We start from the raw sequence: 72,089 nt of genomic DNA on the forward strand, positions 1-72,089 counted from the left end.
GCGCAAGCATGATCACCATATGCATCTTCTTTAAATTTTGGTTTTGGTTGAAGAAATAATTTATTGGTATATTTTGTCTATTTATCCAAAACGTGGATAGTGTTTATATATTTCTTTCATGATGGGTAAATATTTTTTTTCCTTTAATAAAGTGGGTATCATCCAATATCCACAATTAGCTTAAAAGAAAGAAAATATAAACAACTCTGCCTTTTAAATTCAATCACATTATATCATACTCTATGGAAGTACAATTCAACTATAATGATTTATATAATTGCCCCAAGTGACCTATACTATGCTTGTGGAAGATATAGTCAATTCGAGCATACCTACCAACGAAAAACTAATAAATTTGCTGCAGCATAGCATCAAAGCTCCACGTGGTGTGAGGTAGAGATCTGATGATGTCGCCCCAAAACTACACCATATAATGCCTCATAAACCAATAGACGGATGCACAACAAACTTGAATTGCAACTTCTTGGGGGCTGAATATTTTCAAACATATCATGTTAATTAGCTGTGTATTCTTGAATCTGCTTCTATAACAACATAAAGTAATTTGAGTTCTCATCTCAAGAAACTAAACTTAATTTTCCTGTTGCAACCCAAATAACCAGAACACATGTGTAATTGGATGTTTACATACAGAAAAAGAAGCTCTTACAATTTACAACAGAAATCCAAGAAAAAGAGAAAGCACAAACAAGCACATGATAGATATATAAGGGAAGAAATGCCGTAAGCTAATTTATTTCACACACATCATAAAATCCAGAGGAGCTTATTTAGAAATCAATTGAACGTAAAAGTGGATACAAGTCTTGCCCGTTGCTGTCTGACTCTTTGGACAAAGCTGCAAATCCTCATCACATGTTAATAAGATCTCGTCCTCATCTTCATCCATATATTTCAGCTTGAAAGCACCCACCTTCAAATTAAATTTTTTGGCCACTTCTTCAAAAAGCTTACCCACTCCTAAGGAGAGACATAACTCAAATTTTATTGTATCTTCTTTGTCTTTCACCTTTATTATCACCTTCTCCGTCTCCTTCTCAACAATGAGAGGATGAGTGCTTTCTGTGTTTGTAGACTCGCTCCCACTTTCTCTTTCAAAGAGGGATAGATTTTTTATGTGTTCTTTTTTATTTGGCCACCTTTTAATGCCATATTTTCTGCATGTACGCTTTATTGTTGATCTCTTACCTGTAAGAAAATAATAGATTACCAATTCTGTAAGTAGTTTCAAGAAAAGTTGAACAATAAGTTAAATTTATACTTACAACCAAGCTCTTTCTCAACATCTTGTAGCTTCTTCCCGAAATGTGGCTTGAGAATCTCATAGCTAAGACTGAGACCGGTTTTCGTTTCTCCTTTATCTCTTGTCTTGGCATCTGAAGCAGCCTCTCTTTTTTGTTTTCCTTTCTGTTTTCTATTGGAATCTGAGGCAGTAATGCTAGGTTCTTCTTTTTTCCTTTTTCCTTTCTCTTTTCTCTTGGAATCGGAATCAACAACATTGTGTTCTTCTGTATGTTGTTCTTCACTATGTTGACTGTACTGCACACTTTTGAATTTGATCGGAAACACATCTGTGTGCTCTGAATCAGATGAATCAAGTTTGTTTGCATCAGAAAATTCGATAACTTCAACCACCAATTCCTCTCCTAGTTGTTTCCCACATGCCATCTTAAATGATTTGAGTTCTTGCTTCATCATCTTCAGTAGAAAGTTCAAGAAGGACCGAAGATATTCATATGTTGCAGGAACTGGGTAGAGAAAGAACTCTGCGACATAAGGAAGCTCACCAGTGTGTGAACTTTGCAAACAAATTGCAAAACAAACATCATATCTCTCACTCATTTCAAAGTGTGATAGGGGCTGATCAACTATGCTCAATTCATATAAATTTAGACAAAAGCAGGATTTGTTTTCAGATGCCAATACCATCCCAACAATCCCTTTTTTGGATTGCACGTGAATCCAATTAACTTCATCTGTATGCATAGAGTTCAATATTTCATTAGTAGAAAATTCGAGTTTCATGCAACTCATATTAGTACTAATATCACAATCTTCTTTAGGGACCCAAACATTTGCCATATGAAGTTGGGGAATGCTATCACAGATCCGTTCAAGGGCATTGTTGACTTCAGACAGTGCTTCTCTCCTGCAGTTGATAGACTGGACCAAATCGAACACATAATGTCAGAACACATTTGTACAAAAATAAGCATGTCTTTCATAAATTACAATTCAATTTCTTTTGGCCAAAGCAACAGAAGATATTTACATTGACAAGTAGTTCATTTTCTAAGAAGCTTGGGTGCAAGTCAGTGTGAATCGAGCACAGTTTTGCATCCTGCAAGAAACTGAACATTTCACATTGAATTTATATAATCACATATCAGAATTGAGAAGAAACTGTATGTACCTTTAGTTCTTCTCTGATATCTTCAAGCTGATGATAATGAAATCCAAGGAACTCAAGCACACCGACACACTTGTGATTGTGTTCATCATCAAATATGGGCAAAACAAAATATCCTCGGTGACTACAACAATGCATTGCATAATTTCTTATTGGAAATTCTTCTGTAGTGTAATGGAAGAGGTCTGGGGTGATCTCAAGGTGCTTGCTTCTGAAGACACGTCCGGGGGGTCCGAGTTCCTCTTCTACGGCTTGCTCGTCCACAAAATAGTAATGTGTCGTACATTTTTTCCTAAATGAAGCCAAACCTTTGGCTAGACAGCCGACAGCATAAGGCTGGTCTGAAGTCTCTAGATAACACCTATTCTCCACCATTTTGGGTGCCCAAAACTGTACTAACCAATAGCCTTCCCCCCAATGTTTTATTGCTACGTTCTTCATAAAATTTTCTATCTTCTCCCTCATCCGTGTGCGTACAAGTAATCTCTCTGCAGCTAGCAAGCAAAAAACCCATCCTTCGCCACCATCCGCTGAGGAGGGTCGTAGGCAATGCAAGTCAACTGTTTCCAAGTATGTCGTGAAGTTGGACTCCGAAATCTTTTGCTTATAGGAGTTGGTCTCTTTTAAACCATCAAGTAATTCAGGCATTTCAGATTTCTCTACATTTTGTCCCCACGACAGATACTTAGAGTTTTTGAGATTCATCTCCACTATCCCTAACAGCAACACCAGAGGATTTTCACCGTATGCAACTTCTCTGAATTTTGGTTTTGGTTGAAGAAAAAATTGAATGATATACAAGTGGTTTCTATTGCTGTGATGAGAAATAACAAAAGGATTGGACATCCTAGCCCTTTGAGCATAGTGCGCCAATGGATTCTTAGCTATATTGAAATGATCACATAAATTTGAATGGCAGCTCCTGACATCTATAAGTAGATTGTGAAATGCACAAGCATCAAGATACTGATACATATCTCCATAAAAATTGTGGTAAGAATTAACCACTTTATTTTCAGAAGTGATGAAAGATGCTAATTCCATGCAACATAAGTTTGTGTCGATGTTAACACACTGCTTGTTGCAAGGAACCCAAACTAGTGCCAGATATAGTTGTGGGACTGTCGCCACTGCTAATTCAAGTATCTCCCTCATTTCTCTCTCAGGTTGCTGACGGGACAAAAGGCCATAAATTAATGACCGAGACGTTCAAATAATACATCAAAGCAATGATATAATCACAAGGAAATGTTATACCTTTTCCTTTATGAAGTCACTAATAGAAACGGAATTGTGAGTTGACCTCAACCATACTCTCTGTATGTTGATGATTAATGAACATCAATTTAGCAGAACAAGGATAAACATAGTATACATCATTTTCTTGAGAAATACAAATACCTGTAATGCTCGATCCAGCTTGGATATTAGAAGACTTCCTATAACATGATCATGATCAAGCAAGAGCTCCAACACACCATAGTATTCATTGGTATTGCAATCAAACAGAGGCAGTGCCATGTAAGATCTGAAGCCGCAGCCTGCAGCATCATCGCGCATGGGGAATTCATAGGTAGAGTAGAGCCTCAAATCTGGTGTGGATTCGGGATGCTTATTCCGGTATGCCCGTCCTACGCCTCCGAGTTTCTCATCACCGACGTCGACAACGTAGACATGATCCCTACATAGCTTCCTGTACCAGCAAATCCCCTTCATGAGTCTTTTAAAACAAAAAGGGTGATGCGAGGAAGAGAGGTAATGATGGCTGCCCTCCACTTTCACTACTCCCCAAAACTGCATCATGTAATGACGGTCCGTATAACAAGACTCGGCTGCAAAGTTTAACATCAGAGTTAAGATTTGCTGCTGTTGCTGTTGTTTCTCATACAAAACACATCCCCATACTGATATCTCATGTGCCAAATCGGCTTCTTCGTCTAAATCATGTATGAATTCAGATAGTGAAGAGTACTGCTCATAACATCCCTCTCTTCCTCTTAGGATCGCCCAATCCATTTTTTCTGATTTCATCACACACACTTTACTATACTCTCTCTATAGATACAATGCTACTACTAATTTTATATAATTACTATACTTGATGGAATAATCAATGGGAGTAGGCCCACGGCCACCGACGCAAAGGGAAGAAATTCTCTGCAACCTAACGACAAACATCCACCATCCACTCCACTTTGGATATTATTTAAGGGTGATTCTATTCATAGCCCACGTTTTACTCATTATAGCCCATTATATAAAATATTAATAAAAAATATGATAAATTTACTAATTTATCCTTATAATTCATAGCCTTGGATAATTTAGAATTTCTGGAAAATAGAATATTCCTCACTGTTGCGATGACTCAGCCTCTTAATTAATCGAAGGACCAAAATTCAACAGCCAACCATGAGATCTAGCCTTGCTACGCTGCTGCAAAAGTTATTTTTCGTCGCCTCCAATCGGCTCTACAGCCGATTGCTTGAGCATGAACTTTATAGTTTGATACCAAAGCTTGGCATTTTCTGAGAACGATAGAAATTTATTTCCGCGATTCTTCAAACATCATAACGATTAATGGAAAAAGAGAATGGAATACGTACATGGATTTCACATCGGGTTAGAGTTAATATGTTTGTGAGAAAATTTGATTCTCAAGTAATTTGGAGATGGGAAAAAAATGGGCTCCAGATTCAAATCCTCATTATTCAGACGAAACTTGGTTTTTGTTTACTGTGAGTTATTCCATTATTACATATTTTTTCCTTGTCACTGTTATTTAAGTTTTTTAAGAAGTTGTTTAGTAATGGTGATGATGCTGTTGTGATTTGCAGAAAAACATGGCTTTGTTAATGAAAAAGGGGGCTACGAAATATGTTTCGTCATTGTAATTTTGTTTTCCAGAAAGCTTGTCAGTTGTCACGGTTCCACAGTGAAGGGGTTACGGAGTATAAAATGAATGTTTTAATTTAAATTTTTTTTTAACAAAAAATGAATATTTTATTACGAATTTAATCTGGGACTATGATTTACAAGGGTACAATAATAAATTTATAATTATATTTTATTATTATTTAAAAATAAGATGCTATAATGAATAAAATGGAGGCTATGAATAGAATTACCCATTATTTAATGATCAAGTTGCCCTAATGATACATAGTACCCATTTAGCTGTTTTTTTATGTCTATGGTGTTTACTCCACTGGTGGATTCGGGCCGGGCCGGGGGGGGCTGAAGCTTCCTCCCTTTTTTTTATTTTTTTATGTAGGTATTTATTTTACATTTTATATATCTATATATATGTATATAAATAAGAAATACAAGAAAAAAATATAATACATTAGTTTATATGTGTATATTTTATTCTATTTTTCCTTCTTATTTAATTTTTAATGTTGAATTTGAGTCAATTCTCAAATTAAAAGTAAAATTACGAATTATTAATAATGAAAATTAGTTTATTTGTTTAGAAGATGAAACATTTTTTTTTTAAAATGCATGAAAATGAAGTGTATGAAATTGCAAATAACTATCTATTATATTAAGTGGTTGTTAAAAAAATACATGAAAATGAAGTGTACGAAATGCTCAAAAAAATTTGCTTCGGGACTCCTGTGTAAATGTTTACAGATGCCGTACTTCAACAAATCCATCCGCCTCTGTGTTTAGCTACAATAAGATGAAACATTTTTTTTTAAAATGCATGAAAATGAAGTGTACGGAATTGCAAATAACTATCTATTATATTAAGTGGTTGTTAAAAAAAATACATGAAAATGAAGTGTACGAAATGCTCAAAAAAATTTGCTTCAGGACTCCTGTGTAAATGTTTACAGATGCCGTACTTCAACAAATCCATCCGCCTCTGTGTTTAGCTACAATAAGATGAAACATTTTTTTTTTAAAATGCATGAAAATGAAGTGTACGGAATTGCAAATAACTATCTATTATATTAAGTGGTTGTTAAAAAAAATACATGAAAATGAAGTTTACGAAATGCTCAAAAAAATTTGCTTCAGGACTCCTGTGTAAATGTTTACAGATGCCGTACTTCAACAAATCCATCCGCCTCTGTGTTTAGCTACAATACTTTCTCAAATTCTTCACCGAATTCCATTACCTATCTTGCAAAGCTGTCCAAGAAAGGCATTTCTAGCTACAATTTCATGACAGCTCCCCGTCCACAGTCTCTAAATTTAACACAACTAGTATTCGCATCCCGTGCAATGTACAGGAAAATATTTTTAAATTTTATATTTATATAAAATTAATACTAATTTAATTATTATACTTATAAATATAATAACAAATTAATTGAATATATTTGAATTGAATATTAAAAAAATAAAAAAAAAATCACAATTATAAATTTTGATATTATAAAAAATAAAAACAAAAAAATAAGTTAAAAAATTAAAAATAAAATACTAATTAAAAAGAATTAAAGATATATTTATTCACAAAAGATGAGAGATGAGAGAGAAATTTATAAAATTTTAATATTTAAACAAATTTAATTTTTACATTTTAAATCAAATATTTTCATAAAATGAAGTATCATATTAAAGCTTTTATCGTGATCTTTAATTTGATATGCATATTAAATATTTTATAATTAATCAAATTTCACAACTTTGGAAAGAAATGTAACAACAAATAAGAAGTTAAAGAAAATGAAAATAAAAAAGAAAAATATATAGTTTAAACATAAATTTTCAATTTTATTATATCTACAAAATTACCACTCAATTTTGAAATTGATTTTAAATTATTTTAAATTAAAAACTCCCTTTTTAATATAGTATCGATAGATTACTTGATTCTGTTGGATTTCTCAGTTAATTCCTTCGAGGAATTTTATAATTCGGTCAGCAATTAAAATTCAAAGTGTTATTCTACTTTTACTTCGCTAGAAATAATTAGTGAAATAAGCCAACCCCAGTGCCCCACGAATGTAGTAGCCCAGGGACAATGATACATCAAAAGATCACATCTCAACTAAGAATAATAAATGTAATTTATTTATTTTCTTGATTTGGGGAATTGGGGAGAGAAAGCAGTGGGGTTTGAACCCGGGACCTCACTGTTCACACACAGGAGGTCGCAATGATTGGTGTCCCTAAGGGGACACCAAACACTACCGAAAAATCGGTTGTTCATGAAAAAATTAACGACCGAAATTCAATCGCTAATGTAACAAATCTAGCTTTTTGCCTCACATGTATTTCAATATTTCTAATGTATTTTGGACTCAAGCGCATACACTTTGACGAACTTTTCAACGGGTCAGCCATCCTAATTACAAGTCAAGCACGATTAACCTTGAAATTTCTTTCAAGTAAACAACAATATAGAAAATGTGTATTATTGATATAACTAACTGGTAAAGCACGAAACCAACACCTAAACTATAAAGCAATAAACGACACAATATTTACGTGGTTCGGTCATCAAGACCTACGTCCACGGGAGTTCTTCGGATTTTTCACTATACTTCGAGAGAGTTACATGTTACAAGTGTGGTGCTAGAATGAATAGAATCCCCAACTCTAATGATAAACCTCCTATTTATAGACATGAGAGTGAGCCCTAATGCCTCAAGCCCATTCACCAAGATAATTGGGCCTAGAGCCCCTTAATGCCTTAGTAAATTTATCTTTAACTCCTAACTTGTGACTTCACCGCTGTGAGCTTCATTATCTTGTGATTGCACAGACAATTCGGGTTCTGCATCCTGCACAGGTGCTTCGGATTCTTTTTAGTATCCTTGGTCTTTAAATAAACCTGCGCTGGTTAGTTTATTTAATAATAATAATAATAATAATAATAATAATAATAATAATAATTAGGTAAAATGTCCCTGTATTGCTAAGCACAACGCTGATGAGTATTACAGTCCTCATCACTAACACATATTAATTCATTTAAACTTTCATTCTATATACAATATCATTTATGCATAACCTTAGAATATGTTGAAAGGATATCTAAAATTTATAACATCAGCGAAAGAGTGACGATAAAAATAACGATCTATTTTAAAATAATAAAAAAATATTATCGTTATTTTTTAAAAAAAGTTAATATTGTTGTTAAAAAATAAAGATTGATTTTAAGAAATTCTCAACGATTTTAAAATAAGAATAAAATATAAAAAAATAAAAAAATATTACTCATTTGTCCCATTAAAAGCGGTCACTTTCATTTGAGCATGGATATTAAGAAGGAGATTGTTATGTTTTAATTAAGTGTAGTCCAACAAAATAATGAGTCTTAATTAATTTCCTTCAACCTAACTTTTTATTCTTCTTACTACATATGTTCTATTTTCTGTGTGAATACAAGAAATTCTTCTCATTGCATCTGGGCGACGGCGACGTTGGCGGTCGCCCCACCGCCACTCACCTTCCCTGACGAAGAATCCTCGCCGCCGCTTCTTCCCTCAAATTCTGCCGGATCAAGAGGCACGACGGCGTGGCAAACGACCAAGGCGCCGCCAACTGGAGCCTTAGGCCCCCAAATCGCGGCCCCAGGCTTTGATTTTCAGCGCCACAGCTGATCCATTTCCATGTCTTCGGGTCGCTCGACTCTCGGCCTTGTTAGCGGATTTCTCGGCCATGGACTCTCAGGCGGCGGCGTCCAAGCTCAGCCGCTCCGCCTCGTCGAAAGTGGCGTCGTTGCGACAGGCGGCCATCGCGGTGTGCTTTCTCGAAAACAGTGGAAAAACAAGGGTTACTGTTGGGAAAATTGAAGAGAGGTTAAGGGGTGGTCTGGAAGCAGGAGTCCATTTGATTAGCAGCGGTGAGGGGAAAGGGTCAACTAGAGCTCTATTTCTCCGACGGATATAGGGATAGACGAGAGAATGAAATGAAAACACCCCTTACAGGGTTAGGTAGAATAGATGAGGTATGTTTAAATTAGGAGCTTAATTAAACTTAACTAGTGTATTACCCGTCGAAATTTCGACGGGTACATATTTTCTTGTAATTTATATATTTTATGTTATTTTTATGATAATTATATAAAATAATTTTTTATGTAAATTATTTATATAATTAATTAAATTAAATTAAATTAGTACTCCCTCCGTCCACCAATTCAAGGCCTAGGGCAAGTGTAAATTACACTTGCCCTAGGCCTTGAATTGGTGGACGGAGGGAGTAATACATTTTAAATTATATTAATCTCAACAACTTTTAGTAATTAAATTATTAATTTTATTGAGATCATAAAAATACCCATCAGTTTTCATATGAAATTTTATAAAAAGTTGACGCATAAGAAAAAAAAAAGTAGAAATACATATAAATTTGACATAGGTATGATGGAGGATTGATTTGTTGCATTTGTTGTTACAAGATTTATTAATTTTGTTCAATTTTTTTTTTTTGCCTTTTGACCATAATTTTATATGGAGTTTGAAAAATCATAATTGAATTGTGAGTATCATATAATTCCGAACTTCTAAAAGCATAACTAATTATGAAAATAATCTCGCCTGATATTTAAAAGACCATAACTGATTTATCGAACATTGTATCATTTGGAGTTTTAAGACCAACCAAGTTGTGGGCATCATCTCGTCGCAGATTTGACAGATCACCTCTAACTTCTGAGCATCATCTTGTCTGAAACTTGAAAGAGAATCATCTCGTCTAAAACTTGAAAGAGCATCATCTCGTCTGGAGTTTTGAGCATCATCTCATCTAGAGTTTGAGAGAGCATCATCAAATATGAAATTATATTCAACCATGACTCCAATTGTCAACTATCTAACAAACATAACACTAACAATTTAGATATTTTATTTATGTATATAATTTTATTAGTTTAAAATCTAGAGAGAAAGGAAATAGAAGAGTTCTTAAAGCAGTAAAGAGAGAGCGTGTGCTTTATTTCATCATCGTAGGTATTTATATGCATTACAGTCGGGGTAAAGTAGTAAATTCATTTGGTCATCTATTCCGCATGCTCGCCATTAAACTAATTAAGGCTATTATTAGATTATAACTTGTCAGGTCGTTGTCCCCTAATTATAGAGCTGGATTCTGTCCTCATCATCCCGCTCTGTCTAGTAGCTCTGTATTTCCTTCCTTGGGGCAGACTTCTACTCTTTGGCTCCGCTCTGCTAAGTAGCTCCGCCTTCTAGCGAATTGTCTCTGGCGTGTGGCTCCACGCTCTGGCTCCAATAGCTTAGCTCTGACTCTGGATCTGGTGATTTGGCTCTGGCTCTGACTCTAACGACTTAGCTCTGACTCTGGATCTGGCGACTTGGCTCTGGCTCTAACTTTAATGACTTAGCTCTGGTAGCTCTGCTCTGGCAACTTGGCTCTGGCCCTCTGCTCTGAAAGCTCTGCTCTGGTTAGCTCTGGCTCTGGCAGCTTTGCTCTGGAAGCTCTGCTCTGGTAGTTCTGCTCTGGAAGCTCTGCTCTGGAAGCTTTGCTCTGGCATCTCTGCTCTGGTTAGCTCTGGCAACTTGACTCTGGCCCTCTGCTCTGGTTAGCTCTGTCTCTGGAAGCTCTGCTCTGGCAGCTATGTTCTGGAAGCTTTGCTCTGCCAACTCTGCTCTGGTAAGCTCTGCTCTGGACTTTTTCCTCTGCCTATTTCTCACAGCTTTTTTGCTCTCTGCTGCTCATCTTTAGTATTCCAAGCAAAGCCACGTGTCCTGATCTTAGGACCTTGCATATTTCACCCCTCATCAGAGTTGATAAATCATATTGCTTCCATGCAACAATCACAACACACTTGATAGCAGATGCCAAAAGTCTTTCCAAAATTTGTTCTTTCTAAAATAATAATCATTCTATATTTAAAATAGTGAAACACGTTATTAAATTAGGAAACTAATTTAATACTTACCATAGGTGTGTAGGAAGAATCACGGCAGATCAGGAAATGGAGGTATCAAAACAGAGAAGTCGTCGGTGGGGTGGGGGTCGACGGCACGGTGGACGAACTCCAGGGCTCACGGTGACTCGGCGGCGGAAGAACCGCAAGCTCAACGGCGACTATTTCGCCGGAGTCTAGAAGAAGGAACGGCAACGGGTTATAGAAAAAATAAATCTTACTGCTCTTGTATTAATTGCTTCGAATGGAGAATTCTCATGGGTTTAAGAAGTGGAAACAAAATCGAACTAATTAAGGAATGGAAGAGGGAGTCAGAGATGAGGCGGAGCAACGCCGCCCTTAGGACGACGGCGACGCCTGAATTTAGAGGGAGAGAGAGGCGGGCAGTTTAAGGGGGGAATTAGGGCTTGATTTGAGTGTGCAATCGACTTTAGAGAGAGAAAATGATCGAGAGAAGAGAAAGACAGTGAAGGGGGAGACGACGCCGATCGGATTCAGGGACGGCGGCGATGGGGTAAGGAAGAGGGAGGCGTGACTTTTGTTTTAAAAGTGAGAATGAGAATATATAGATTGGATTCTCAAATGCCACGTTGGAGATTGAGATTGAAAAGAAAGAATTTGAGGCCTGCCACGTAGGCTAAGGCCTAATCATATTATAGATTATTATTATTATTATTATTATTATTATTATTATTATTATTATTATTATTATTATTATTATTATTATTATTATTATTGTAGTAATGGACGAACAGAAACAAATAAAGTTTGTAGAAATGAAAAATATACTTTTCTTCCCTATATAAATAAAATGTATGGATTTATTTTATAAAAAATAAAAATAAAATTTTAATTATTTTGATAGACATAAAATAAGATTTTGTTTTAAAGTAATCAGTTTACAGAATTTGTGCCTTATTATGCAAACATGTAAATCAATGACCGGACCCGTTTATAATTTACATATATGTGCATGTCTCAATTCAAACTTAATTTAAAATTAATTTTATTGAAAATTAAGAATATAAATATTATATATATATATATATATTCATACAATATAATATGTACGCTATTGAGAAATATAAAATTAATAACAAATATATATCTAATCACTAACATTCAATTAAAATAATTTATCGTATATAGATTATAATTTTTTTCTTATCAGACATGTAAATCTAATTATTATCTAGAAAAAATAAATAATAAAATTTATTAATTTAGATTATATGTAATGTTAATATTATATATATATATATATATATATATATTATTAATTATATTTATTACGATTAATGAATCTTTATATAGAATGTAATAGTTAATTAATTAATAAATGATGAAGATTATATATGGTAAATTTTGAAATGGTGAGATTTTAGATATGCCACATAGGTTAAGGCTTAATCCAATTATATAATATTAATAAATGATGAAGATTATATATGGTAAATTTTGAAATGGTGAGATTTTAGATATGCCACATAGGTTAAGGCTTAATCCTATTATATAATAGATCTAATGGGCTTAATTAAGTCCAAATCTTTCATATTTTAGAAAGTGGTCACTTTCAGTGGGACAAACCAAAGTGGAAAGGTGGCCACTTTTATTGGGATGGAGGGAGCAAAAAATAATAAATAAAAAATATATAATATTAATAATCGAAATTCGATCGTTAAAAAAATATTAACAATCGAATTTTTGGCCGTTAAATTAAATACTCCATCCGTTCCACTAGAATTAACACTTTTGAGTTGGGCACATAAATTAAGAAAGTGGTGTTTAGGGAGTAAAGTGAGTGGGGACCATGTTATTAAGCAAACCACTGTTCATTTTCTCTCTCCACTTAACAATTCAATTTTTATTCCTTTTTTTCGTCCAATTAAAGTCATTGCTTTTAAATTCCACTTTATTACAAATAAATTGAGTCATCGAATTTTCCAACATTTTTTTTATTTCTAAATTCAACTCTATGTTCCACAATTTCGAAAATTGTGCCTAATTCACACCTTTCAAAAACAATGCACACTGCAATTAAAAAATGCATTAATTGGAGCAAAATCAAATCTGCCAAATTTTTCCACTTAAATTTCAATTCAAAATCTGCTAAAATCAAAGTGGCGCAATTTCAGAATTTGCCAAAATTTTTGCTTACATTTAAATTTCCCTCTAAAACTTCAATCCAAAGGCAAACAATTGCCTATAAATACATCTAAAGAGGCGATGCAGTTTCATCCAAACCTCACAACCAAGATTACATTGAAAAAAAACAACTATGGGGCGTAAAGATCTAAAACTACTCAAGAAAGGCAAATGATGGTTCAGTTCTTGCTTGAGAGCCACCGCAATGGACGGTTGCAAAACAGCAAAATCAACGAAGCTATGGAGAAGTTCAAGTGCTCGAGGAGAACAGTTAGTCGTCTTTGGGTTAAAACCAAAAAACAACAAGACAGTGGGACAACAATACATTTACAAAATCGAAAGGTAAACACATCTAAACCATGGAAAAGAGTACACGTTGATTTAGCATTAATTTCAAGTCTAGAATTGAAAAAAAAAAAAAAAAAACAACCATCAGGAGCTTAGCACATGGAATTAGCTGTTCAAAAACCACTGTGTGGAGATGGATACAACAAGGGCTGATCAGGGCCCATACTTTAGCCATACGGCCTGATTTAACGGCTCCAAACAAGTTACTGAGATTGAGGTTTTCATTACAAGCACTTGAAGTCGATAGCATCTTAAGAAATATGAGGTTTAGGAGCATGCACAATACAGTGCGCATCGACAAGAAGTGGTTTTACATGTCTAGGGTCGCACAGATTCGATCTTACATTAGGGGAAATAGAGCCACATAGGACTTGCAAGAGCAAGAAATTCATAACAAAAGTTATGTTTGTGTGTGATGTGTGCAGACCCTTATTTGGGCTTGATAGTGAGGTAATATTTGACGGAAAAATTGGGATATCCCCATTTACTCAAAAAGTGCCAGCATAGAGAGCTAGCAAAAATAGACCAACAGGAACCATGGTGACTAAGTCAATAGAGTCAGTCACTAAAGAGGTGAAAGGTTGTATACTGAAAGCAAGACTTTATGCTTGTATACATTGATTCTTTAGTTCACTGTGATTCTTCTATCTGAAATATTGTTATTACATAATCCTATTATAGTCCAATTTATCTCATACTATAGATTATATGGTGTGTTGTAGATCACAGAAGATCATATAATTGGAAAAAGTTGAGATATAAATTGAGTTCACAATCGAGGCAACTATGGACGAGTTGCTGGTTTAGATTGTAGCATAAATGGATAAATAGTTTGTCTTGGCTATTTATTTATGCTAGTACCTTCGTGTATTGAACAGTATCACAGTGAGATGAATTCTTATATTCTGACTAATTAAGAATCAAGATCTCGGCGACTTAAATAGTCTTAACCTTAGTTGGATTAATCGGTGTGAATAATAGATTGACTATTGCTTTGATTTATCATGGGTGAGAGTTCTCTTGAAGCTCAATATACTCGATACTTTGGGTGATAGCAATTATTATTTGACATGCGATTATATTGCAATAAGGATCTGTGTCCTGCTAATAACAGGATGATAATATCATCTCGAGGAACTTAATAAGTTTATCGTATTAAACCCTGCAGGTGGAATTAGTTCCGATACGATAATAAGTTTAAGTGGTAGCACTCGAGATGTCGTTTATAATTAAACGAGTAATTAATTAATTAATTGATCGTCAGAGGAATTAATTAATTAATGGATATTGAATATCTTAAACACGGAGATTAATTAAGTCTAATGCTAGCCTTGACTCACCTAAAGAGTAAAGAGGTAAATCAGTATTAATTTTCTAGTGGAATAAATTAATACTTGTGTCTCGATTTTATTCTGGGCTGAATAAGAAAATCGAGCACTGGGAGGCCAAACTTTATTCAAGCTAGTAGATCCCCGCTTGGCCCAATAAAGGTTGCACTCCTTAAGTGGGCATCCCTCTCATCTCTTAAGCCTTTGGGCTTGGTCTGATTTAATTATGTTTTTGGGCTTATTATTTAGGTATGTCTAATACCTAGTATAAGTAATAAGACAACCCTAAACCTAATTAATTAATTATTATCATACACGTGAGAACAAGATTGAGAATGAGGAGACGCTAACTTTGAGGGAGAGAGCTTGAAGCACGTTGCCACCCAACGTCGAGCTCTACCGTGGGAACAAGTTGGAAGATCAACACTGGAGTATTTGATCGCCAGATTTGCAAGTAAGTTTCGAACTCTTGCAATAGGCACTTGTGATTTTTGTATGTACTCGTTTGTCATCCGAAATAGGTCATGGGCAAATGGATCATACGTCAAACTATGGTTCCTACAAGAGGTGTATAGTGAATGTTTGATTCAAAAGGTATGGAATGCAGATGATGAGTGTTTCAAATGTAATGCTACAATGTTACGAGTTCAATTGTTGAATGTGCTTGAATAAATAATATCATTTTTTTTTAAATGTTGTATTTCAGATTCTGCCAGCCATTATGGCAAAATGGCCAACTGGAGCAAGTAAAGTTATCTATATTCAGCAGGACAATGCAAAGCCACCTATGACAAATGATGATCCAATTTGGAGACAGCATGCCAATCAAAATGGATTCACATTTATTCTAGTGCAGCAACCACCAAACTTTCCACAGACACTAATATCAATTATTTAGGGTGGTTTAGGGCCATCCAAAGTTGCAAACACAGACTAACAGCCAGACAATTGACCAATTAATCGAGGTTGTGCACAAAGCATTTGAAGAGTTGTCTCCAAACACTTTAAACAATGTGTTTCTAAGTTTGCAGGGATGTATGGTTGAAATTATGAAGGTTAGAGGTGAGAATTCCTACAAATGGCCCCATATGAAAAAAGGGGCACTTGTTAGGGCTGATGCACTTCCATTAAATTTGGAAGTATCTCAGGATTTGGTAAGAGAATGCATAAGCTACTTAATAGAACAGGGAGGTGCAGCTGGGATTGAAGAGCTTATAAATACACTTGGTATTCATAGGCTGGAAGTTGCTTGAATTCAAATTACGAATGGTGAAGACATTTTGAAAGCTTAAAACAGGAGCTGAAGCATGTTTGAAGACCCAAAACAAGAGCTGAAGACCTTTTTGAAGTCTTTTTGCTTACATTTTACTTAATAATGTTGGTGTTATTTATATAAGATATTAGTGTCATTTATAATAGTGTTAGTATCATTTTCATATAGTGTCATTTGTGTAACTATATAGTGTTATTTTTATAACAAGTATATAGTGTCACTTATGATGATGTTAGTGTCATTTGTAGAACAAAAAAAAGTGTTCTTTATAATAGTGTTAGTGTCATTTCTATATAGTATTATTTGTAGAACACGATAGTATTATTTATATAATATGATAGTGTTAGTGTCATTTGTAGAACATAAAAGTGTTCTTTATAATAATGTTAGTGTCATTTTCATATAGTGTCATATGTAGAACATAACAGTGTTATTTTTTTTTAGACGCATAATAATGTTATTTATAATATAAGTAATTCTATCATGATACAATGATAATATCATTTTTATAAGTTAATAGTGTTATTAACTAGTATATAGTACCATTTATAATAGTATTAGTGATATTTTCATATAGTGTTATTTTTATAAATGATAGTGTCATTTATATAGTGTTATTTATAAAACAGAATATTGTTGGTGTTATTTATATAAGATATTAGTGTCATTTATAATAGTGTTAGTGTCATTTGTGTAACTATATAGTGTTATTTTTATAACAAGTATATAGTGTCATTTATGATAGTGCTAATGTCATTTCCATACAGTGTCATTTGTAGAACTATCTAGTGTTAATGTCTTTTGTTGAAAGAAAAGTATTCTTTATAATAGTGTTAATGTCATTTCTATATAGTGTTATTTGTAGAACACGATATTATTATTTATATAACATGATGGTGTTAGTGTCATTTTCATATAGTATTAATGTCATTTCTATATAGTGTCATTTGTAGAACATAATAGTATTATTTACATAACATGATAGTGTTATTTGTAGAATACGATAATATTATTTATATAAAAATGATGGTGTTAGTGTCATTTCCATATAGTGTTAGTGTCATTTGTAGAACATAAAAGTGTTCTTTATAATATTGTTAGTGTCATTTTCATATAGTGTTAGTGTGTTTTATAGAATGATTTATGCTTAATTGTTCTAATTTTAGGGGTTTGCATATGCATATTTTAAGTTAAATCTTCTGAAAATTGGTGCGTTTTATGGTTTGTTTTATGCTTTGCAGGAGATTTAGGTTTTATAGATGGAAGAGTGCAATTTTGAAGATTTTGGGTTAAGAATGGCGTTTTTAGGATAGCTCTGCCGCCAGAGCTGAGCTGTGAGCATAGCTCTGTCGCCAGAGCTGAGCTGCGAGTTAGCTCTGTCGCCAGAGCTGAGCTGCGAGTTAGCTCTATCGCCAGAGCTGAGCTGCGAGCGTAGCTCTGTCGCCAGAGCTGAGCTGACTTGTAAAGTTAGAGCCGAAATTTTCAGAGCTGAACTTCCCTGTGCATAGCTAAAATCTGCAGAGCAGAGCTGAATTCGTCAGAGCTGACTTCCAGCTCTGTCATGCTGTTCCAGAGCTGACTACCTTTCCCGAGCTGACGCACCAGAGTTCGCCTTCCAGAGTAGAGTTACTCTCTCCAGAGCTAAATTTCCAGAGCTGACTTCCAGCTCTGCCATGACCGCCAGAGCTGACTTCCAGCTCTGCCATGATCGCCAAAGTAAATTTGACAGAGCAGAGCTAAGGATCGACAGAGTCAACTTATGCAGAGCTGAAAAGTCAGCTCTGCACTTTTTCAGAGCTCGCTAATACAGAGCTGACTTTCAGCTCTGCACTTTCCTTTTTAGAACTGAACGTGCAGAGTAGCCAATTTCTCGCCAGAGTTGAAGATAACTTGCAGAGCACGATTTTGTTGGAGTTACCTTTGAAGGCACAATTCTATTTCCTTAAGAGTCCAGCTTTACAAGGCAAGTTTGAGGATAATTAGGGTTTGAATTGAAGTCTATAAATAGGGCAGCGTGTTTTACTTGTAAGAATGAATCCTTCCGTGCCCTAATCTTTAGTTTCCAGCGCTAGGCAGCCAAAGTTTAGGTTTTTACATGCTTTCTTAGTCTTAGTTTCGATTAATGTTCTTAGTTAGTTTAGTATAGTTCTTTTAATTCATGTTTTAGATTAGTTTTCCGTTTAGAGTTGTAATTACGTGACAGATTACTTCTTGAGACGGATTTACGGTATTTCTTTAATCAAGTTTATTTATTTGTTTTTACTTTCTTTCTTTAAATTTTGCAATTTAAATTCTGCCTTTTTAATTATGCAATTTAGTTTATGCGTTTTTATGATGTTTTCCTTTAAATTATGCAATTTAGTTTCATGCCTAGATTAGAAGCTTTTAAATTACAAGTATTTAAATTCCAAGTTCCTTTACTTTAATCGCGTTTAAATCTTGCCTAGGGTTTTAATAGTTTTTCGCCTATATAATTTTAAGATTAAAGTTTTAGTTAAGTTTAATTTCACGTTAATTTACTTTCCATGTTTTAGTTTAATAATCCCTAGTTTACTGCTTTTGTGTGACATAATTAATTTCCCTTAAAGATCTTTCTTGAGAGATGACACTAGGTCAACTTACCATCACTAGGATGTCCTTGTTATATTGCAAGTCAAACTAGAGATGTTTCTAGGTTGAGTCAAACATAAAAAGGATAATTGCCCCTAAATACATTGCCTTTTCCCATTTTCTGGTATTGCACATCACCTTTGAAATCCACCTCAGAGTATATCACCTTTCATTTTTTTTTTCTTCTTCTTCTTCTGAAATTGCACATGGTCGCCAACTACCAAACGTAAAAATGACGTGGAAGTCGGAAACGCCATGTATACACGCCGGAAAATTATTTTAAATATTGACGTGACAGCCATGTAGGAAAAACTACGTAGTTTTGAGTTCTATTTTTTTTAAAATTTTCAAAAATATAAAAAATATCAATAATTCTAAAATCTGAAATTAAGCTAATGCCTAATTTTCGCACCATACTTCTTCTCAAATGAACAAAGCTTTCGCACCATAATAATAATAATAATTAACATCAAATTACTACTAAAGCTCAGGTGATATAAACTGTAAGTAACTCCAAATTGAAAAGATGTAACAATTCAAAAAAAATTATATTCAGAGAGATGAAAGAAAAACTAAAAGACGAAATGCGAAAACTGATTACAAAACAAAGATGAAAGAATGATTCTGACATAAATCAACGATGCAAAAGCTTGAGCGCCTTAGCCAAAGTAGCTCTAAATCTCCGTACATCAATGGTGACATTCTGATTATTCAAATAGACATCTCTTAGCTTACTCCATCCCTGCCTATGTATCGACATCAGATCTCTGAGCACGGGATGATCCATCGGATAGCGTTGGATGAGAGAGCTCTCCTTCATCTCAATCTTCTAATCCAGATACCTTATCATCATTCCCGCCGACGGATTTCCGAAATCGAGCTTCGCGAATGTCAATGGCGCCCAACGGCACTATCTGGATGAGCACCGCTTTGTTCTTTTGAGAAGAAGTATGGTGCGAAAATTAGGGCATTAGCTTAATTTCAGATTTTAGAATTATTGATATTTTTTGTATTTTCAAAAAAAAAAAATAGAATCAAAACTACGTAGTTTTGCCTACATGACTGCCACGTCAATTAAAATAATTGTTCGGCGTGTATACGTGGCGTTTCCGGCTTCCACATCATTTTCACGTTTTGTGGTTGGCTGACCATGTGCAATTTTAGAAAAAAAGGAAATGTGATGTATTCTGACGCGGATTTCAAAGGTGATGTGCAATACCAGAAAATGGGAAAATGTAATGTATTTGGGGGCAATTACCCCAACATAAAAGTATTTTTTATAATGGTGTTAAAGTCATTTTCAAATGTGGAAATATATAAAACTACCCAAGTATCTCGAGTTCAATTTACCCCATACCCACTTTTTGTAATACATTTACCCCATGACCATTCACATTTTAAAATATTAAAATGTACACTGCGGATACTTGGCTGTAACTTTATGCGTACTTTTGTGTGTGTGTGTCAGAATTGGAAGTTGTGTAATTTGACCAAATTGAATGAAGTATGAGATGGGTAGGTAAGCTTGTTTTATTATGTCTTGACCCCATTTTTTTCACGCATTTTCTCTGCGCCAGCTTCTCTCTTCACGCATAATTCTTCTCTGCGCAACATTGAAAAATTTGAACTCTCTGCGGCGCCGAAGAAAATGGAAGCACCGGTAGAGGTGAGGTGTTTTTTTGTTGTATTAATTTCTCAAATTTTTGTTGAAAAATCAACGACTCGGTCTTTCTCAAATTCTCACTTTTTTTCAGTTCAAACAATTGATTTCATTGCTCGTTGATTATGTTTATTTTTAGGTTTTGCATGTTTTTCTTGTGTTGTAGGCGTGTGTTATTGGAGTTGTAGTGATGCTCAATTTTTTCCAATTTTTTCTTCAGATCTAAGACAAGACAATGGATACAATTAATATTTTGATGAAATAATTTAGTGAAATAATTATTGCTAGGCGTATAATATTTAATATTATTTGAGCAAAAAACAATGGATATAATGAATTTAGTGCATAATTGCGCATAAATTGCATAATTGCGCATAAAATGTAATTTGCGCAGAGTTACTATGCGCATTGTGAATTGCGCATAAAATATAATTTGCGCAGAGTTACTATGCGCATTGTGAATTGCGCATAGTGTATTGCGCATACCATGTAATTTGCGCATAGTTACACTGCGGATTGTGAATAGTTAAATTGCGCATAGTTAAGAAGAGGCCCAAGAAGTAAATTGCGCATAGTTAAATTACAGTGCGCATACTATGTAAATTGCGCATAGTAATTTGCGCATACTATGTAAATTGCGCATAGTTACATTGCGCATACTATGTAAATTGCGCATAGTTATATTGCGCATACCATGTTAAATTGCGCATAGTTAACTTGCGCATAGTTACATTGCATAATTTTAATTGTTTGCGCCAATTAATTGTGTTTGCAATAGTTTGAAAAAAATAGTGATTATTATTATTATTATTTTTCTTAAAATTTGATAGTGATTATTATTTTTTTTTTTGCCTTGTAACAGGAGCCTCTTGCTCTGTTGAGACCGACTACTGTCAATGTAACATCGGATGTGGGCACTTATTACAAAATCAAGTATTTAGAAAAGGTTAATAAGGTTTTAAAGCATAAAGGTGGTCAAGAATTATTAGATAGATTTTTAAATGGTTGCTTTGGATATTTTTTGGGTTGGAATCCTGGTCCCAAATGTGCAATGGCTGTGCATCACGTAGTTTCTCGTCAAATTAAGTCAGATATGGATGGTCTATATTTTTTGTTGAATAATACTAGGGTGCATTTTTCTAGGAGGGATTATGCTTTGGTGACTGGTCTTAAATTCGGTGATTGTAATTTTGATATGTCACGTACTCATGATTTGCGTGAAGTAGAAGTATTTACGAGATTTAGTGGTGGTCAGACGCATGTGAAATTTTCTTTTATCGTTGATCTGTTTGAAAATTATAATATTGATGATGAGGATGGTAGTTTATACTTGAGGATTGCCTACATTATAGTCCTATATGGAATGCTGGTAGGTTACGAGACCGATAAAACAATTGAAAATTGGGTTTGGGCGTTAGTGGATGATCTTGATGCATTTAACCAATTTCCTTGGGGGAGTATACTTATAATGTGTTGTGTCATTACACTACAAAGTGCATGCCCAAAAAATATTATAAATTCTATGGACCTGTTTGGGCGTTGCACGTGTGGTCGCTTGAGATCATGCCCGACTTTGGTAATGTGGTTGGCAAGTGTGTTGCTGAGTTTGCTCACCCTCGATGTTTGAAGTGGAAGTTTCGGAGTAGACCGGCTATGAAGGATGATTTACAGTCCTTTTTCGAGAAAGAGGTACTAAGTGCTTATTCTATAATTATTTATTTTATATGTGAGTTGTTATATTAAATTGGTTTAATTGGTTACATTGATAATGAGGTTCTTTTAATTTGTTTAATTACAAGAAAATGAAATTATAATGTTATTAATTTGTGAGTTGTTTTAATGATTTGTTGGGCATTATAAATGTTTTTAATAATGTGCATGTTTCATATAATGGAAGTGCGCATTGTTTTATAGTTTGGTTAATTTTAAAGTGTATGCGCATACTCTATCTAAAGATAAATATTTTATTAAGTATTAATCTAAGCTATTTCTATTTAAATTGAATGTGCATAGTTTAAACGTTTATAATCATTTTAAAATATTAAAATGCGCATAGTTTATCATGCGCATAGTTTATCATGCGCATAGTTTATTAATCATAAAATATTTCCATTCAAATGCGCATAGCTATTTCTAAGCTATTTCCATTCAAATGCGCATAGTTAGATTAATAAATGCGCATAGCTATTTCTAAGCTATTTTATATGTAAGGATAAATATTTTTAATAAGCATTAATCTGCCTACATTATTCTATGTTCGCATTTTACTTTTAATCTAATGGAATATCTCTAAGTATAAATATTTTAATGGAATCTAATGCTATGTTGCGCATTTTACTTAACTTTCTTATAATTATATGTTGCTCATTTTGTTTGTTTGATTTATTGGGCATTTTTTTGAAAGAGGTACTTTCTTATTCCATAAGTAATTAACATAATTCAATCATATATTGCATAATTAATGTATTTTTATAATTGGGCATTTATGTAGGAGCAAGAGAGATTGGAGTTGGTCCCAGATGAATTTGAAGTCACCACTATGTACTACTTGTCTACCGTTGGAATTTATATGGGGGCACAGTATAACGAAGGCCAGAATCAGGATTTTCAGGACATCCCTATCCAAGGTGAAGAGCCAGAACAAGAATATGAAGTGCCATTGCATGACACCATTGTACAGGAGGAAGAAGTGTCTCTGCATGATATACCTATTCATGCGCATGATTTGCCCGCGACAGGGATGGATAGACGCGCGCGGAGTTCATCCTCCCGCGGAGAGGGTTCTCGTGGACGAGCTAGGGAAAAGCGTGTTAGGCCACCTACTACATCTTCATCCTCTAGTAGCGGCGATCATAGTAACCGACCTGTAGACCGTGCCTATCTAGATGCCACTGTGAGGAGGATGGAAGAGGCACATGAAGCGAGATTGAAGCGGCACAGCGAATCTATAGAGGCACGGGTGAAGAGGACTTTGAAGGAGTTTTTAGTGGATCTGAAGGGATTTTTAAGTTGTAAGAGTGTTCAAGCTAGGGATGTACATTCCCCTGCTCCTCGACCTGCTCCTCGACCTACACCGGCATCCGAGACAAGACATTTTGATGATATACGAGACGAGGGTGCCGAGGAAGGCGATGCTATACGAGACGAGGGTGCCGAGGAAAGCGATGTTCCTCGTGATGATAATGTGACACAATCGCCATATGTTCCACAGTTTACTCAGTTTGAGTGTGGGAGCACATCTTTTTTGGGCACTGATGCCGAGATCCCTCGTTTCTCCAACCCAATTGATCAAATGAGAGCATGTCTTGATTACATGGGAGAGGTACAAACTTAATTATAATTTAGAATTGCTTTTTTTTATTTTATATTCTTATTTCCATTTTGTTGGTATGCGAATAGGAGATGGTTAGTTTTGGAGAGCCCTCCCAACGCATTGAGGCGCCGGTATTGCCCCGTAGAAGTACACGTCAGAGATTCCCATCTCAACAGTTGGAGTCCCCGTATGCTGCATCTGGAGAACCCAGACTACTTTCAACAAAGGAGTTGGATAACTTCAGGTCCTTCCTTAATGGAGACGATTCTGGGGCAACCGTGCTGGAAAGTAACCATAAGCTATCGAAGAATTGGTTCAAGAGCATACTGAAGCCCGATGTTTCTCTTCATCAGGACGTTAGTTGCTTGACTTTTGTTTTTCAATTTCTAATTATTTATGGAAATTTATGAACTGTATTGTATCTTGTAGGTTTTGGAGTTGTTCATATTGAGCTTGCAATCCAAGTTGATGCATCGGGTTTCTCTTCTCCCATTTGTTAAACCCGATAACACGATGATATCCTCTTTTGATTTATATGTAAGTACTTTTATTTGTCTTTAATATTGTGCGCATGTACTTTGCCCTTGCATAAATATGAAATTATTTTCCGAAATTGACATATGTTTTATGAACAGCGAGTTTGTGAGCAATATTGGGGTCGTTGCTTCTTTAGTACAAGGTTGAACCATGCTATTCCTGGTTCATACGAATCATTTCATGATTGGGTTGTCCCACAATCCATCATATCCATGATTCAAGGAGTGAACGGTTCATCAACGGCTCAAAATTGGTTTGGTGCCACTCAGGTATAATATTTCCATAATGGTTATTGTAGCTCTAAATATTCTTTTGTCTTCTATTGATTAGTCAATTTTTTTTTTTATAGATTGTTGTTCCATGTCGGATTAAAGCACATTACGTGGTTGTTAGAATATGCCCGGGACCTTGGGAGGCCGAGTTACACGATCCACTATTTTATGGTATGGATGACACAAGAAAGAACGAGCGTGTAGCCGAAATCCAAAGTTTGTTGAGCTTGTTTGGAAAGATTTTGGAGGATGCTGGGTATTGGACGTCAAATGTGTATGGATGGGAAAGGAAGACTCATCCATTGACATTGTATATCCCTGGACCGGACGAGCAGTTCAGTCAAAAGGATACTGTTTCGTCTGGGGCTTTTGCTTGCATGGTGATGGAGCGCGTACTTTCCGATTCTCCTAGTATTACTTGGGGCAACACCCGAGTGAAAAAATACAGGGAGATTATTGCTGCAAGCGCTTTTAGTATGTGTGTTACTGATTAGATCTAGTATCCGTCTTGTTAATTTTATTATGAAGACTTTGAGAACTAAAGTGCTACATGGAGCAACTGAAATCGTATGTTTATTTGTTGTATTGCTGCGCATATTACCCATATTTCATCATTTCAAAAGGTTTGTTGCGCAAAATGGTTACTTTTTAGGGATGCGCATAGTTTTAATTGTTTTATGCGCATAGTTTTAATTATCAATGCGCATAGTTTTACATTTTTTTATGCGCATAGTTTACATTATCAATGCGCATAGTTTTAATTGTTTTTATGCGCATATATACCATTATCAATGCGCATCAATTCAATTGTTTTATGCGCATATTTTTAATTGTTTGAATGCGCATAAAACACAAGAATACCTGCAATGCGCATTTGTTGTTTTATGCGCATAGTTTAAATAGTTTTATACATTGTACTATTATTTTATAAGTATAAACAAATAATATTTCGAAATAAATAATGAAGATGTAATAAAAAGAACTGCAATTGTTGATGTTAAATAACTTAAAATAATTAACATAAATGAACGAAAAAAGCTATGCCTGTTGAGATAATAATAATAATAATAATAATAATAATAGTAATAATAATAATAGTAATAAAAATAATCATAATAATAATAATAGTAATAAAAAATAATCATAATAATAATAATAATACATGCAAATTAAACAAGCGCATAGTCCGAAATAATGATAGTACAATGTATAAATTATGCGCATAGTTTAATTGAAGAAATTTGAACTATGCGCATAGTTTAAATTATGTGTGCGCATAGTTTAATCTAAGAAATTTGAACTATGTGCATCTTGAACTATGCGCATAGTCCGAAATAATGAATTAAGCATGTTATCCTTTTATTTATTTATTGAACTATGCGCATAGTCCACTATATAACTATGCGCATAGTTATATTCGAAATAAACAATGAAAATGAATTGTTGAAAATGAATTAAAAATGAATGAATTATTTTGCTTGTATTATCTCAATAAATGAATTAAACATGCGCATAGTTATTTTGCTTGTATAACTATGCGCATAGTTATTTTGCGCATAGTTATACAAGCAAAATAACTATGCGCATATTTATTTTGCTTGTATTATCTCAATAACTATGCGCATAGTTATTTTGCTTGTATTATCTCAATAAATGAATTAAACATCTTGAACTATGCGCATAGTCCACTATAAGTATTCGAAATAAATAATGAAAATGTAATTAAAAAAACCTGAATTGTTGATGTTAAATAACTAAAAATAATTAACATAAATGAATCAAAAAAGCTATGCATGTTGAGATAATAATAATAATAATAATAATAATAATAATAATAATAATAATAATAATAATAATAATAATAATAATAATAATAATAATGATAATAATAATAATAAACATTGGACTATGCTCATTAAACTATTAAATGCGCAGCTCAATTTAAAAACAATGCGCATACCAATTATTATAAAATGCGCATACAATATCAAATTAGAGGGCCACAGGGAATCAAACATAAGGAAATATGTCATTAAACAACGTAATTCAAACATAGTTCAAACATAATTCAACCATAGTTCAAACACAATTCAGTCACGAGGAATCAAATAAGGACATATGTCAATAGTGTGCGATTCAGATCCACACAAGCTACATGTTAGAGGGCCACTGCTACCTGAAGCAGTATTCTCTGATTCATTTCTTCGTCTTGATGTAGTTCTTTCAGTTGGTGCCCGATGGCGCGTGCTCTTTGGACGTCCAGCTTGTTTACCGATTTTAGGCGGATCAATGGCAATACCTTGAAGGTTTGCAGGAATCGTCCATGAAGCTAGTGGGGGCACTGAATTAACTCGATACGAGTATGCCTCGCGCAATTTTGCAGCCTGATAATAATCCCCCACATGCTTAGATATATCATCACCTGTATGTCTGAACAACATTCATGCAAATACAAAAATATTAAATTCTACACAAAATAGAGCGCTACTTATCAGGATGATCAATACCTTATGGCTGCAACTGCATGCGAGCATGGTAGCCTGTTTGTATCCCACTCCACACACGTGCATGATTGCGTTTCAAGGTTCACTTTAAAAGTCTTGTTAGAATTCTTAACCTTGAAAGCAGTACGTGACATGGGAACGACCTCATATCTCCTTGATCTTTCCAATTCAACAGTTAGCTTGCTTAGAGCTTCCGGTGTCACATCAGCAGAAAATGACTTGGCGGCTTCATGTCTTTCATCGAACCACTTTTCTATGATATGACGGATTGCCTCAACCATGGAACATATGGGCAACCTTCTTGCCCACAATAAACGAGAATTGAACGATTCAGCAATATTTGATGTTAAGAAACTATATCGTGGAACAGGACACTTACATCTTGACCATTTCTCCGGGCCAACCTGCATCAATTTGCTATAAGCTCCACCTTCTTCCTTAAGAGCTTTCAAACTTGCCATCGCAGCATCAAACTCATTTTCTCTATATGCATAAGCTGCTTTCTGGTATAGTGCAACTGCTGCCTTGCCAAATCGAGTGAGTTTGTTCAACAGATGGTAGTAACACAAACCATGTGCAACCTCCGGATATACAGCTTTCACAGCATTCGCTATACTAACATGTGCATCAGAAACAATCAACATTTCAGAATTCTCACCATAAGCTGACTTCAGTCGAGACAAAAACCACGTCCATGATTCATCATTCTCTATAGGCCCAACACCGAATGCCAAGGGAAAGACTTGTTCGTTGCCATCCTTCGTCACTGCAACAAACAATATACCTTTGTTACGTCCCTTCAAGTGTGTGCCATCTACCACAATTACTGGCCTTAGGCACATAGTATATGCCAGTCTACATGAACCTAGTGCCACAAAAAGGTGCTTGAACCGACCACTAGCATCAATTTCCAAGTCTGTCAACGATCCTGGATTGCACGTCCTTAACATGTGTAAGTAGGCAGGGAGCAATGAATACGATTCTTTGTGCCCCCCATATATCATCTCAACGGCACCATTTCTTGCTCGAATTGCCACACTGTAACTGATATTCACACCATATTCCCGCAGTAGGTCGGCCATAATAGTCCTCGGCTTCACAATTTCACCATCCTCACGCATTTTCTTTGCAATATGTGCTGCGATGACTCGAGCATGGAACTTTCGCACACCAGTGTTTACCATGTCCCCAATGCAAGTATGCGCAGGCCCAAACTTGCGAATAAACCAAAAAGATCCCTGCTGAGTGGCTCGTAACTGAAATGGACACCGATTCCGATATTTGCATTTGAATGTAATCCTATCCAGGTCAGAACGAGGAATGATGAATTCTGCTCGATGTTCCAAATGCCACAAGCCAACAGCTAGCTTGAGAAGTTCTTTGCTTTCGAATATCGAACCTTCAGATAGTTCGTCGGGATTTGGTATGTCAGCAAGTCTACCAGCAAAAAGATTCTCTGTAAAATCTTCTGGAATAACCGGAACTAACCAATTCCTCAGCTCCTGCGACGCTTCTGGGCCTAAATCTTCAGACAGACCTCGTGGGTTTGTTTGCATTATCATCGCCATAAGCTCGCCAATTCCACCCTCACGGCGTATCCACGCAATATGCTCTGCAAATGTTCCATAATCCACTCGAGCTGACTCCCGCTCATCTGCTTCTTCTTCCTCTTCATCATCCCCATCAGAATCTGTTGATGGGACGTACTCATCATCATCAACGTCATCATCCCCAATAGATCTCATAGTGTGATGATTCATGGTTGAATTAGGAGTTGAATCCGAAAACCAATCAAATGCTCTCATCTGGTCTACGATGGAATGATCGAATGAAGTGGAAGAAGAAGGTATATCCATTGAAGGTCGATACACTTCTTGCTGCGGCGGTGGAAAAGTGCTCTCTTTTAAAGTCACATAAACCTGTGGCTCGACCTCAGTGCTGCATAATCGGAAAAGTTGTTCATTGTTGCTTAACAGAGACCGGATCAGCCTACCACTTCGAGTTCTTGATAAATAATACAGATCGTAGCTTGGATTCAAAGAGTTGGCAACCAAATAATAGTCAATACTTTGTCTCAATTCCAAAATGCATATATTATCGGCTCGAATGTAACAAAATGTTGCACTCCCACCACTGTAAAGAATATCATTCCAATATCCTCCATAATTTACAATAATATTCTTCCACTCCGTCATCTAAAAAAACAAAGTTAACACAATACTCGTATTAGAAACTATGCGCAATAAAACTATGCTCAACTCAAACTATGCTCAATTCAAACTATGCTCAACCCAAACTATGCTCAATTCAAACTATGCTCAATTCAAACTATGCTCAATGCTCAATATAATATACTCCGCGCAAGGTTTCAACATTTTCAACTATGCTCAATAGATTACACATTTTCAACTATGCTCAAATTTAAACTATGCTCAATCATAAATACAAGCAAAATTGCAAGTAAAGTGCAACTACCGTAAAGTTTTCAACTACAAAATTCAAGTAAATTGCAAGACCATAAAATTCAACTCTGCCTACAAAATTGCGAAAAATATACCTCGTTCCGATCAAGCTTTTCCTTGTAGTTTTTCTCAGCTCCCTTCCAATTTTTTTGTGAGTTCGTAGGTTGGAGAAATTATTTGATCTATTTTAACACATTCACCCAACAAATGAATGGTCAAAGAAATGTAACACATTCACCCGTGAACTACGTGTACCTTAATTGATTACTATTATTATTATTATCTATTTTGAAGCCATTGTACATCAAATAGCTATACATCTGAATATTGTACATCAAATAGCTGCTATACCTAAAAAAATTCACGTGAAATTTGAATAAATTGTGTTAACTAGTACATCACATAAAACTTTTTGCAGATAAGATTCTTCACGAGAAAGTGTAACAATTTATTCGAATTACTATTCACGTGAACTATGCGCAAGCCTTTAAAATATAATTTTAATTATATGCGCATAGTTTAAATTATGCGCATAGTTTAATTGAAGAAATTTGAACTATGCGCATAGTTTAAATTATGTGTGCGCATAGTTTAATCTAAGAAATTTGAACTATGTGCATCTTGAACTATGCGCATAGTCCGAAATAATGAATTAAGCATGTTATCCTTTTATTTATTTATTGAACTATGCGCATAGTCCACTATATAACTATGCGCATAGTTATATTCGAAATAAACAATGAAAATGAATTGTTGAAAATGAATTAAAAATGAATGAATTATTTTGCTTGTATTATCTCAATAAATGAATTAAACATGCGCATAGTTATTTTGCTTGTATAACTATGCGCATAGTTATTTTGCGCATAGTTATACAAGCAAAATAACTATGCGCATATTTATTTTGCTTGTATTATCTCAATAACTATGCGCATAGTTATTTTGCTTGTATTATCTCAATAAATGAATTAAACATCTTGAACTATGCGCATAGTCCACTATAAGTATTCGAAATAAATAATGAAAATGTAATTAAAAAAACCTGAATTGTTGATGTTAAATAACTAAAAATAATTAACATAAATGAATCAAAAAAGCTATGCATGTTGAGATAATAATAATAATAATAATAATAATAATAATAATAATAATAATAATAATAATGATAATAATAATAATAAACATTGGACTATGCTCATTAAACTATTAAATGCGCAGCTCAATTTAAAAACAATGCGCATACCAATTATTATAAAATGCGCATACAATATTATATCAATTTTTATGATTTTTTCAATTTTTATTACACTATATGCGCATACCAATATAAACATGCGCATCTCAATTTTAAAATATTTATAAAAGAATGCACAATTATTTATAAAATAATAAAATATAAACAACTATTTAACTATGCGCATATCTCAATCTTAACTTCCAATTATTAACTATGCGCATATCTCTCAATCTTAACTATGCGCATATCTCAAATTGTGTATAAATCAAATTGCAAACACTGCGGAAATAAAAAAAATAGCCCGCATAGTAATACACACAATGCTCAAATTATGTATAAGGCAACTATGCGCTCCAATATTAACTCTGCGCATATTAATTTGCGCAGAGTTTTCACTATGCGTAAAAATAAATAACGGAATCACACGCCCAATCATTAGTACGTCGAAATCCACGCTGCAAATCACACGCCCAATCATAGATAACAGCTTTTTTCAGGTAAGAAATATTAAATTAATACAATGGGTATGGGGTAAATCATTTACAAAAAGTGGGTATATTTTTTTTTTTTGATCGGTAACAAAAAGTGGGTATATGGAAAATGTAGTTTGTTAAAGGTGGGTATTTTAGATTTCCTCCCTTTTCAAATAGTATCATTTGTAGAACATAATAGTGTTTTTTATATAACATGATAGTGTCAATTGTAATTATATAGTGTTATTCATATAACATGATAGTGTCATTTAAATATTAATGTGGTATCATTTATTCATGCATATAATGTTAGTTATTAAGAAAAATAGTGTCATTTAAATATATTAAAAGTGTTATTTACTAATAAAAATAGTGTCATTTAGATATAGTGAAAGTGTGATTTAATTTCTCTAAAAAAAAGTGTGATTTAATAATAAAAATAGTGTCATTTAGCTAAATTAAAAGTGTCATTTAAATATAAATGTAGTATCATTTATTAATGCATATAGTATAATTTAATAAGAAAAATAGTATTATTTATCAAAAAGAAGAAAAAAATTAAAATCGAAAATATGATTTTAAAAAATGAAAAAAAAGGAGAAAAAAACGAAAACAAAAGAAGAAGAAAGTGAATGAGCTAGAAAGTATGAATTAACTGAAAAACACGCTTGTAACGAGGGTTAAAACAAGATGCGCTACCCATGCAGATGTTATAAATGCGCAAATTTGATATATATCAGATATTTTGAACCGGGTTAGATTTGACTCGATTAGATTGTACACCTGGGTGTACACAAGATTATCTCTTTTTAGAGTGTCATTTCCTTTTAGAATTTTTTTCTTTAGAATGAAAAAATAGATTTTAGCACCTTAAAATTATTTCTCAATGCCCGCTCTGTTTGTCACTCATTTATAGCTTAAGCGTTAAGGAATAATTGTTCATTTCCTTAAAAAGTATAAATATATAATTCTCTATAAGTATACCATATACTTTACATGAATAGCGAATTTTATAATATGATACGTATATAAAAAAATACTCCATCCGTCCCGGCTTTTGGTATCCAGTTGAGAACGGCACGAGTTTTAATAAAGTGATTGATGTGTTGTGAGTGGAATAAGGGTCCCACATTTTGTGTGAGAGTTAAAATAATTAAAGTGGAGTAAGGGTCCAAACTGCTTTTACTAAAAATAGAAATGGATACCAAAATGTGGGACGGCCAAAAAAGGAAAGTTGGATACTAAAAGCTGGGACGGAGGGGGTACTAAATAACGCGTTTGGCCAACGTTTTAAGTCTGAAAAATAAAATGAAAATAAGTAGTAATTCGTAAGTATCGGAATCGGAGTATCCAACTCACATAGATCCACCGACGCAATATCCTCCAATTTCTCCCCCAAACCGTACTCGCAAAGTTAAAACAAATTCAAACCCCCTTTCCCAAACGCTCCGTATAAATACTCCTTCCTCTTCGCTCCTTCAAATTTGCCGAAAAATAATCCCCCAAATTTCCTCAATAACATGGCTGCAGGCGCAAATTCCTCCCCCGCGATCCTCCCCATCTCCAATGCCGCCGCGCAGCCGCCCACCGCTGCTGGAAATCAGCAATTGTCCTCCAATTCCTCCGTCCGCTTGTTCCTCACCGCCATCTCCGACAACATTCGATTCGGCCTCGCCAACCGCCGCCCCTGGTCGGAGGTCGTCGATCGCTCCGCCTTCTCCAAGCCGGAATCGATCTCCGAAGCCACTCTCCGATTGAGGAAGAACTACAACTACTTCCGCACCAACTACCTCACCATCGTCACCGCCGTCCTCGCCTTTTCGCTTCTCACCAATCCCTTCTCGCTCATCCTCCTCTCCGGCCTCCTTGCCGCCTGGCTGTTCCTCTACGTCTTCCGCCAGGCGTCCGATCCGCCGATCGTCTTCTTCGGTCGCCAATACTCCGATCGGGAGACGCTCCTCTTCCTGATCGTTTCGACCGTCGCCGTGATCTTCCTCACCAGCGTCGGATCCGTGCTCGTGTCGGCTCTCATGATCGGCGTCGCTGTTGTTAGCCTGCACGGTGCTTTTAGGGCACCCGAAGATCTGTTCCTTGATGAGCAGGAGCCGCAGGGCGGTGTTCCGGGATTCCTCACATTATTGAGCGGTGGCGCCGTTGCTACTTCTCAAGCGCCCATGCCTGCTAGGGCTTGATGAGTCGTCGTGCGTCGACGGTAGTGGCGAATAAATTCTATTTCTTTTGTTTTTTTCATTTCTCGATTTTTTGAAATAATTTGTTGAGTGAATCTTATGAATGATACAGTAATTTGCTATACGATTAGCTAGATAAAGATAAATATACAAATGAATTTTTTTCAGGAGGTGTCGATATATCGGTCTTTGTTTTTGGATCTAGGAGATCCGCAATTTTCTTTGGATGTGAATATTATTGTGTTTCTTCTTAGAATATAGTGCAATTACCTGCGAATGTAATGGGGTGTAATGTTAGGATTTCTGTCATGTTAATTGAGAAAATGGGCTAATATCCCTTTTCATCTTGAGTTATGCACATTTTTATGTTAGGGCCGGTTTGATATGGGTTTAAAAGCAGGATAAATTAAATTAATATGGATTTATGTAGTGTTTGATATTATGTGTTACTAATATGGTCAACTCCAAGTTTATCCCAAGACCCTAGCTTATTTTGTGGGATTAACCCACACTAATTATCCCACCTCCCCCATGGGATTAACCCACACTAATTATCTCACCCCCTCCATAGGCTACTAATTTAGGTATTTGATATGTTAATCCAACCTATTTCAATGGATACCAAACACTTTTTGAGATTAATTACCAATGATATCATCATGACTAATCCACACTAAATTATCAGGATAATTTATATCCTGATTAATCCAATACTGAAAATCAAACGGGCCCTTAGTGTTCTAACTAGAGATGGCAATGGATCCTGGACCCGGTTCAGATCCGCAGATCCATATCCATTTTTTAGGATCTGGATCTTAGGAAAAATGGACCCAATGAATCTGGACCGGATCTGGGTTATTCCTATAATTTTTGGATCTGGATCTGGAGCAAAAAATCTGAGCCCCAGATCCGGTCCATGAATCCATTTATCTATAAAAATATATATAATGTTATTTATTTTTATCTAACTCTAATCTAATACTATCTATGACTAATCTATATATCTCTTTTCATAAATAATATATAATGCAATTAAAGATAATATTTTATTTTTATTTTAATTTAAATTTTAGTTTTCATTATTATTATTATTATTATTATTATTATTATTATTATTATTATTATTATTATTATTATTGATAACATTAATTTTCTTTTTTCTATGTAAAATAGAGGACACATTGTTCCACTATTATTTAGTACTTGATTATTATATTCTTATTGTTATTAAACTTCGATAATATTTTTATAGAATATGGTTAATTCATTTATTTTGAATAATTGTTGAAAATCTAGACAATAATTATAATTTTATTTGGGATTAATTTAAGATTTATAAATTTAATTTTGAAGACAAAAAGTATGGATTCGGGTCTGGACCCGAGACCCTGTGGATCTTATGGATCTCATTTTTTTGGATCCATTGGATCTGGACCGGATCTGGGCCTAAGTCAAAAAATTCGGATCTGGATCTGGACCAAGCAGGATCCGGTCCAGATTCGGCCCATTGCCATCCCTAGTTCTAACCTATGGTTTCTTAAAAGAACCAACTGAAGGAATATTAAATTGAATTAACGTTCCGTTTGCCCGATGATCGTTTCTTGGTTATTATTAATTTACCATACAACGATTAAAACCTAACATGCTCCTATGAATTTAACAGCTGCACGTTGGAGTTCAGAAATACCTGAAGAATTCAGAAGAATTCGTCAATCTGTCGCTGACCAGGTCAGCCAACTTCAACGCTCCGTTTGAGCCCTCAAACGACCTCCAATCGTATTTCGCCCAGAAATACGACTTCTTCGTCTTCGAGAGAGCTTTCCGCGGCCGCCTGATTCGTCTGAATCGGAGTTCTGTGGAGGAAGTTATGGCCATTTTACGGAGACTGCCAGAACATGGTTTCCTGCGAAAATCTGACTCCAGCTCTGATCTTCTCGACTGTATCCCGCTCAGCTTTCACCGTTGGATGGACAACGATCTATGAAAGTCCCAAGAGAGAAATAAGTCCCACACGTTTTTCTTCCCAGCGCCCCACAGCTCTCAAAACCCTAATATTTTATCAGTGTGTTTTCCTGAGAGCTGACAGCTGTATTTAATTAAAATTAAATACGTGTGGGCACAGAATTAGTGTAGGAGGCGTTTTTCTCTCCTTCTAGGGCTAGGAGTCTTTGGGCCAGTCCAGGGACCAGATACAAGGAATAAAGATGGGCCTCAAATAAATTAATTTATCTATGGTCAGCCCAGACCATAATTAATTTATAAATATCAGTTCATTCCACTAGAGAACCGATACTGACTTACCCCTTTATTGCCGGTGATGAGTCGGGGGCTTGTATTTAGACTTATTAAATCTCCGTATTTAAAATATCCGACATCCATTAATTAATTAGAGCTCTGACAGCTTAAATTAATTAATCTCTTTATAAATCCTTAAGCAGTACCACTCAAACTTTATTATTACGCCTGAACTTAATCAACCTGCAGGGTTTAGCGTAATAAACCTTATTGAGCTCCTTAAGGGGATGTCATTATCCTATACCGGATACGGGTACTAATACAGATAATCAAATATCATATATTAACCGCTATCACCCAAGATACAGAGTACTCGAGTTAGCATTTAACTCTCGCCCATAGTAAGTCAAAGTGATATACGAATTAACATATATATCTGAATACTTATTAGTATTAAGATTTATGAGTCACCGAGATCTTGATTCTTCACTTAAGTCAGATAGAAGAATACATCTCAACTGTTGGTCCTATCAATACGTAATGACGTACCAGTATAGACAAGTAGCCAAGACAAACTACTTCCATCTATACTGCAGCCTAAACCAATAACTTGTCCTAGAGTTATTTCGGCTGTGATCATATTATATCTCTTAAGGTTATTCCAATTATATGGTCTTCTGTGATCTACAACACACCATATAATCTACTTATATAGAGATAAAGAACATACATATGCAATCATGAACACAATCAGATAGGAGATTAGATAGTGAACTTAGGAAACATTGTATACAAGCATAAAACGTTCTTGCTTTCAGTATACAAATCCAACAATCTCCCACTTATACTAAAGCAAACTTTTAGTATACAATGCGTCTATTTACCAATCACCTAACACTTCTCCCACTTATACTTAAAGTTTCCTAAGTGGGTGGCATCAATCTGGCATCAATCGCATTCCCATCTTTCAATGACCATTTGCGATAAGCCTTTTGTGAAAGATCAGTAGGTTTCTCCAATATGTGAGAATTTATTCTTTGAGCACAAAAACCTCGATTTACAAATAATCGTATAACTTGGTACTTACTCTCCATGTGTTTAACCCCTTGTGGTTCTTGAATTCCTTAGAGTTCGCAACTGCACTTGAGGTATCACGAAGGTGATGCTCCCACGCAAACTAGGAATTACCCTTAGATCCTGGAGGTAGTGGTCAAACCAAAAGGTTTTACCTCCCAAGAAAAAACACATAGCTCGAGGTAATTATTCTTTGTTCCGGTCAGCCTGGAAATCCGAAATCGTATAATCCAAAAAGGAACTAAACTGTCTAACTGGTAAACTATCCTTATTCTCTAGTCAGAGACTTGAAAATATAATTTACCACAGTTCAGTGTCCTTAACTAGGACTATACAGATATCTTACAACCATGCTAACTGCATAGCAAATATAAGATCTCGTACATAGCAAACCATACATGAAGCTATCTACTGCGGAAACGTAGAATACTGCCTTCATTTCCTCAACCTCAATAGGTATCTTAAGACATAGTCTTTAGATAAAGGAACGCCATATCTAAAAGGTAGCAATCCTTTCTTGGCGGTATTCATACTACAACGAGTATTCTCAGTATCAATGTAAGACACTCGAGATAAGCCCAACATCTTTTTCTAGTGATCCCTTATAACCTTGATCACAAGGATGTATACTGTACCTCCTTAGTCTTTCATATGAGACTGTTCGGATAACCATTACTTTATGTCTTAACAATAGCTCCATATTGTCGCCAATTAGGAGGATATTGTTTACATAAAATGCAAGATAAACCACATTACCGATGACACGAGAGCGATTGACACGAGATGTTTCTCTCCCTCCCTCACGTAACCTCGATGGTTTAAGTGAGCTGCTATGGGTAAAATGATCCGAATGTTCTGAGCATGGCACTGGCGAAAATATCATCATAACCTATACCTTCACACTGGGCATAACCTTTCGCCACCAGTCTAGCTTTAAAAGCTACGACCTTGCTCATTCGGACTTATCATTCTCTTGTATACTCACTTGCAACCTATGGCTTTACGGCATTCTGGTAGCAAGATTTTCTTAGTATACAACCATATTCTTAATGGATTGCTCCATTGAGGCGTGCCAGAAATCTACATTCTCGTCTTCCACTAATTCCAAGTAGATATCTGGGTCGATTCTCTTATATTCACTACTAGGGACTGAATCCAAAGATTCTCCCAAGAATATAAATCGATCGGGTTGTCCCACAACCCTCCCACTACAATGGATCTGTGGTGGCACATGTGTGTCAACAGTGCGTGCAGTGTCTTGTGGTACAAAACTCTTGCACACTTGGCTTGGGTGATGGAATCGCCTGTCTAATGTCTTCAATTTCTTGAAACACACTATCTGACTTGGATTAGTAATTATTCCCATAGTCCACTTCTAAGAATCGTGTGTCATTGCTAATAACCACCTTCTGATTCTTTAGGACTAATTGCAAAGATGCATAACTCATCATCGGACATATTTTTCCAAGAGTGACCTATTTCTTCTCTCCACCACACCATTTTATGTAGGGATTACACGGTGCAGTAAACTGGGTTGGAATCCCAAACACTGACAATGAATCAGAAAAGATCATTCCTAACACATTATTGACCCTTTATCCCCTTTGTCATGAATGACCTGGTCTCCATCTTTTCCTCTATACAGGATTCGCAGGTTCGAAATAGTACAACCTGGATTGAATCCAATGTACTTATTTAGACACGAGCCTTTGGATCCTATTAAGATAGATGTGACCTATTTCTAGGGTATCAATATATGTGTAAGATCCTCATGAGAGATTAGCCTTAACTTTTCTCTTTCTTTTGTTCGATGATGTAAATGCAATATAAAGGTATTTTGTAGACAAGTTATAGTATGAAGAGAGATGTTCAAAAAATACCAGAATAGACAACTTTGTCATTTCTTATGATAGAAACACCACTATCAAAAATGACATAAGATCCATCTATTCAAAATTTTGGAACATGATAAGGAACTCTCAAAAACTAAACTATGTCTTTAGACCTTAAAGACAAGGCTTCAATTGCAACAACTGCGACTCTAGTCACGTTGCCTATGAAGACAATCATCTCATCACTTCTCAGCTTCCTTGTCAGCTTAAAAAGCCATGCAAGGTGTAACAATCATTATCAGTTTCTCTCGTTATCCACTACTCACAATTGAGTAGAAAACGAGCTGACATGTCTCAGTTACTATAGCAAGTGAAGTACCTTAACCCTTTGCCTTGAGTATTGAAATAAGAAATCTCCAATACTCAATCTTATCACACCACTACTCCCACTATTTCCCTTGTCTTTCTTGCCCCTTGGATCCTTCTTCTTCCCGTCCTTTGACGGAGAAGATGGCCATCCTTTGGCAATAACAAGTGTTTGCACATCTTTTTCCCACAACTTCCTTAGCTGTAACTAGAGCATTCAACAACTCAAAAGAGTATATTCTTTCTTGCTCACAACAGCGTTGAGGCGGAAGTTCTTAATTAAAAGACTTGGGAAGAAAGTTCAGGATAATATCGACTTTTGCCTCACCGTCGATACTTCCACTGAGCAAGTCAAGTCCGTCAAAAAAAAGCATGACATGCTCGTGCACTGAGCTGTGCTCACTCATAAAAATAACAAGATTACTCTCATCAAATTTAAATGAGCAGCTCAGTTCGACTCTCCGAACACTTTCTTGAGATTCAGCATGATGCTAATAGCATCGTCCATGCCCTGATGTTGGAGCTACAAAGTTTGTGACATTATACTCATAATATAGCATATAGCCACATTATTCGCCTTATGTCACCTTTTATGTAATTCATTTTTCTCATCAGTTGACTCATTATTCGGACCAATAGAACGTGGAGTAGTAAGCAACACAAAAATTGTGTTAGTTTGTGATAAAGATAAAAAATCCAAAACTGCGTTTCCATTTTATATATGTGGACCGGTTAAAAGACTTTGTGCAAGAATAAAGAAACAGGAGACATAGACATATCTGAAAGTAAACAAAATTAAACATGTAAGAACATGAACGCATATAGTTCGTAACAACAATATTGTAACCTTTTGATAAAACAATATTAGTGAAACCTCCAACGGCTCAAAGAATTCCATATGTAAGCCACGTGGGGTGGACAGTTACACACGAACTCCTCAACCAGACTATTTACCTAGTCATTTAATTTCTATCCATGTCAACTTAACCTTTTGACAAAAGAAATTAATAGTTGGCACCTTGACTAGACCATATCATCATCAAGAAGGGACTCCGTGGGGGAGTTGTACATTGTACTTGATATGATATCTAAGCAATAACCACATTTTAACCTTGAAAATTAAATTCTCGAAATTAACATACTCACGCGGACCATGTCGCTTTCAATTTAATTTTCTTGGTTATCTTATTTAATACCATTCTCCAAAGTACTTATGAAAATTACACAAGTAAGCCACGTGGGGTGGACCGTTACTGCATAACTCCCACTACTTTAATGGTTTAAATATTTTTTATAGAAACCTCTTCTGACAAACTTATGAGAAACAGATATGAAGTAAGCCACGTGGGGTGGACCGTTACTCATATTGCTAAACACTTTGTCTAGAGACCGCATGTGGAGGTCTACATAATTTTAAGAATAAAACTAACTAGAAATAACCACAATTTAACTTTGAAATTAAATTCTCGAATTTTGACATACTCACTCGGACCATGCCGCATTCAATTTAATTTCTTAGTTATCTTATTTAAATCCATCATCTAAAGTACTCGTGAAAAATTATACGAGTAAGCCACGTGGGGTGGACCGTTACTGCATAACTCCCACTACTTTAATGGATTTAAATATTTTTATAGAAACCTCATCTGACAAACTTATGAAAGAACAAACATGAAGTAAGCCACGTGGGGTGGACCGTTACTCATATTGCTAATCACTTTGTCTAGAGACCGCTTGTGGAAATCTAAATAATTTTAATCATCCATAAAATTATTAAGCTTAGTCTTTTTTCTTTCAAAAGGTTTGATCATGCTCAACACATAATCCTAAACATGCTCATCTAGAACGCAACATGTAAAACATGCTCGCAGAATTCTAAAACATGCTTAAGAAAACGATAAACCTAGCATGCTTGTCTAAGCGCAGTTAATAAACACATATTAACAAGCAAAGACAAAAACAACATGCAACGAGCATAAAGGATTAACACCACGGCATGCAAAGAACAGTAATAAAAGAATTAAAATTCTTCGTGACCCATTCGTGGAATCCCATTTCTAATCTATTACAATAAAACAATAGAAAAGAAATTAAAAATGGGCAAAAAAAGCCCAAAAACGCCTAAAAAGGCTGAAAAAATCGGACCAGCCCTTGCTTGGGCCCAAAACACGCGGCCCAGCCGCCCAGGCCCGTCCAGCAACGGCCCAGATCCGCAAGGAGCAGCCCAGGACCCGCGAACTGTACCCGGATCCGCGAACCAGACCCGGATCTGCATCTTCTCTGACCCGCCTGCACCTTCCATTGCTAGGGTTTCGAAACCCTTTCGCGCCGCCTAGGCTCTTCTGCTGCCAAGAGCGGCGCCGCTGGCAGCTACCCACACGCAATGACGCCGCCGCACGCCGCCTTCGCCCTGGGAAACCGCCGCCAGCGAGATTGGGGTGGAGATGGAGCGCGATTAAATCGCAGCTGCTCTCCTGCCGGCGACGTCTTCAGCCATCGCTACTGCTCCGGTGAGCTTCCACCCGACACCAGCGTTGCAGCGCCGCGACTTCCCTCTGTCGCCGCACCCTCCGTCCGCACGCTCTGGCAGTCGAGCCAGTAAGGAACGCCGGAGCGCCCCCAACCGCAGACGCCGAGAACGATTCAGCCAACGGTGGCGGTGGCTCGCGGCGCACAGCGCCCTGCCCGTCTGCATCTTCGGCAGCCGCTGGTCTGTTTCGGCAGACCCCGGCGCTTGCTGCCGACAGACCACGCCCCAGACTTCGCCCCCGTTCTGCCACACGCCCGGCGATAGCCTGATTCCGGTGCCGGGCTCCCGCTGGTCGCCCGGAAAGTTTGAACCGGCAAACAGCCTCATTCCCGTTCTTCGTGTTCTTCGTTTGTTCTCCAGTTTTTACAGATTACAAAGGAAAAACAAATACAATTTGAAATCCTAATCTAACCACGGATTTTCTCGTGGTGAAAAACAATTACAACGTCAAAACGACGTATCCCACGAATCAACGAACCACGAAGAACAACAGCAGTTAAAACAACGCACATTATTAATCGTACATAAATTAATAATAGAGCCAAGAAATTAATCCTGGGCTCTGATACCAATTGAAGGAATATTAAATTGAATTAACGTTCCGTTTGCCCGATGATCGTTTCTTGGTTATTATTAATTTACCATACAACGATTAAAACCTAACATGCTCCTATGAATTTAACAGCTGCACGTTGGAGTTCAGAAATACCTGAAGAATTCAGAAGAATTCGTCAATCTGTCGCTGACCAGGTCAGCCAACTTCAACGCTCCGTTTGAGCCCTCAAACGACCTCCAATCGTATTTCGCCCAGAAATACGACTTCTTCGTCTTCGAGAGAGCTTTCCGCGGCCGCCTGATTCGTCTGAATCGGAGTTCTGTGGAGGAAGTTATGGCCATTTTACGGAGACTGCCAGAACATGGTTTCCTGCGAAAATCTGACTCCAGCTCTGATCTTCTCGACTGTATCCCGCTCAGCTTTCACCGTTGGATGGACAACGATCTATGAAAGTCCCAAGAGAGAAATAAGTCCCACACGTTTTTCTTCCCAGCGCCCCACAGCTCTCAAAACCCTAATATTTTATCAGTGTGTTTTCCTGAGAGCTGACAGCTGTATTTAATTAAAATTAAATACGTGTGGGCACAGAATTAGTGTAGGAGGCGTTTTTCTCTCCTTCTAGGGCTAGGAGTCTTTGGGCCAGTCCAGGGACCAGATACAAGGAATAAAGATGGGCCTCAAATAAATTAATTTATCTATGGTCAGCCCAGACCATAATTAATTTATAAATATCAGTTCATTCCACTAGAGAACCGATACTGACTTACCCCTTTATTGCCGGTGATGAGTCGGGGGCTTGTATTTAGACTTATTAAATCTCCGTATTTAAAATATCCGACATCCATTAATTAATTAGAGCTCTGACAGCTTAAATTAATTAATCTCTTTATAAATCCTTAAGCAGTACCACTCAAACTTTATTATTACGCCTGAACTTAATCAACCTGCAGGGTTTAGCGTAATAAACCTTATTGAGCTCCTTAAGGGGATGTCATTATCCTATACCGGATACGGGTACTAATACAGATAATCAAATATCATATATTAACCGCTATCACCCAAGATACAGAGTACTCGAGTTAGCATTTAACTCTCGCCCATAGTAAGTCAAAGTGATATACGAATTAACATATATATCTGAATACTTATTAGTATTAAGATTTATGAGTCACCGAGATCTTGATTCTTCACTTAAGTCAGATAGAAGAATACATCTCAACTGTTGGTCCTATCAATACGTAATGACGTACCAGTATAGACAAGTAGCCAAGACAAACTACTTCCATCTATACTGCAGCCTAAACCAATAACTTGTCCTAGAGTTATTTCGGCTGTGATCATATTATATCTCTTAAGGTTATTCCAATTATATGGTCTTCTGTGATCTACAACACACCATATAATCTACTTATATAGAGATAAAGAACATACATATGCAATCATGAACACAATCAGATAGGAGATTAGATAGTGAACTTAGGAAACATTGTATACAAGCATAAAACGTTCTTGCTTTCAGTATACAAATCCAACACCAACAACCTTAGAGGTGCCCCAAAAAATCGGAATTGTTGAACCTGCCCGGAATTGGAATCTTGAGGTCAATGGTTGGAATAGGAACTGTGGTCAATGATTTCGAATCGAAACTATAATCATGTTCGAACGGTTTGGTTTCGGTTTTAGTTTTGCCGAATCGGCGGTTGCCGCGGTTCATGGTTTTGAACTAAAATCGTCCTTGTTTTCCAACTATTATAATAATTTCTCCATCTCATCATAAGTGAGAGACTTCTTTTGGACACGTTATTTAATGACTTAGTGTTCAGATATTTTAAGTATATTTCTAATTTTGTGTTTAAGTTGATATCTAAATAATTGGTGATTTTGAATTAAATTTAGGGGTAATTGCCTGTAAATTCATAACGTTTACGCGAAATTGGTTTTTGTACCCTTTTTTATTTTTCTACTTTTAAATACCTAACCTTTCGTTTTTGTCTCGAATTTATCCGGTGATCGGTTTTTTCTCATGCCGGCGCTAGAATTGACACTGTGGCAGCCGAAATGGATGAGGTGGCAGCCAGAAATTGACACCTAAGCACATTTATTACATGTGGAAAAAAACTTGAAAAAAAATAATAAAAGAAATTCACCACCTCATCTTCCCTAACCTCCCCAACTCCCAAACCCTACATTCCTCTCTTCCTACCCGCCGCGCGCCGCCCCTTCCCCATTCCCCAAACTCGTCGGCCTTTCCCCTCCCCAGGCCCCGTCAGCCCTCCCCTGATCTTGCCACCCCCTTCCCCCTCCCAAGACTCCCGTTAGCCCTCCCCCTCCCCACATCTCGAATCATCTCGAATCTAGCCTCTGAAATCGGCAATTTCATGGCGATTTGGTGAAATCAAGCTCTGCATGACAAATTCGCCTTCAAATCCTGACCCCTCGGCTCTTGGTGAAATCGAGCAGCGATTTCATGGCGATCTCTGGTGTAGGCGACGGTGGCGAGGGGCGGCGGGTACTGGCCTGTTGGTGGTGCTGGCGATGGTGGTGGTGGTGCGGCAGGGGCGGCGCAAATTGGTGGTGAACTGGGGATCTAGGGCACGAATTGGAGAGACCAGAAAGAGGGGGAGTCGATCTGGAGGGTTTCAGGCGCCGGTGGTGGTGGTGCGGGCGTCGTCGCCGGCGGCGGCGGGTTGGGGGATGGAGGAGGGAATTAGGGTTTGGAAGTATGAAAGATTGGGAAAGATGATGATATGTATTTTTTTTAATTGTTTTTAAAGTTTTTTTCCACATGTAATAAATATGCTTAGGTGTCAATTTCCGGCTGCCACCTCATCCATTCCGGGTGCCACTGTGTCAATTTCGGCGTCGGCTTGAGAAAAAATCGATCACCGGATAAATTCGAGACAAAAACGAAATGTTAGGTATTTAAAAGTAGAAAAATAAAAAAAAAGGTGCAAAAATCAATTTCGTGTAAACGTTAGGAATTTACAGGCAATTACCCTTTAAATTTAAGTTCAAGATTTAAATTAATTAATCTTTTCTTTTTTTCAATTATTTAATTGAGAGGGGGCTTGGTGTTGGTATTGTTATTTTGTTGGTGAGGAGAAATTTGGTGGTCGACGGTGGTTCGCTGCTACTATACAACCTCCGAAAAAATGAGGGAAGCAGTAGTGGTTGTTGTAGTTAGGCGGCGAAGACCTTATGGTTTTGCAGTCGCCGAAGACTTTGGGGATAGGTGGCTGCGATTTAGGGATCTAGGGTTTGCTAAAAATGGAGTGGCGTGGTCGCTTGCGATAGAGGCGGCAATGGCTGGAATTGAGCGGTGAAGATAGAGAGAGAGGCAGCAGCGGTAGGCTTATGGATGTGCAGCCATTAGAGACGAGAGTGGCGCAGGAGCAGGGAATAGTAATTATTTCATGGACTTTTTTACTAGATAGTATAATAAATATTCACCCTAATTTATAATTTTTGCACCATTTTTTATATAAATGCGATCTTACACCATTTTTTATAATTATAAAGTTACTTTCAAACTGTAAGATACATCGTTTTAGCAATACATAGCATATAAATTTTGAGGGTAAAATAAAGATTCAAAAGTTAAATAATAAGGACGTCGAAAAAATAGTTTCCATTTCATGTAGTGATGATAGAAAATTTTTAAGTCCTAAATATAGAGATTTTTTTTTTTCAAATTTTAATTTTTTTTATCCTAAATAATTACTAGAAATTACTCCATTTCTCCCACTAAACATGACTCATTTATTTTCAACATGGAGATTAAGGAGAATGTGTAAATTTGATAAAAGTAGTAGAGCCTACAACTTTTTAAGAGTTATTTTTAATGTGTAAATAAGTTATTTTTAGTGAAACAACCAAAATAGAAAACGAGACATGCTTAATGGGACAAAAAGAGTAAGATTAAAAAATTGTACCTCCTCTGTCTCACAACAACATGAATATTTTGCTATTTTTGGGCGTCTCATATATTTTGGTAAACTACCCCACCAGCACAATCATTTTACTTTTCATCTCTACTTTTTATAAAATGAGACCCCTTTTTTCACTCACAATACAATTTTATCTAAAAATTTTTAAAATTCGTATCACTTATAAATATTCATGTTTTTGTGAGACGAAGGGAGTATTAAGTTAAGTGGCACTCAACGAGAGGCGTGACTTTCTCGCGACTTTGAGGCGGCCTTGTCAGTGGGTGTCACACAAATGAATAGCTTTTATTTTTGTTTTCGAATTCTTCATTGACTTTGTCACCGAAAGCAATATGAGATGGCCTCAAGTAGAGCCATTTGGGCACCATGATCGACCGCAATATAATACTAATAATAATAATAATTCATTAGAAAAAATCGCCAATATTTAGGGTTGTATACGAATTGAATTGAGTCGAGTTGAATATCGATAGGATCTAGCTCGGCTCGTGAAAAAAAAATTGGGCTCGAGCTCAAATTCAAGTTTTAAATTGAGCTCGAGCTTGATTTGATGAATAAATATTTAGTTCAAGCTTAATTCGAACTCGATTCGATAATTATTTAGTTAGAGCGAGCTCGATTTTAGATTGTGTTTCGCTTGATATTTTTGCGAGCTTAAATTTGAGCTTTGACTTGTGGATAAAATGTGAAAGTTGCTAGTTGAACTGAAGCTCGAAAAATCATAAATCAAAAAAGGGAGTGTCGTGTGTGTGTTCTGTGTGAGTGGTGTGCGTGAGTTAGTGAAGAAGGGAGGCCGGAGCGGGGAAGAGAGAAATATGTTTGGGCTATTGGGCTTTGAGTTGGGCTACCTTTTATTTGAATTGGGCCTTTTAATTCTGTTGCCTTTATTTTAAAGAAGTGGGTTGCAAATTTCTTTAATAAAAATCGAACTGGGCCTATTTTATTAAGTTGGGCCTTCTATTTTAATAAACATGGGCTCTTATTTTAAGTGTTGGACTGCTTCACTTCAACTGGGCTGTTTTAATTATTGATTTGGGGTATGCTTCGCTAAGTAAGCTGCATTTTAAGGGTGATTTTAAACACAATCCCCAATTTTCTCACTATAGCCCCCTATTAAAAAAAATAATTGTTATTATTATAATTTTACTATTATACCCTTATAGATTATTTAAAATTAATAATAAATTAAAATTTATAAAAATTAATTTAAAAGAAGAATAATGTGTACAATCTCTTAACAGATAAATCACGTATACAAAACCGATCACCTACCCACCGTGGGCATATATAATATGCCCACCACTGATGTGGCAATCTTAATTAGAGTAAGATAATTTTAATTAGAGTAAGATATGTTAATTCTCTTTCCAAATTAAAATTACCACATCAGTAGTGGGCACATTATGCTTGCCCACGGTGGGTAGGTGATCGATTCTGATCACGTATAACCTCCATCTTGATTCTAATATTAAAAATACTTATAAATAACTCTAATAACTCTATCAGTATAGCCCTCAACTCAAAATTTTAATTAAACACGTCAGAGAACAGACACTGATAAAAGACGCAGAGAACAGAGAAGCAGACGAGAATAAGCAAACGCGTAGGGAAGCAGACGCAGGAAGAAGAAAAACATCAACATAAGGAAGAACAAAGTTCAATATCATCTTCAATTTATTTTTCTTGGGGTTTCCCAAAAACATTCCAGAACCTAAGAGTTTCATCCCCTGCTGCAGGCACGACTGTGCATCCATCCGAACTATGGAATCTGCGATTATACAGATAAACATGTTAAGAAAAGGCGATAGAGATGACACAGGTGCAAGAATCTTTACGTGAGATAAAAAGGTATATCAGGGGCATCTTCATAGAAAACCATAGCCTACACTAGAACTCTTAAAAATTACTCCACTAACTAACGACATCTTCATAAATACTAAGTAATTTGAATAAACCACATCATTTATGAATATAGGCTGACAAACCATATAAAACGAGGGGATAATTGAAATGAATGATGGAAGTATCGCCATATTAATACAGATTAAGAAAACGAAAAAAAAATCTCTGCGCACCGAGAACAACTCGCACTAGCAAGAGAAAAAAGAAAGCAGCCTGCAGAAAATAGAATTTGGTTAGAGAAGAAACAAATCAAAATCCAATGAACAATCACAATGAATGAATGAATAGCGAGAGCGATAGAGAGGGAGAGAATCGTCGGGATTGTATTTTTGGGGAATTGAATTCACGAGATTATATATGCCTTCACTCAACGATTAGGGTTTCAATACGAATTGTGTGTGAATTTCTTTTTTTACAGAGGGGTTTCAATGAGTACGCAAGGGTAAGCATCGCAGTCGCTCGCTTCCTGATCGAAGACTTTAGATATTTCGCTAAAACATTCATAAAAAGATCGTGAAAAGTCTGGGTATTTGCTTCCTAAATAGGCTGTATTCCCTCTCGTCGGCGGCGGCGGCGGCGGCGGCGGTATCTCCCTTGTCCGACTGCTTGCTATCCTCAATCTTTTTCAAGAACCCATAGCGACAAAAGAGGAAAACCCCCAAAACGGCAAGTAGAACAGAGCCCAGAAGGATTTCCTCCGGCAATGTAGACAGCTAGAGCCCAACTGTCTCTGGCCGGCGGCAATGCGGTAGCGCAGCGGCTCTCTGTCTGGACGAAGAAAAAGATTAGTCTACTTCTCCGTCATCATGTTCTTAAATTTTTAGTTGAGCCTATAATAAGAAGCTTTAGAAATATTTGGATGGGGTTATAAAAAGTTTGAGGGGTTATTAAAAGTTAAGGTCAGTGTTCTTTGAAAATTAATTTCAACAACTTATTAATGTATTATAAATTTTAAATAAGTTATAAGGCTATAATAGTAAAATTATAATTATTTTTATTAATATTTTTAATAGGAGGCTATAGTGAGAAAATTGGGGGCTGTGTTTAAAATTACCCGCATTTTAATTAATTATTTTACAGAGTAATTTGCATTAGTATATTATCTTAGTATCATGTGTATATATTAAGTGTAATCAATTATGATATGATGAAGGTATGAAATAAACTATGTATTTACATCATGATTTAAATTGATTTTCATAAATTTAATTAGAAGTTCAGCGTGATGAATCAGGAATGTTTAGCACATCTATTAAGATCTTAAGTTAGCTTCACGAGACCTATTAAAATAGAATTTCTTGTAGACTTTGTGGACCAAGGGGATTAGCGCTGTTTTCCCAAGACAAGTTTCTTTGTTTATGATCTTCAGGTTTAGCCTATCCAGGTGGGCTTACTTTTCAAATGTATGACTTAGTTATTAAGCTCTAATGTTTCATGAAATGCAAACTGTTTATCCAATAAAATATTTTGTGCACTCTGCTCTATTTAAGGCTCGCAACAACGAATTGATCGAGGTTCTCTCTTGACTTAACACGTTATTTGAGAATTATGTACACCTATTTGCTGACTCGATGGGTTGATCTCCATCGGGCACTAATAATTTATGAGGCGTTATATGCATGCTCGACAGGATGTGTTCCGGAGCATTGTGTCTCAAATGGGACCTTACCTGGGTTACGCCCTCAAGTTAAGAATGAAGGAGTAATGGATCCTTCGGTAGCTAAAAGGTCCGGAATCACAATGAGTAACAAAAAGATAGTGTGACAATGGCGCCAAATGAAAAAAATGATTTTGAATGCTTAGAAGTATTTTTATTTAAGGGTTATGGCAAAAAAATACACGAACTTTTAAAAAAGTTACAATTTTCATCTAAACTTTCAAGTAAGCTAAAAAATAAATGAATTTATATTTTTATTGCAATTTTCACCTAAGTTTGTCTTCCAACAAAATTGGAGCTTAATTGACAATCGAAATTAAGTCAAATATACTCCCTCCGTCCCCAAAATAAGTTCCTCTTTGGGGACGGCACGGGTTTTAAGGAAAAATGGTAAAGTGTATTGATAGTGGAGAAAAATATGTTATAATTAGTATTGAGAGTGGTGAAAAGGTGAAAAAGTGTTATAATTAGTATTGGGAGTGGTGAAAAAATGAAAAGTAAGAATAAATAAAGTATTATTAGTGGTGGGGTAGTTGTCCAAAAATGGAAAGAAAGAAAGAGGAACTTATTTGGGGGACGTCCCAAAAAGGAAAAAGAGGAACTTATTTCAGGGACGGAGGGAGTATTAAATTTTGTTTTCTTAGACCTCTGAGTTTCTAAATCCTCCTCATCATCAGAAGTTAGACCAACACCATGTGAGCTTTCGATTGTCAATTAAGCTCTAATTTAGTTGAAAGTCAAACTTAAGTGAAAATTGCAACAAAAATATAAATTCATGTATTTTTGGCTTAATTGAAAGTTCAGGTGAAAAATGCAATTCTTTTTCAAAGTTCGTGTATTTTTTTGCCATAACCCCTTTTATTTAAAAGCTTCTAAATCATGTTTTAAACGATTGGATAAACTGCTCTTACGAAATATGAAATGTTTTAGAAAATGCTTGCCCACTGAGTACATTAGTACTTAGCCCAAATACTTTCAAATATTTTCAGGTTCGCTGGTCGGTGTTGACGGGGTAGAGTTGAGGCTAGGTTTCAATTCCTTATTTAGACTTCCACTGTTGCACTAGCTAATATCTTGTCTTTCGTTTTCCTAACTTAAGACTTTCATGTTATATTTAGAATTTAGAATGACATCTTTGATCGAGTTTAGATTATTAACTCCTAATTATATGTGTTGTGCCCAAAAATATCACATTGTAACAGAAAATAACGAGAACACGAGAAAGGCGTTGAAACGTTGAGCTTTGTATTGATTTAACGTAAGGCTTTGGAAGTAAGTATACAATTATTGTCAATCCTTTTACACTAGGGTTTAACATGTATTTATAGGCAAAGAACTAAGAATTCTAGTAGGAATAAGACTCCTTTTAGACTTAGGATAGGACTATGATTCTTAATATTTATCTCTTTCTTCATGATAATCTCATTCTTTGTCGGTATTTGACAGCCTTCAAAATAGCTCTAAATCTCGGAAAATCAGGGCTACTAGACCGTGAACAACGCTATTATCGTTGGATTGACCTTAATCTCCCGGTCTTTAAGGGATGCATATTTTTGTCCTCATCAATATGGTAATGAATGTTGGTTATCAGAAATATGAAACAAAAACTTATGATCCGAAGGAGCCTAGCCCGGCTTGTTATCCTATTATTCGGGTTTCAACAAGTTTTTTTTCTTATTTTTTTATGAATTAGTCGCACATCGATCACATTTATTTTTCAAGAATTGAGGTGTGTCAAAATAAAATATTAAATTTATCTTTCAAACTTATATTAATAATTTATATTATAAAATGATTACTATTGAAACAGGACGAGTAACTCGCTAGTTTGATTGATAATAACTTAAAATGTACAATATTTTAGACTGGATTTTGAAAATGGCCTATTTGTTTTAGTAAACTTAAAAATTGTCCACTAAGATAAAAAACTTAAAAATGGCCACTGTTGCCATTTTACCCTTTAAACATCACCACTTTAAAAATTCGCGCAATTCACAACCAGTGAAATTCACAACCAAAATTTTTTGGTTGTGAATTCACACAGTCGAATTTTCAACCATAATTTTTTGATTGTCGAATTCACAATCAGATTTTTTTGGTTGTGAATTCACAACCATAATTTAATTCACAACCAAAATTTTTTGATTGTGAATTCACAACCAGTTGAATTCACAATCAGAATTTTTTGATTGTAAATTCACAATCAAAATTTAATTCACAATCATAATTTTTGGTTGTGAATTCACAACCAGTCGAATTCACAACTAGAATTTATTTTGGTTGTAAATTCAAGTAATTGTGAATTTGAGTTTTTAAAGTTTGAATCAATATATAATACGATTAGCGATTCCTGGCCTCTCCTTAATTCACTCTCCTATGTGGCATATCTGAGAATTCAAGATTCAAAATCCCTACAATTCTAGAGCCTCTAGCTCAATTCTCTATCGCTGACGTGGCAATATAATTCCACATCAATTATTATTATTTTATATATATTATTTAATTAAGTTAAACATTGCAAAATCATATTGTCTTCTCTTCCTTTCTCTGCGTCGACCACCACCTCCATTTCCCTATCCGCGACGATTCGACCCACCGGCCGATGCCACCTCCATTTTCCCCTCCCTCTGCCGGCGATTCGACTCACCGGCCGCGGCCGCGATCTGCCACCTTTCGCCGCCTCCTAGAGATCTGCTATTCCACCTTCTTCGATGCCACCTCCATTTTCCCCTCCCCCCTCCGGCGATTCGACTCACCGGCCGCATTCCACCGCGATTCGCAACGATGAGATCTGCCCCTTCCACAGTTCCACCTTCTGTTTCGAGGTCCGGCGAAGGGCGCGCCCGCTAGAGATCTGCTCTTCCACCTTCTCCGATGCCACCTCCATTTTCCCCTCCCTCCCCCGGCGATTCGACTCACCGGCCGCATTCCACCGCGATTCGCAGCGATGAGATCTGCCCCTTCCACAGTTCTACCTTCTGATTCGAGGTCCGGCGAAGGCCGCCTCTTTGAGATTTCCGGCGCGAATCGCTGCGCCCCTAGATCCCCAAATCCTCACCGCCTCTTTGCGATTTTCGGCGACCACGGCAGCCATGGCCGCCGATCTGCCCCTCCCACCACCAGAAAACCAGAAATCGATCTGCCACCTCCCTTCCCCCTATGGTAAGTATTAAATGTTTGACTATTTTAAATATGGAATGATTATTATTTTAGATAGAACAAATTTTGGAAAGATGTTTAACAATGGAAACTTAAACCCTAGCTTTTTATGTTAATTAATTTTCGCTTGCTGCAAATTATGTAAATATAGAATGGTTATAAACTTTAGAAAGAATTTTTTTTGGAAAGAATTTTATCAAAGGAAACTTAAACCCTAAATTTTCATCTATAAATTCATTAGTTTGAATAATTAACAATGCAGCAATCGCAAGGTAACCTTCTTCTTCTTTTGTTGTCTTTCTTTTCTTTTGCATTAACGCGGCAATACCTTCTTATTTTTCTTCTTCTTTCCAGATTTTTGGTTCTAGGTGCCTGGTCCAGAACCGCCGCTCGCCAGCCGCTGTGTTGCAGTCGCCCACTCCTATTCTCACTTCAACTGTAAGTTCTCCGATTTCTCTCACCCTCATTTTCAGTTATGTCAACAGATTGTTTTCTGGTGTTTCCACTTCATATTCCCTTTTCTTTATGTTACTGAGTTGGATGGGTTCAAATCCTTTATTGGCTCTACTGTTATAGCTACTGAATTTATCGATATTTCTGTTGGAGATTAACTAATTAGGTGCATCAGTAAATGGGCATCTGTATGGTGTAAGCTAAAAACTTTCGCTGCATTAATCACCACAATTTTAATCTAATCCCTTATTTGTTGCATTTGTGTTTTGATCATAATTTATGAAATGACGGTGTAAGTTTTCATTTTGTTGCAAATGATGCATCTGTGTGCTCTACATTTGGAGAGGAATATAATGAGATATTGTTTTGTTTTACTGCAATCCATGACATTTTAAACTCAAACAAGTTTGTCCAAAGCACAGCACCAACAAGGACTGTTGGCTCTTAATTGGGGGAAGGCAATTGATTCGTCATCGTTTGTATCAAAAAGTTTGAATTTTTTTTTTATTGTGGATAAGGTCGAATTGTGGATTTGGATGCGTAGATCTTGATATCAGTTTTGATTTTCTGTTTTGATTAATTTTTCTGTACTTTAAGGTGTATGATCGTTGTTTTAATAGTATAAGATTGTTGTCCAAATGAATGCAAGAATTAGTGTTAATTTTTGTTGGATTATTATTGTGGGTGTTTGATCAGATCTTAGATGTAGCATATGATTTGGATTTTAAGGTGATGTTATAGTGATGATGTGGATTTTGATTCTTTCAACAGTTTCAGTTAGCATAACTATGCTCTACTCACTACTGATTTTCTTGATAGGTTGGACCATGGTCTGTACTTTAAATTTATGTTTTTCTTATTTATAAATGGTCTTCTTTAATTTCTTCATGCATCCCCCTTCCCCATCCAAACCAAGTGTGCAATTTATGCGGGTGACATTTTCCCAAAATTTGTAGGAAGAAACAGGAAGCCTCAAATTTGTATGCATGTCCAATGATGGTGTTGATAAACACATGATTTGATAATTACTTCTGCTGCTATCTCTCTCTCTCTCAAACCTTATTATGTTTATGTTTGATGGAATTGAAAATTTGGTCTATGTTCCTTTAGGTTGTGGCATCTGCTAAACTCGAATTGTTGTGTGTTTTCTCACAAGGAAATCAGAGCTTGATTCAATAACCTTGTGTGTACTTTTACAGGCTGATAGGATTGAAAAACATCTTTGCCAGGCAACTTCCTAATATGCCGAGAGAATACATTGTACGTTTCCTAATGGACAGGCGTGCCCCTGGTTTTGAACCTTTTCTGTAAAGCTTATGTGCAATTATTCAATTAGCTTCTTTTTATGTTGCTGGGTTTTGGTTATTTATTCCATTAGCGTAAGAACAAAGCTGTGTTGGTTAATGTTTAGTTGGTTATCTGCTTCTATCTCACAATAAATGAGAACGTATCAACAGTAGTTGGCAGTTAGAGATGATTGAATTTTTTTTGCATTAGATTGATTTATCAATCTATTGGTTGGCATCTATGTTTATAAAAGTTTTGAGTTATACAATTAATTCATGTAGACTAAATTATACTACTAATGATTGTTTTTCTTTGATGCAGAAAGACAACTTTGCTAGGGTGATTTTAACATTCTCTAGAATCGCAAATGAGAATTTTTTAATTTAAGCTGTGTTTTTTTCTTTTGCTTTTTAATGTAATTGATTATTACTTTGATTCCTCAATTATTCTATTATTCAATTAATATTTATCGCTATTTTACTAAATATTTGTGATTCAGTATATATTTTAAGTATATTGCAGTGTTCGATGAGTTATGGGCTGCTCAAAAAATAGTAAAATTTCAATTTAGAAAAAAAAGCATGACGTCGCCGCTCTCTCTCTCAAACCCTAACCCTAGTTCTGAGATTTGATCGTTCTGCTGCAGCCGTTCATGACTTCCGGACGTTCACTCCCGACGTCGGCGGACCGAAGTGGCTTAAACCTACCTCCGGTCTTAAACAACTTCAACCCCCGTGTCGCTGTTCGAGAAACCCACCTTTCCAAGACTGCGATAAACCCTAACATGGCTGCTAACTCTAAGACCACCACTTCTTGTGATGGGCCGTCTTCTGTGTCGCTGAATCATGCCGGAAAATATAATCTCAAGGCTGGACCGTCGTATGCGACGATCACCGCTCCCACTCGTATTAAGAAACCTGACATCCCGGCGCACAAGTTCCAAGCCTTGCGCCCCTATAGAGATAACGAGATTGGTGTTCTCAAAGTCCCCAAAGATATCCAGAATTTTCAAGCAAATAAATTTAGATTTGCTTTGATCGGTCAATTTATGATGAATAAAGGTGAGAAGCCACGTACCACACGTGATCTGAAGCATGAACTCCAATCTCGCTGGGGAATGAAACAACCCTGGAGTTTAATGCCTATGGGAAATGGATACTTTACGTTGAAATTTCAAACGAATGAAGACAAACTGACTGCCAAGTCACAGATGATCTGGGACCTTTCCACAGGATCCTTACGCCTCAGAGAATGGGTTCGGTATTTCAATCCTTACAAGGAATCTTCTTCTCTAGCAAACGTTTGGGTGCGAGTGTATTACTTGCCCGTGGAATTTTGGCATCCAAAAGTCCTGTCAGGAATTGGGCGATGGTTGGGACAACCGCTTCAAATTGATGGAAATTCGATTGATGACGAGGTGGCACACTATGTTAGAATCCTTATTGAAATCGATCTGGCGCAACCACTTCCGGAGAGCATGTGATAGATGGTGGTGATTACAAGTTCAATATTGATCTCAGCTATGAGTATCTTCCGCTCTTCTGCACTAAATGTAAAATAATAGGGCATACGGTAGACCGTTGTCGTAAGGGGAAGAAGATGGACAAACAGCCGGTGGAGTTAAACAAGCCACAAGAACCAGAATGGAAGATTGTTGGGAAAGATACGGCTCGTTCAGGCCATGAGGATAACTTGGTTATCTCGGATGGAACGATTGAGGATGAGTTTTCTGATGAGGATACGAATCATAGAAAAGAGGTTTCGGGACCGGACTTGCTTGAGATGGCTTGTGGGAAGACGCCGATAAGCAATAATATTTTCAATGTGTTAGATAATTTGGAAACGGACGAGGATGATGGTATTATTGGAGCTACAAAGCGGAATGACAACACAGAGTCTAGTGCAGGGATAAATGCGAATTCTGAGCCGGCTGCTGTTATCAGAATTGACACTGTGGTTGAAGAGGAGCAGGGAAGGAGAGAGGGCTCTGAGGTTAAGAGAAACTGCAATCTCGGTGAGCACAAAGAGAAAACTGATTCTGGTTTGGAGATCGAAAGGATGAAGGAGCATGCTGATAATTTGAAGTCTGATGGGCGTGCTGATCTGGGTTCTGCGAGGATTGGAACTGCTAGGTCTGATGCGAAGACTAGAAAGGAGAACGCGCCTGGTGAGAACGACAGAGCTGTGTTTGGTAATAACAAAGCTCACTTGAATGCTGCGAACTGCGATGGTTCGGGCGTTGATCATTCAAGAGTGAGCACTGGTCCTGATAGCCCTGAGTTGACGGGGAGAGAAGGACTTGTTACGAGGGATGAAGATGATGACGATGGAAACGACTCAAGCTCTAACGTGGATTTGAGGAATACTGGTGGAGATGGCATGGGAGCGGAAGATCTGCCAGCTGTTGAACAGATGTTTTCAGGAAAGACATCTTCCTCTGCGAAGGACAAGAAGGTTATGGCAATTGAAAACGACATGAAGGTTCAGAGATTCAAAGAAAGTGTCTCGGTTGGCACCGAAACTTTGCTGCAGAAGAAGAGAGGGCGACCTTCTAAACAGGATCTGGCGGTGCGTAATCATAATCGTGCTTTGCTCCAACAAGAGGAAAACATCAAAAACAGGCTGAGAAAATCTGTGGATGCAGGACATACGCCGCATGATTATGTGGTGGATTATAGTGACTCCAAAGCCATGCGTATTATGGATAATGTTGCCAACAAACGATGGAGCGATGAAGTGGAGCTGGGAGATGCCCAGGCCACGAGAACTTCTTCTTTACCATGAATATTCTTGTTTGGAATATCCGAGGGTTGTCAGATGATTCTAAACAACTTCTAAAAGAGCACTGCTGCTCTTATTCCCCTCTGATTCTTGGCTTAATTGAGCCGAAGTTGAGATTTCATAAAATTCGACAGAGTTTTTGGAGATCAATTAATATGGTCCCACGTCATCAAAATTGTAGACTCCCTCGGAGGTCTAATATCTGGTTTCTTGCTCATCCTGATGTGGTTTCTAGCATTATTTTTTCTTCCAGTCAGGTGGTTGTTGCAGATTGCGTTTAGATGTCGCGGCATTTTAGAGTGGCTGTGGTGCATGGGGCTAACGATCAGGTCGCTCGTCGCCAACTCTGGGCGGATCTCCTTCACTTCACTGATGGTAATACGGTTGTTATTGGAGATTTTAATGCGGTTAAGGGAGCTAATGAGAGATTGAGTTCGGCCGTTACTAACAGAAGATCGTGTCGGGAGTTCTGTGATTTTATTGACGCCTCGGGTTTTATTGAGTCCCCCACTTCAGGTGTGCGGTTTACCTGGTCTGGAAGACGTCTGCTGCCGCGGCATGTCGAATCCATTCTTGACAGAGCTCTTTTCTCACAGGGGTTTGCGTCGATGTGGTCAAACATTGTGACTCATGCTCTTCCCCGTCTGACTTCAGATCATTCTCCGTTGATCCTGTTTTGCCGTGCATTCTTGACAGAGCTCTTTTCTCACAGGGGTTTGCGTCGATGTGGTCAAACATTGTGACTCATGCTCTTCCCCGTCTGACTTCAGATCATTCTCCGTTGATCCTGTTTTGCCGTGCAGCTTGTAATCAGGGAAGGCGGTCGTTCAAATTCCTCAACATGTGGGTTACTCATCCAAATTTTCAAGACTTCGTTACTTCTTCTTGGGCGCAAAGTGTTGATACTAACTGCCAGATTTTTCGAGTTATGTTTAAACTCAGACGTCTTCGTTCGGATCTTCGGACTTGGAATAAAACGGTGTTTGGTAATGTCGATGCTCAAATTGAGGAGGGACAGAGACGGTTAAGCGCGCTGCAGAATCAGATTTCCAGTACGGGGTACACTGACAATTTGTTTGATGAAGAAGTCGCTGAGCAGGCTTCCCTTGGGACTCTTCTAAATAGGAAGTCTATTCTTGTACAACAAAAGAGCAGGGCGAACTGGCTGAATGATGGTGATTGTAATTCTTCCTTTTTTCATCGCTTGATCAAGTTTCGTAAAAGAGCGCAAAGGATTGAACATCTTAAGATTGGAGGCAATATGGTTTATGATCAGAGTATTATTCAAGCCCACATTATCGACTTTTTCTCGAATCTTTTTCGAGAGGACGGCCAGCGCAGTGTGGACAGAGTTATGCTGGAGGCTATTATTGATGAGTGGGTTACGGAGGAGCAGAATGACACACTCACTAGTATTCCAGATGATGAGGAGATCGCGACTGCTGTTTTTGGGATGGACTCTAACAGTGCTCCTGGTCCGGATGGGTTTTCTGGTTCTTTCTTTCAGAATTGTTGGAGTATCATAAAAACTGACATTGTTGTTGCTATTAGGGCTTTTTTCCTAAAGAGTTATTTGCCGGCTGGGTGTAACTCGAGTACGTTAATTCTCATTCCGAAGAAGGAGACGGTGGACACTGTTGCTGATCTTCGGCCGTTCATCCTATCAAACTTCTTTTTTAAGATCATCTCAAAGATTTTAGCTACGAGGTTGGGTGATATTGCTTCGCGCGGAGTTTCTCAGAATCAGTTTGGATTCATTAGTGGCCGCTCCATTCATGATTGTATTGTGATGGGCTCGGAGGGATTTATCTGTATGAACAGAACTGGGCGTCGTTCGAACATGGCTTGCAAGATTGACATCCGAAAAGCTTTTGATACGATGAACTGGAATTTTATTTTGCAGGTGCTTCGGGTGAATGGATTTCATGAGAGATTCATTCAGTGGATTTCGATTATCTTCAATTCGGCTCGTATTTCCATTCTTTACAATGGACAGCTCAGTGGTTATTTCGCTTGTTCTTGTGGAGTGCGGCAAGGCGATCCCCTGTCTCCGATCCTTTTTGGTATAGCGGAAGATGTGCTCAGTCATCTGTTTTTGAACTGTGTGCGGTCAAGACACCTGGTTCCTATGGACTACAGCCGCACTACTCACTTCCCCACTCACCTGCTTTACGCGGATGATATCTTAATCTTTTGCAAAGCCTTGGTGAAAAATGCTCGTAAAATCAAAGAGATTCTGGATTTGTATGGTGACATTGCTGGACAGATTTGCAGTCCGGAAAAATCTCGTATTTTCTTCTCTGAAAAAGTTCAGTCGGGGTTGCGACATGGTGTTTCGTGATGTTTGGGTTTCTCTTCGGGAGAGCTGCCGGTCATTTACTTGGGGGTTCCGTTATTTGTTGGCCGAATCAGGGCTTCTTATTTTGATGCTATACATGATCGTATTGTTCAGAAATTCGCACGTTGGAAAGGACTTCATCTGTCAATGGCAGGTCGCATTTGTTTGGTTCGATCGGTCATTCAGAGTTCTGTCACGAACTCAATGATGATTTATCGTTGGCCAAAGTCTTTGGATAGATGCTGTCGCAATTTCATTTGGTCGGGGAGTATTGACGTGAAATCGGTTTGTACGGTCAGATGGTCCAGAGTTTGCAGCTCTCGTGTGGAGGGAGGTTTAGGGGTGCGCTCTTTCTCTGACATGAACGCTAGTTTTTTGATGAAATTAGCCTGGCGTTTGGTGAAAGGTGAAGATCTTATGGCTGTCACCTTGAGAACAAGGTATCTCAATTCTTTTGGCCATGCGAAGAATAATATTAGTTCTTCTCCGTTTTGGACTAGTGTTCGTGATCATGTGAGTCAGTTAGTTGATGATTCTTATTCGCTTATTGGGGTGGGTGCTGCTACAATGTTTTGGTGCGATGATTGGCTTGGTTACAAATTGATTGAAAAGTTAAAGATACCCTGCTACATGTTGGATTTTCTTACTCAGGCCGTGGATGAGTACTTTTTTGATGGAATCTGGCACTTCTCTGAAGATTTCATCATCAATTATCCTGATATTGTCATTGATATTCTTCTTCTTCCTATTGGTGGTGATGAGGATACACGTTTCTGGAAGCATTCAGTTAGTGGAGAGGTCACTTCTGCTACGGCCTACTCTCATACGAGCCAGGACTTTCCTAAAGTCCTTTGGGGTAATTGGATTTGGGAGCATTTCATTCCTGAGAGACGCTCGATTGTGTGCTGGCGCGTTATTCACCAACGCTTGCCGACGATGGATAATCTCATCCGCCGGGGAATTCAGGGTCCAAATCGTTGTGCCCTGTGTAAGAATGCGGAAGAGTCGATCAATCACCTGTTTTGGGATTGTGCGATGATTAAGCCTATTTGGGGAGAGTTTTTACATTGGTTTAAACAAGAGGAATTAAAGCACTTGTAACGCGTAGTTTATATCATTCGGAGAATTTGACCGTGTAATCGTACCGGCCGAGTCTCTTCGTCAAGCTATGCGAGAAGAAGAATGTTGAGGATTTCATCGTGAACATTGGATCCGGTGGTGGCGGTGCCGCCGTTGTAGTTGCTGCTCTCGTCTCAGTTGCGCTCCTACCGGCGGTGCTGCAGGAGCCGCTGCAACTGCCCCTGACCCTGCTGTCGAAGAAAGGAAGGTGCGCCACTGTTGTCGAAGAAAAGAAGAAACCTGTTGTCGGAAGAAAAGAAGGTGGGTGGAGGAGTTCTCTTTTCGAAATTCTCCTACTAATTGCATATTTTGTTTCTATTTTCTGCATATTTTTTTTTTTTTTTGCTTTTATTTCAAGATTTTAGGTTTCTAATTTATGTTCTTTCCCATTTGCACTATTTTTTTGTGCAAATGATTTACAGAATCAGTTAAATACAAAAACAACACAAATACAGAATCAGTTGATAAATACTGCAAAAGTAAAAAAAATAGAGAATCTTTGATGCCAACTTATATTACAGAAATACATCTACAGTCTTCCTATAAATCATGAATATATATCTTGAGTGATTCATTCATGCTCTTTTTTGTGGCTATTGCAGATCTCAGAAATTCACGCTCCATTGAAAGATTCAAATGATTCAAATCTCATCTGGAGATGAAGTTTAGACTCCAACAACAATGTAAAAAGACTTTTGAAAGAATATATTTTGAAAAGAACAAAGCTTTCTTCAACAAAGAAAACAAAAGATTTTTCGAAAAATTATGATAGAAGAATATTACAAATCTGAAAGAAGAGGAAGGGGAATAAAAATTTAGTAGCTAAGTAACAACTATTTATAGATGGTAAAAATTGAGTTAACAGATTTAAAATTCAAATTTGGGCTCCAAACTTGGAGCCAAAAATGCATAACTTTGCAAGGTCCAGCAGATATAACAGATAATATTATTCACTGGATAAAAAGAAGTGTGCAGTGGCGGGAAAAAAATTCAGCAAGAAACTGTGCATTAATATGCAGTAGACTAGTATGCACGCACGAGCACGGCCAATATTGAAATTGAACGATATTTTGAATAAATAAATACATATATTAAATATAATTTAAATATAAATAAATGAAAATATAAATCTCAATAAAAAAATTGAAGTTATGAACGGCATAATCTCAATAAACACATGAATCTGAAAACATTTGAATTTTTAATTTTTTAACTACTAATTAATTATTTATAATTGATAAAAATGAACAAATACATAAATTTAATCTTTTTAGTTGCATTAAATTGTTATAATAGAAAAAATATAAATAGAAAATATTAAAAATAATGTTAACAAAAAAATAAAATAAAACAAAAATAGAAAAATGAATGAAATAGAAAGAAAAAGAAGATAGGAGAGAGGAGAGAGGGGAAAAAAATTGTGACTTTAAACGATAATAACTTATTTATTTTAAATTTATTTTTTATAATTCTTACATCAAATTAAAGATCTTGTCATCTTCTGTAATTTAACATCCATATTGAATATTTTTTTATGAATCAAAGTTGATAATTTTTAAAAGAGAAGAAAAAAAAATGAAAAGTGAGGAGAGAGAAATTTGGTGGAAAAAAGTAGCCGTTAAACTTCTATTTTATACTCCCTCCGTCCACGAAATAAACTCCTACTTGCCCTTAAATATTTGTCCACGAAATAAACTCCTACTCTGCTTTTTGGACAATTATACCCTCCCTTGCTTTTAAATTTACTACACTTTTATCTATTGGGCCCACTTTATTCCACCACTTATTATTATTATTATTATTATTATTATTATTATTATTATTATTATTATTATTATTATTATTATTATTGTCGTTATTATTATTATTATTATTATTATTATTGTTATTATCCTTATTATTATTATTATTATCGTTATTATTATTATTATTATTATTATTATTATTATTATTATTATTATTATTATCCTTATAATTCTTATTATTATTATTATTCTTATTTTTATTATTATTATTATTATCGTTATTATTCTTATTATTATTATTATTATTATTATTATTATTATTATATGTTATTATTATTATTATCGTATTATTATTATTATTACTATTATTATTATTATTATTATTATTATTACTACTACTATGTATTATTATTATTATTATTATTGCTATTATTATTATTGTTATTATTATTATTGTTATGGGTTATTATTATTATATGTATTATTATTATTATTATTATATTTTGTTATGTATATTATTATTATTATTATTATTGTTATATTAGTAGTTATTATTATTATGATATGTATTATTATTATTATGGTATTGTTGTTGTGTTATTATTATTATATTTTATAGTATGTAGTATGGGTATTAGGAGGATGGAGTATTAGAGGAGGAGAGGATTAGAGAGGAGGAGGAGGAGGAGGAGGAGGTGAGCCGGAGGAGGCGGAGGAGGAGGAGAGCGGAGGAGGTATGTATTGATTGATTATTATGATGATTGATTATGAGATATTATGAGGTTATTAGAGATATAGTATTGTTATTATTATTATCCTTATTATTATTATTATTATTATTATTATTAATATTATTATTATTATTACTACTACTACTATTGTTATTATTATTATTATTATTAATAATATTATTATCCTTATTATTATTATTATTATTATTATTATTATTATTATTATTATTGTTATTATTATTATTATTATTATTATTATTATTATTATTATTATTATCAAATTGCTAGTTAAAGATTAATAAAAGTAATCACAATACATAAACACTACCCTTTTAGTCTTTTACACCACCTTTACACCACCTTTTTCAGCTTTCTTAGTCTCCGTGCCGAACCCCAACTGAGAGTTTATTTCGTGGACGGAGGGAGTATAATATATTAGGGATGTCAATCGGGCCAACCCACTCGGTTTCAGGCCAACCCATTCGGTTTCGGGTTATTTTCGATTCGGGCTAGTCGGTTTTTTTATTTTTCGGGCTAAATTTTTTTGACCCTAACCCTAGCCCACTCGCTAGCCCGTTCGGGCCCACAAATTTACGATTTTTTATATGTATAATTTTTTTATATGGATAATCATATTATTGTAATAAAAATATGTCATGCTTTTTAAATCAAAATATTTCGCCTTATTTTAGATACAAAAATTAGTGTTATTTTAATGTAAATTTACATAATATCTAATTTAAACTTTGTTTCCGATAAAAATTGTATATAGATATAACATAAATTACTATCTTTCTTTGAGTTTTATATCATAAATATTTATTATTAATCGTTAGAAAAAATCAAAACATATTATACAAGCATCAAAATGTTATTATCAAATTAAAAAGTAAAGTATTAAAGTTTAGAAATCAATTATTAAGACAGTGTTTGTTAATCGGGTCAACCCACTCGGTTTTCGGGCCAACCTTATCGGGCTCGGGCCATTCGGGCTAAAAATTTTCAGCCCTGACCCACCTTTTTTATCGGTCTATTCAAGTCGATCCGTCGGTTTCGGGCTTTTCTGACATCCCTATAATATATAGATTAACTTGTGGAATATGATAGTACAATATAATTGGAGGAAAGATATCTTGATTAACACTTAATATTGGAAAGAGATTTGAGCTTTATTCATGTATTGGTTTAATAATAATATGATTAATACATAAAATTTAAAATCTTAAATTCAAATATATCATTATGTGATCTTTTAAATTATTTTTCCTAAAAAATAAACTCGAGTTTTATAATTGATTTACATTGAATGGATTAAGTTAAAGTGCTCAGCAAGTTACTTTTAGAGCTTAGAGGTCTCTAGATAATGCCGTGCAATAATAGAAGGAAAGTACAATAATAGTTCAAGAAAGATGAAAATATTGAGTTAATATATAGAAGTATCCATTTTCATATTGTAAAATTAAAATTTAGCCTATGAAATAAAAATATTAAAATATGACCAATTTTTATGCAAAATGTCAGAAATACCCCTTACGTTAAAATTTAAAAAAATTGTCACTTTCTCTAGCTCACTTCCCTCAACCTAATCGAACATGGAGAACAAAATCTCCAACTTGTAAAATCCCTAACTTCATCTCCTTCAATTTCCGACGAAGACCATCGCTACAGGCCGACGCCGTCGCCGCAGCAGTTGCAGGGCCACCTGCGACGCCACACTCTCTTCTCCTTCAGGTACTGATCGAAATCCGACGGATCGGCGTGGCCGAACTCGGTGCGGATCTCGAGGATTAGGATCTCCGTGGCAGACGCGGTGGTCCTCCTGGACGCAGATGTCGTGGCAGAGCGCGCCGGCGGCGAGCTAGTCGTAGATGGAGAGGTTTTGGCACTAGGCGAAGGGGAGTTCCAGACCTCTGATTTGGCACGCGGCGGTCTCTCTCTCTGTTCTCTCACAAATCCAAATCGAAACACACACACACACGACTCAAATCTGTCGGACTCCCTCTCCTCAAGGTCGTGCTGTGGAAGCGATGGGCCGCCGCCCAGGCCATGACGACGGCGGCCAGGATGCTGTCGTACTCGCTCGGATTATTTGATATCCCCCTTTTCTGCTTCACTTTCCTTGTGTGTGTGTCTTTTTTGTGTTGGAAATTCAGCAAAATTTCTGCCTTTTTGTTGAAAAAGTGAAAAAGTGCAGCTGAAGAGAATAGAGAACAAAATTAATCGGCAGGTGACCTTCTCCAAGTGGCGATCGGGTCTTCTAAAAAAAGCTCATGAGATTTCCATCCTCTGCGACGCCAATGCCGGCTTAATCGTCTTCTCCACCAAAGGCAAGCTCTTTGAATATGCCACTGATTCGTGGTATGATTTTTGTTCTTTTAAGTCTAATTCTCGAAGATTCCTTCGTTTCATTGTGAGGATTTTTTATTCCGAGGTTTTCCATTGTGTGAGTTTGGGTGTTTTCTTCCCCACCAGCGTGATTTGATTTGTTTTTCTTAATTACTACCAGATGTGATTTCATTTATTTACTTTTCTTGAAGGTATATTGAACTGCATTCTTGATACAAGCAAGATAGAAGCCGGGAAGATGCAGCTTGAGGAGCAAGTGTTCGATGTGGAGCAGCTTCTGGAGGACGTGGTTGATCTATACTATCCTGTTGGCATGAATAAAGGCGTAGACGTGATCTTGGATCCGTGCGATGGCTCTGTCTCGAGATGTCGTTCGGCTAAAGGTGATGCATATAGTTGGGATGCTAACTTTGTCTTTGTAGAAAAAAAAAATACGATTTGATCATATGACTGCCACTGTTTGTTCCTTCATCATATAATTTGTAACTGTGCATTAGATTCAAGTATGTAGCAATAACTTGCGATGTGAAGATGATCAGGTGGTGCAAGTGGTGATTCATGAGCTCGTTCATGCTTATGATGAGTGTCGTGCTGCTAATCTCGACTGGACTAACTGCGCTCATCACACTTGCAATGAGGTTAACTAACTATCATTAAGAAATCTAAGCATTGTTTAATGTTTCATCATGCTTTTGTATTTCTTGGTTATGCCTAATATTTGTTGGAGCAGATTCGAGCTAATCATCTCAGCGGTTATTGCCACTTGAAACAAGAGTTTCTTCGTGGGCATTTGAAGATAAAGGGAGGGCAAGAGTGTGTATGGCAAAGAGCAATGAAAGCAATGAGTGGAAACCCATACTGTTCGGGAATAAAAGCAGAGGATGCCATGAAAGCTGTTTGGAGCACTTGCTATAACGACATTACGCCCTTCGACACTTGAGAGAGACTGCTACTCACTTCTCTTGGCATCAAATTAATTGCCACTCTGAAGTTGCTACTGCACTGATTATGTATTTAAGTTTACATTCTTGAGTTATCTTTAATCCATGCAAATTTCACATTACTACTAATTTCTTTATGTAACAATAAATTTTTGTATTTCAATTTATAAAATACAAAAGTGTGTTACAAAGATAATTTGATAGAGTTTTGCGGGTTGCAATCTCTAGTTGATCCTCTTATTCTTCTCTTCCATTTGATTCTTGAACAATCTCGAAGGTTCTTGAAATATTTGATTTGATGACGATAAATCCAAAGGGCTTCAAGCCATGATTTTGAATTGCACGTCGAAGTTGATTTGATTTGGAGAAGAACGTCCTTAGAATTTTGTAAGAACGCCTTGAAGCTTTCGATCTTGAAGATTTGAAGGTTTGATCACTTGAAGATTTGAAGATCTTGATCACTTGAAGATTTGAAGGTTTTGAATTCTTGAACTCTTGAAGATTTGAAGATCTTGATCACTTGAAGATTTGAAGGTTTTGAATTCTTGAACTCTTGAAGATTTGAAGATCTTGATCACTTGAAGATTTGAAGGTTTTGAATTCTTGAACTCTTGAAGCTTTGAAGATCTTGAATTCTTGAACTCTTGAAGATTTGATCTTGATCACTTGAAGATTTGAAGGTTTTGAATTCTTGAACTCTTGAAGATTTGAAGATCTTGATCACTTGAAGATTTGAAGGTTTTGAATTCTTGAACTCTTGAAGCTTTGAAGATCTTGAATTCTTGAACTCTTGAAGATTTGAAGAATGCTTGAAGAATACTTGAATCCTTCACTTCTTCCACTTGTGACACTGGAGAGAATTCTTGTGCTTTTCAACCTTTCTCTCCTCCAAGATGTTATTTGTGAGCACCCCAACACCCCTATTTATAGATGTAGGAGGTGGGTCTTATGGGCTTTATGGGCTTTGGGCCTCCATGCATGGGCCTTAGGGCTTTAAGTGGCCAATAGGCCCATTAGTTCATTATATTAAATATTAATTATATATCTATTTAAATTAAGAATAAAATCCCATTTAATAAAATAGAAAATATAATTGAATATTTAATTTATGAATATACACGTGACACGATTTAATTCGACGATAAATTTAATTGTCTACACTTTGTTGTAGAGCTGGTTATGGAGTTTTGTTATTTAGTTGTTAATTTAGTGTTTTTTGGTTACTTGATCTATCCTCCAATTTTGGGGGCCGAATAGGAAGCAATTGATTTTGAAATTGTTTTTGGGTGAATGTTTCTAATAGCTTATATATGTAGAATTTATGTAGCTTAGATCTCTTTCTCTTATGCTTATTGGTAAATTTTTTATGAGAAACAGACTGAATATCTTGTATTTCTTTTTATTATTCTTGAATTCACAATCAGATTTATGAATTCACAATTTAATATTTTTGAATTCACAATTTAATTTTCTTGAATTCACGACCACATCTATAAATTCATAACCAGATCTATGAATTCACAACTTAATGTTTTTGAATTCACAACTTAATATTCTTGAATTCACAACCATATATATGAATTTACAACTAAAACACGAATTCACAATCAAAATAAATTCTAGTTATAATTGTGAACTAGTGGGTAACCCGTCGAAATTCGTTGGGAATCATTTGATATTATAATTTATAAGAAAAAAAAACATAAAATCATTTCATAATATATTTATAAATTTTAGAGATTTTTCACTCAAAAAAAGTGTTAATATGAGATGTCAAACTTTATAATAGAAATCGAAATTCGACGGGAAATTTGATGTTATAGTTTATAAAAAAAAAAGAGTGAACCTCCCTTTCATAATATATTTATAAATGATGAATATTATTCAATAAAATAAGTGTTAACATGACATATGTCTACGTTGCGAAATATATTTTTAAAAAAATTATTTGACATACACTACTATTTGCCACCCATATCCGTGACCCGCGGATACCCGCCACCCGTCGAATATTCGTCACCCGTTACCCGTCGAATACCCGCCGTCGCCGTGAAAACACTCCCAGGATCAGAGCAACGAGGATGAGCTACACGACCGGTTATACGCCGTCGCCGTGAAAACACTCCCAGGATCAGAGCAACGAGGATGAGCTACACGGCCGGTTAGAAGCCGGCCAGCGTGATCGAGTCTCCAAGGCGCCAGCGGGATCAACTCCAACGGGATCAACTCCAGTGGAGTCGGGCGCCAGAGGAATCGAGGCCAGCGGAGCTGATTCCTCCAATGTAGCGGGGACGAATTCTCCAGTGCCAGCGTAGCGGAGTCCAGGCTGCCAGCGGAGCGGAGTCCAGTCTGCCAGCGGAGCGGTGCTGCCAGCGCCAGCGGGATCAACGCCAGCGTGATCAACGCCAGCGGGATCGAGTCCAGCGGGATCAGCGCCAGCTCCAGCGGGATCAACTCCAGCGGGATCAACGCCATCACACCCCTCTACTTAGAGCAACACGGCCGGTTATACGCCGTCGCCGTGAGCTCACAGGAAATCAGCATATCACCCATCAACGAGGAGCCCTGGGGCCGGTTATATGTCGTCGCCGTGGGCTCCCATGATGGTAAAACACCACCAGCACATGAAGATCTCAGCCACGATAAACCTCCAGCTGCGGCAAACAGCAACATCGCAGCACCGAAGGCCGAACGGTGGTGCAGCGACCAGCCGCTCACAACACCTAACGACAATCAGCGGCGACAAGTAACAAAGAAAACCGAACTCAACGAGCTCACAACACCAAACAGCAAAGACCGCTGTAAGCAAGAACCGAAAGTCGAAACAGGAGCCCAAAACACCTCCATAACAACACACACCGCAGAAGCTCAATTCTTGATGCGAATCGCACTATGCGTCGCCATATCCAAGTTGGTCGCCAACTTTATCTCCTCAATGGCAAAAGGCCACCAACCCTCATTTCGATCTTGATTTGCCATAATGTCCGCTGCTCTGTTTCCTTCACGATAAATGTGCGACACCTGCATATTGAAGTTTGACAACTTCCCAATCGTTTGCTTCCAAAGACCAATGAAGCGCCAAGGAACGTCCATGCTTCTTGCCTGAAGAAGCCGAACCACATAATCAGAGTCGGCTTCCACCCATAAAGAAAACCAACCTCGAGCTGCGGCAATCGAGATTGCATGGATCACCGCCAGGAGCTCAGCTTCGAAGGCGAAACCACGCCCACCCTTAAAGTGAAAACAACCTCTAACCCAGCCCCAACTGTCTCTAAAGACTCCACCAGCAGCAATACTACCCGGCGCCCCATGAGCCGAGCCATCCGTATTGACTTTCATCCAACTAACAGCTGGAGGCCACCAATGTACCTCAATCATCGTCGGCGGAGGCTTGGCTCTAGTGGCCACATCAATCGAACGCAAAATGAGATAATCCGACCAGGTATTATTAGAGTTACCTAGCTTCTTGAAGTGCTGATCCACCTCTCTAAAACTCACTTTGATAAAGCTCTTAATCATGATGATGTTAAACTCCAAATCATCAAAAATAGCATGATTACGACAATCCCAAATTTTCCACAAAATATTAACAATACCCACCTTCCAAAATGTTTTGATCAACGAGCTGCAATCCAAGGACCAAGCGCTAACCATGAAGCTGTGAATATCAACACAGAGTAAAGCTATGAGAAGTGAAGAAGAAGAAGAATCTATGAGAAATGAAGAAGAAGAAAGAAGAAAAAAAAAACTGCGGCGCTAATGGAATGGATCTGAGCAAGTCTAGGGTTTCTCTTATTTATTTTTCTTTTTATATTGCTTTTGTTTAAGAGACTCAATTCAGAGTACTCCATTTAGTTTGGCCCATTATTAGTTTGGGCCATTAGTTTGCTCACGTTAACTTTTTTATATTGTTTTTAATTAGTGGGCTTGAGACTGTTAAGTAGTGTAGTATTATTGGTCTTGCAATAATTTATTTATAATTTAAATGAAGTCCAAAATAAAAGTTTATTAACTACCATCATTATATTTATATATAGTTTTTTTTATAGCCATCATTATATATAGTTATACCTATGAGAAATTATAGAGGAAATATTTACGATTAATAATTACTACATAATTATATATATATATATATATATACCCACACGGCATGTCGTTTTATTATATTTGAAGTTTAAAGTGATTAATACACTTATGTTTTGCATTAAATTTTAATACTAAAAATATACAACAATTTTTGTATAAAAGCTTTATTGGGTTAAATTAATACTCAAATTAATTAATTCACTAATTGTAATACCTATTTGAAATTAAATAATATTTTGGGACCTAATCACAACCCAAAACAATACAAGCAAATGAGCAATTACTTGGCTAATTACACAGAGTAATTACGAGTTATTATCAAATGACTATTGAAATGAAAATTAGCTAGAAAATTATACTAAATTTCTCAATCCAATAAAATCTTCAAAATCACAAAATCATGCGAAAGGTAGAAATTACAAGATGAAACATTAGGAGATTTGCTTTCATACCTTCAAAATCAGATGACAGCAGAAATTCGAATAGCTAGGGTTATCGAAGAAGCCAGGGGCGGCGGCACAGGCTTCCGGGTCGCAGCGGCGAGATGGTGTCGTGCCTGCCGCCATTGTCCTCGAGGGTTGCGCGTAGGCGGCAGACGAGCGCGTCGAGGCTGCAGCGGCAATCAATTAGGGAGTGAAGGGGGTCACGATTTTTGGGTGTTAAGGATTTCAAGTTTTAGGTTTTTTTTTTTTAATTAGCATTGCAATTGAATAAAATTGAGATAGCAAATCTTGGGTACCAAAACAAGAGGTAGCAAGGCCGAAAATTACAGGTGGAAGGCGTGGAGATGGTGATTGCGGCGTAGCGACGGAGGCGGCGCTGCATGTGCAGCCTGGCCGTGCGCGCTGAGTGATAGATAGGGGTAGATAGGGAGCGAGAGGCGAGAGGGGGGAGATGCCTGTGGTGGCGGTGGTCGAGGGCGGCCCCTTCGCCGGAGCAGGAAGCGGTGGGGGATGTGTGCGGTGAGATTGAAAAAGAGAGATGAGACCGATTGTATATGAGAGAGAAAAAGATTAACGGACAGAAATGATGTTTTGGGTAACGTTGTTTGCCTTAATATTTAAGTATTTTTGGTATATTCAGCCTTTGGGGATACACCATCTTCATGTAATGGTACTTTGGCTATCTTCTGTTATATAGGAGTATTTCATTTTGCTAGCCTAAATTTTGATGTATTTTGGTGTGTTCCGCAGTATGGGCTTATATCAATGTAATAGTAATTGGCTGTTTTTGTTATGTAGTATTTCATTTTGCTAGCATTAGAGTGGTTCGTATTGTTATATGCTTTGCACTAAATTTGGGTGAAAAGTAAGTATATTATTTTTTCAAGTCTTTCCCGCAATAATTTAAAGATCAATATATGTT

General features: G+C 36.5%; 6 protein-coding genes across 9 annotated transcripts; 4 read left to right on the forward strand and 2 right to left on the reverse strand.

Moving 5' to 3' along the window:
* Positions 1-578: 578 nt before the first annotated feature.
* LOC131016447 (protein NLP6-like) lies at positions 579-4,506 on the reverse strand. The gene is made up of 6 exons (XM_057945145.1): positions 3,833-4,506; positions 3,689-3,748; positions 2,435-3,601; positions 2,294-2,362; positions 1,287-2,184; positions 579-1,209 (listed from the first exon to the last, which is right to left on the reverse strand). The coding sequence occupies exons 1-6, from the start codon at positions 4,460-4,462 to the stop codon at positions 788-790; spliced, it is 3,246 nt and encodes a 1,081-aa protein (XP_057801128.1). The 5' UTR covers positions 4,463-4,506; the 3' UTR covers positions 579-787.
* A 15,784-nt stretch (positions 4,507-20,290) lies between these two features.
* Positions 20,291-25,356, forward strand: LOC131016448 (uncharacterized). Its single transcript, XM_057945146.1, has 7 exons — positions 20,291-20,655; positions 21,512-22,338; positions 23,141-23,971; positions 24,049-24,318; positions 24,392-24,499; positions 24,598-24,768; positions 24,849-25,356. Exons 2-7 carry the CDS (start codon positions 22,147-22,149, stop codon positions 25,263-25,265), a joined length of 1,989 nt encoding a protein of 662 aa, XP_057801129.1. The 5' UTR covers positions 20,291-20,655; positions 21,512-22,146; the 3' UTR covers positions 25,266-25,356.
* A 1,505-nt stretch (positions 25,357-26,861) lies between these two features.
* LOC131018705 (uncharacterized) lies at positions 26,862-29,470 on the reverse strand. The gene is made up of 2 exons (XM_057947417.1): positions 27,279-29,470; positions 26,862-27,201 (listed from the first exon to the last, which is right to left on the reverse strand). The coding sequence occupies exons 1-2, from the start codon at positions 29,468-29,470 to the stop codon at positions 26,862-26,864; spliced, it is 2,532 nt and encodes an 843-aa protein (XP_057803400.1).
* A 3,283-nt stretch (positions 29,471-32,753) lies between these two features.
* Positions 32,754-33,803, forward strand: LOC131016449 (PRA1 family protein B4-like). The gene has a single exon (XM_057945147.1). The coding sequence runs from the start codon at positions 32,968-32,970 to the stop codon at positions 33,637-33,639; it is 672 nt and encodes a 223-aa protein (XP_057801130.1). The 5' UTR covers positions 32,754-32,967; the 3' UTR covers positions 33,640-33,803.
* An 18,466-nt stretch (positions 33,804-52,269) lies between these two features.
* On the forward strand, positions 52,270-55,109 carry LOC131016450 (uncharacterized). 4 transcript variants are annotated; one of them, XM_057945150.1, is made up of 4 exons: positions 52,270-52,897; positions 53,263-53,332; positions 54,547-54,607; positions 54,956-55,109. In XM_057945150.1, exons 1-4 carry the CDS (start codon positions 52,828-52,830, stop codon positions 55,019-55,021), a joined length of 267 nt encoding a protein of 88 aa, XP_057801133.1. In that variant the 5' UTR covers positions 52,270-52,827; the 3' UTR covers positions 55,022-55,109. The 4 variants fall into 4 exon arrangements, 3 of the variants coding, with proteins under 3 accessions (XP_057801133.1, XP_057801132.1, XP_057801131.1); XR_009099004.1 differs by having other exon boundaries at positions 53,249-53,332; positions 54,547-55,109; XM_057945149.1 differs by having other exon boundaries at positions 54,547-55,109.
* A 10,416-nt stretch (positions 55,110-65,525) lies between these two features.
* LOC131016451 (mitochondrial inner membrane protease ATP23-like) lies at positions 65,526-68,018 on the forward strand. The gene is made up of 4 exons (XM_057945151.1): positions 65,526-65,675; positions 65,886-66,077; positions 66,226-66,332; positions 66,425-68,018. The coding sequence occupies exons 2-4, from the start codon at positions 65,933-65,935 to the stop codon at positions 66,632-66,634; spliced, it is 462 nt and encodes a 153-aa protein (XP_057801134.1). The 5' UTR covers positions 65,526-65,675; positions 65,886-65,932; the 3' UTR covers positions 66,635-68,018.
* Positions 68,019-72,089: the final 4,071 nt, after the last annotated feature.

Source organism: Salvia miltiorrhiza, chromosome 3, assembly GCF_028751815.1.
Source record: "Salvia miltiorrhiza cultivar Shanhuang (shh) chromosome 3, IMPLAD_Smil_shh, whole genome shotgun sequence".
Lineage (NCBI taxonomy): Eukaryota > Viridiplantae > Streptophyta > Magnoliopsida > Lamiales > Lamiaceae > Salvia > Salvia miltiorrhiza.

What these genes read in the sequence shown, in the direction of transcription:
- LOC131018705 (XM_057947417.1), bottom strand. Translation starts at nt 29,470, where the DNA reads ATGACGGAGTGGAAGAATATTATTGTAAATTATGGAGGATATTGGAAT. An exon ending in CATGCAGTTGCAGCCATAAG is followed by an intron (nt 27,202 to 27,278) that starts GTATTGATCATC and finishes AATGTTGTTCAG; the next exon opens with ACATACAGGTGATGATATAT.
- LOC131016448 (XM_057945146.1), top strand. Translation starts at nt 22,147, where the DNA reads ATGCCCAAAAAATATTATAAATTCTATGGACCTGTTTGGGCGTTGCAC. An exon ending in AGTCCTTTTTCGAGAAAGAG is followed by an intron (nt 22,339 to 23,140) that starts GTACTAAGTGCT and finishes GCATTTATGTAG; the next exon opens with GAGCAAGAGAGATTGGAGTT. An exon ending in GTCTTGATTACATGGGAGAG is followed by an intron (nt 23,972 to 24,048) that starts GTACAAACTTAA and finishes GTATGCGAATAG; the next exon opens with GAGATGGTTAGTTTTGGAGA.
- LOC131016451 (XM_057945151.1), top strand. Translation starts at nt 65,933, where the DNA reads ATGCAGCTTGAGGAGCAAGTGTTCGATGTGGAGCAGCTTCTGGAGGAC. An exon ending in GAGATGTCGTTCGGCTAAAG is followed by an intron (nt 66,078 to 66,225) that starts GTGATGCATATA and finishes TGCGATGTGAAG; the next exon opens with ATGATCAGGTGGTGCAAGTG. An exon ending in CTCATCACACTTGCAATGAG is followed by an intron (nt 66,333 to 66,424) that starts GTTAACTAACTA and finishes TTGTTGGAGCAG; the next exon opens with ATTCGAGCTAATCATCTCAG.
- LOC131016449 (XM_057945147.1), top strand. Translation starts at nt 32,968, where the DNA reads ATGGCTGCAGGCGCAAATTCCTCCCCCGCGATCCTCCCCATCTCCAAT.
- LOC131016450 (XM_057945148.1), top strand. Translation starts at nt 52,683, where the DNA reads ATGAGATCTGCCCCTTCCACAGTTCTACCTTCTGATTCGAGGTCCGGC. An exon ending in CCACCTCCCTTCCCCCTATG is followed by an intron (nt 52,898 to 53,262) that starts GTAAGTATTAAA and finishes TTTTGGTTCTAG; the next exon opens with GTGCCTGGTCCAGAACCGCC.
- LOC131016447 (XM_057945145.1), bottom strand. Translation starts at nt 4,462, where the DNA reads ATGAAATCAGAAAAAATGGATTGGGCGATCCTAAGAGGAAGAGAGGGA. An exon ending in GTGACTTCATAAAGGAAAAG is followed by an intron (nt 3,602 to 3,688) that starts GTATAACATTTC and finishes TTGTCCCGTCAG; the next exon opens with CAACCTGAGAGAGAAATGAG. An exon ending in AAAATGAACTACTTGTCAAT is followed by an intron (nt 2,185 to 2,293) that starts GTAAATATCTTC and finishes GATTTGGTCCAG; the next exon opens with TCTATCAACTGCAGGAGAGA.